General features: G+C 47.3%; 3 protein-coding genes across 3 annotated transcripts; all 3 read right to left on the bottom strand.

Annotated features, from left to right (window-relative positions):
- Positions 1-194: 194 nt before the first annotated feature.
- On the bottom strand, positions 195-14,364 carry SCARF1 (scavenger receptor class F member 1; the record flags this gene model as incomplete). The annotated part of the gene is made up of 11 exons (XM_080712378.1): positions 195-245; positions 571-680; positions 798-919; positions 2,245-2,365; positions 2,745-2,848; positions 6,523-6,651; positions 7,676-7,894; positions 12,303-12,828; positions 13,639-13,740; positions 13,944-14,005; positions 14,264-14,364. The coding sequence occupies 11 exons, from the start codon at positions 14,362-14,364 to the stop codon at positions 195-197; spliced, it is 1,647 nt and encodes a 548-aa protein (XP_080568504.1).
- A 713-nt stretch (positions 14,365-15,077) lies between these two features.
- Positions 15,078-18,622, bottom strand: RILP (Rab interacting lysosomal protein; the record flags this gene model as incomplete). The annotated part of the gene is made up of 8 exons (XM_080712302.1): positions 15,078-15,210; positions 15,428-15,511; positions 17,008-17,130; positions 17,324-17,469; positions 17,749-17,934; positions 18,033-18,139; positions 18,219-18,312; positions 18,389-18,622. 8 exons carry the CDS (start codon positions 18,620-18,622, stop codon positions 15,078-15,080), a joined length of 1,107 nt encoding a protein of 368 aa, XP_080568428.1.
- A 1,451-nt stretch (positions 18,623-20,073) lies between these two features.
- PRPF8 (pre-mRNA processing factor 8) lies at positions 20,074-50,678 on the bottom strand (the record flags this gene model as incomplete). The annotated part of the gene is made up of 42 exons (XM_080714215.1): positions 20,074-20,228; positions 20,450-20,652; positions 20,748-20,887; positions 21,025-21,165; positions 25,601-25,742; positions 25,820-26,059; positions 27,770-27,963; positions 28,206-28,379; positions 28,464-28,577; positions 29,707-29,835; positions 29,968-30,205; positions 31,763-31,954; positions 32,219-32,379; positions 32,531-32,677; positions 32,795-32,924; positions 34,037-34,206; positions 34,642-34,777; positions 34,978-35,157; positions 35,257-35,504; positions 37,846-37,962; positions 38,159-38,369; positions 38,548-38,694; positions 39,328-39,566; positions 39,718-39,905; positions 40,174-40,366; positions 40,461-40,587; positions 40,717-40,880; positions 40,999-41,205; positions 41,326-41,522; positions 41,830-41,959; positions 42,531-42,665; positions 42,775-42,894; positions 42,987-43,176; positions 43,263-43,382; positions 43,513-43,703; positions 44,900-45,005; positions 45,091-45,216; positions 47,129-47,341; positions 47,473-47,691; positions 47,782-47,946; positions 49,870-50,038; positions 50,579-50,678. The coding sequence occupies 42 exons, from the start codon at positions 50,676-50,678 to the stop codon at positions 20,074-20,076; spliced, it is 7,008 nt and encodes a 2,335-aa protein (XP_080570341.1).
- Between the last annotated feature and the right edge of the window lie 20,057 nt (positions 50,679-70,735).

Here is a 70,735-nt window from a genome sequence, read left to right as displayed (position 1 = left end):
GCCCGGCGGAGCTCCACGGGAGAGCCTCTTGGGTTTTCGGACAGGGCTGGAGAGCTCCCCTGAGCTTCGGCGAGTCTGTGATGCAAACTTGGTGCCTTCAGCAAAGGAGACCGAAGGCCGCTTGGCCCGAGCTAGACTGGAGGTTCGTGGGATGGTGAATGGCGTGGAGGCATCCTCTGGGGGAGAGAAGGGGCCTACAGCCAGGCTGGCCTCTGGCGACTCTGCTTGGGCCACAGGAACCATCCCTGGCAGAGGAGACAGAAGAGACAGGATGCTTTACTTAAGTCTTACTAATTCGACTAGACTGAAGCCAGCTCTCCCTGGCACAGGTTTGTTGCAACCCTGATCACCCCAGACACAGCTAGATTGGGTTCTTCTAGTATATCCCCCATCAAAGGCAGGTATCACTCTGTCCTGTAAGTGACAGGTGTGATTACCGCCTACCAGACTATAAGCTTGCTGAGGACAAGGAGGCTATTTGTGCTTTATTGTGTCCACTGAGGCAGGAAGAGTAACTGGCAAAGAGTGACCACTAGGTAGGTTATGGTGGGCAGGGCTGCTTGGGGCTACCTTCTTGGGGTGGTACACAGTAGGCAGGACCCTCGTCCTCCGCTCCAGACTCAGGATCAGAAGAGAAGGAGTCGTCAGAGGCCCAGCCAGCGGAGGGCGGCTCGATGAAGCTGTGGTTGAAGGGGACCTCCGGGTCGTGGTGAGCCACTGCAAGGGCCTTGGGTCAGGCGCAGAGCCTGATGGGGAGCCTTGCCCTCTCCCGGCCCCAACACCCAGCGCCCACTCACCTGTCACCCAGGGGAGCTTGTGGCTGCTGAGGGAGCCGCAGGGCAGTGCAGAGCCCAGGCTGCTCAGTGCTCCCCAGACCTGCTCCTTCATCCTGGACAAGGCAGTCCCATCTCTCGCCACCCTGAGTGGGTGGGGTAGGAAGTGTGGTCAGTGTGCAGGTCCCAAGGTGACCTCTGTCATCTTGGCCAGGGTGTGACAGGGTGGCTACATTGATGTCAATGGCTTTGTATTGACTGTAGAATAAAATCTAAACTATCAAGCCCAAGATGTGAATTACAGAAGGCCGAGGGGCTCTGGCATCAGAGAGACCTGGGTAGAAAGCTGGCCCAGGCTTCACTACCTGGGCCTCAGTTTCCTTAATCTGTAAAATGGGGACAACAGTCCTATCTTTCAGAGCTTTTTGAAAGACCCAGTGAAGTACCAGGTCCTGGCAGGGGTTTCCCAAAATGCAGCTCTTTGTTCTTGTCATCCTGGCTGAGCCCCAGGAGGCCTGCCCTTGTCCCCCAGGCCCTATGAGACCGCTCCGCTCATTGCCTTTCCTCTGGCAGCCTCTGCACGTGTCCTGTCTTCCTGTGAGGGGCTTCTTCCCCGTCCCCGGGCTGTATGCCACGGGGTAGGTGACAGGATGTGCTCCTCTGTGAGAGGACATGCTCAAGGACTGGTACACAAACTAACAAGAGAGCACTGGACAGCGAGTCCTGGACGCTGGGCAGGGGCTTTGTGCGTGCCATGACTAGCTGGGTCACCGTGGCTTCAGCGTCCTCTCTGAATCGAGGACAGTAATGTTCCTGCCCTCCTATTCTCCGTGCATGCCTCCATGCTGTGGTGCGCCTCCAAGGGCCAAGAGGTTTTGTGAAGAGGACAGCAGCCTGAGAGCAGTACTCCCCACTGGCCTGCTCCCCCTGCCCCTGTCCTCAGGAGACCACATTTTTTTTTCTTTTTGGTACTGGGACCCAGGGGCATTCTACCTCCGAGCTACACCCCCTGCCCTATTTTTTATTCTTTATCTTGAAACAGGGTTTCACTAAGTTGCGGAGGGCCTCACTAAATAGCTGAGGCTGGTCATGAACCTGTGATCCTCCTGTCTCGGCCTCCCAAGTACTGGGATTACAAGTGTGCGCCACCACGCCCGGCTTTCTGTCAACTTTAATGTCACTCTCCTCTAGGGCACTCGAGGCCTGGTCTCTTTCTCTTCCTGCCCAGGGCTAAGTTGCTGTTACTATGAGTCCCACTCTCCTTGTGGGTCCCTGCCAGCAAGCTCTCAGCCCCTTGCTACAGATTTGCACCCCGTGCCCCTACTCATGCACCACCAGGCTTCTGAGGAAGGCAGGCTGACCTGCCTCCAAGCCACGGCACTGACAACCACCTCCCCTACCTCTGACCTAAGTATGTGACAAGACCAGCCCCCTTCCCCGTAAGGAAACAGAGGGTCTGGCCAGTGTTCACCTGTCCTTGGGGTCCAAGCGGGTGCCCCAGCAGCAGTAGGCGCAGCAGGCGAGGCCCAGGAGGAGCAGCAGCAGCGGTACCAGGATGCCGATGGTGAGGGCAGCCTTCTTGCTGTGGTGGCCTGAGGGGGGAGGAGATGCGAGATTCCAGGGCTCGTGGCTCCCCACACATCCCCTCTTTAGCTCCTCGTTGCCTGCTCCCCAGCCTTCTACTTGTGAAAAGCCCCTCTCTCCCAGGTGGCCTCTCTGCTGGCCTGCCCCCACAGTGGTCCAGGGCCCATTTCCTAAATTCTTGTCCCAACTCAATGCCCCGCATGTTCGTTTCCTGGCTCTAGTCTGGTTTCTCTGGGGGCAAGTGCAAGATGTGACAATATCTTCAGGGGACCCCAGAATACCCATAGATTTCAGGAGTAGGAAGTATCTCTGAAGTGGGCCCAGCCTTCCTTGCAAGTGGGGCCCTTAGAGACGTTCCCTGGCCTCTGCATGCTTCCTCCAGCTTACCCCATGGGCAGGCCCCGGACACAGGGTGGCAGAGTCCATCTGGGCACTGGCAGGGCGTAGAGCAGTTGTGTCCATGGAAGCCCGATGGGCAGGAACTGTTGCAGCTATGGTGTGACAAGGAGGGGAGGCTGAAGGCTGCGTGAGCACTGTCCCCACCCCAGCCAGGTAGATGTCCCGGGGGATGCCTCAGCATCTGGACTCCTCTGATCTCCAAGCCACGCTGTGAGGGTGCATGGCAGTGTCTGGAGGAAGCCCTTAGCTCTGAGGCTGTGCAGCTGTTTGCTGCCAATGTACCGCCCTCTGGTGGGCCCTGACTCATTGTCATACCTCAGCCACCTAACGCTCATGTGAAATAAGCATGACGCCAGGGGTGTCTGGGAGAGGCCCTCAGGACGTGGGGTCTGACCCAGGCCCGGCCTGGCCCTCACTCTTGGGGCCTCGCTCTCCTCTACTGGGAAATGAGCTTAGAGATGCACTCTGTAACCCCAGCACTCAGAAGGCTAAGACAGGAGGATCACAGGTTCAAGGCCAGCCTCAGCAACTTAGTGAAGCTCTCAGCAACTTAGACTCTGTTTCCAAATAAAAAATAAAATAGGCCCGGTGTGGGGGTACACACTCATAATCCTAATACTTGAGAGGCCTCAGCCTCATGAAGATTACAGGTTCGAGGACAGCCTCAGCAAGTAGTGAGACTCTTTATCAACCTAGTGAGACCTTATTTCAAAATAAAGATAAAGGGCTGGGCATGGTGGTACACGCTTATAATCCCAGCATTCGGGAGGCTGAGACAGGAGGATCGCTGTTCGCAGACAGCCTCAGCTACTTAGGCCATCTGCAATTTAGTGAGACCCTGTTTCAAAATAAAGAATAAAAAATAGGGCTGGGGGTATTGCTTGGAAGTAGAATACCCCTGGATTCCATCCCCAGACTCGCAAAAAATTATATAAATTTAATTTAAAAATTAATTAAAATAAAATTAATTAAAAATTAATTGATTTAAAATAAAATAGGGCTGGGGATATGGCTTAGAGATAGAATGGCCCCAGGTTCCACAAAAAGACCACAGGTTCCCCAGGACCACAAAAGGAATAAAATACGGCCAGGGGTATATATAGTCCAGAGGTAGAACACCCTGGTCCTATCCCTAGCACTCTCACATACAAATTAATTAATTAATAAAATAGAAAAGGCTGGGGTGGAGCTCAGGGGTAGAATGCCCCTGGGTTCAATCCCCAGTACTATACACAAAAATGAAATAAAGCTGGGCATGGTGGCACACACTTGTAATCCCCACATTTGGAAGGCTAAGACAGGAGGATCACGGTTCACAGATAGCCTCAGCTATTTAGTGAGGCCCTTTGCAACTCAGTGAGACCCTGTTTCAAAATAAGGAATATAAAAATAGGGCTGGGGTGTAGCTTGGAGGTAGAATGCCCCTGGTTCCATTCCCAGTACCGCAACAAATAAAAAAATAAAAAATAAATAATAAAATGAAATGGTCTCTTTCCTCTGGTGCTACATACCGCCCTGTAGGTGGGAAACCTGACTGAAGACACTTGACTGCTCACTACCCACAGACCTCAGCGAAATGACTGGAGTCGGAGGCTGCTTCTAAGTCTCCACCTGGAGAGGAAGCCAGTTCTTTAATTTCTTAATTGATTAATCAAGGAACTCTGTGTGTGTGTGTGTGTGTGTGTGTGCGCGCGTGCATGCGTGCGTGAGCATGTGCGCGTGTGTGTGGGGCACAGGACTGGAGATTGAAGCCAGGGGCATTCCACTACTTCCAAGCTATATCCTCAGTCCTACTTATTTATTTATTATTGCTTTTTTTTTTTTTTTTTTTTTGGCAGTACTATGGATGGAACCCAGGGGCATTCTACATCTGAACTACACCCCAAGCCCCATTTTTCTTTAATCCTTTATTTTGAAACAGGGTCTCACTAAGTTGGGGAGGGTCTAAGTGGCTAAGGCTACCTGCAAACCGAGATCCTCCTGTCTCAGCCTCCCAAGTAGTAGTGGGATTATAAGCATGCACCACCACGCCCTGCAGTCCTTTTTTTTTTTTTTTCCACAGTACTAAGGATGGAACCCAGGGACATTCTACCTCCAAGCTGCACCCCCAGCCCTTTTTTTGTGTGTGGTACTGGGGTTCCTGGAAATCCTTCTACCTCCGGGCTACAATCCCAGACCTATTTTATATATTTTTTTTGGAAACAGGGTCTCTTAAGCCAGTGAGGCTCGCTTCGAACCAGTGCTATCCTCTCTGCCTCCCAAGCATGGGGATTACAAGCTTGCGCCACCACGCCCGGCCCCAGCCCTATTTTTTTTTCTTCTTTCTTTCTTTCTTTCTTTCTTTCTTTCTTTCTTTCTTTCTTTCTTTCTTTCTTTCTTTATTTTTGGTGGTACTGGGGTTCCTGGAAGCCCTTCTACCTCCGGGCTACACTCCCAGACCTATTTTTACATTTTCATTTTGGAAACAGGGTCTCCTAAGCCAGCGCACGCAGCTGGCTTTGAACCTGCACAATCCTCCTGTCTCTGCCTCCCAAGCGCGGGGATTACAAGCGTGCGCCACCACGCCCGGCTTATTCTTTATTTTGAAACCAGGTCTCACTGAGTTGCAGAGGGCCTCACTAAGTAGCTGAGGCTGTCCGTGAACCGTGATCCTCTGGTCTCAGCCTCCCAAATGCTGAGATTACAAGCATTAGCCACCACGCCCAGCTCCTATTTATTTATTATGGTACTAGGGGTGAAACCCAGGGGCATTCAACCTCTAAGCGACACTCCTGGCTCCTATTTATTTATTTATTTATTTATTTATTTATTATGGTACTAGGGCAAAACCCAGGGGCATTCTACCTCTAAGCAACACTTCCAGCCCTATTTTTTTTTATTTTTTTGAGGGGGGCAGGTCTGGGGATGGAACTCAGAGGCATTTGACCTCCAAGCTACAACCCCTACCCAATTTTTTATTCTTTATTTTGAAACAGGGTCTCACTGAGTTGCGGAGGGCCTCACTCAGTAGCTGAGGCTATCCGTGAACTGTGATCCTCTGGTCTCAGCCTCCCGAATGGTAGGATTACAAGCATGTGCCACCATGCCCGACTCCAGCCCTATTTTTTATTCTTTATTTTGAAACAGGGTTTCACTGAGTTGCAAAGGGCCTCCCTAAGTAGGAGCTGAGGCTGTTTTCAAACTGCGATCCTTTTGCCTCAGCCTCCCCAATGCTGGGATTACAAGTGTGCGCCACCACACCCGACTCTTTTTATTTATTTTTAATTTTTTTAATTTTAATTTTTGTGGTACTGGGGATGGAACCCAGGAGCATTCTACTTCTGAGCTACACCCCAGCCCCATTTTTTATTCTTTATTTTGAAACAGAGTCTCACTGAGTTGCAAAGGTCCTCACTAAGTAGCTGAGGCTGTCCTCGAACTGCGATCCTCAGCCTCCCAAATGCTGGGATTACAAGTGTGCACCACCAGCCTTCCTCCTTTTAATTTTTTATTTTGAAATGAGGTCTTGGTAAATTGCTGAGGCTGGCCTCAAACCTTTGATTCTCCTGTCTCAGCCTCCCAAGTACTGGGATTATAGGAGTGTGCCACCATGCCTAGCTTTTCTTTTTTCAGTCTGTTTAGATTAGGCATTGTCTGACTGAGAACTAACTTCTTATGAGAATAGGTAGGTTTCCGGGAGATGGGATGGGTCAGAAGGGGAAGTTAGAAGTATAACAGAGACGTGACCTGAGCCCTGGCACTCTCCTGCCCTAGGGCCTGTCCTCACCTGGTGCCCCAGTAGCCAGCACTGCAGACACATTCCCCTGTCACGGCGTCACAGGCCCCTTGAATGCAGATGGGGCATGTAGAGCTGCAGCCCTCCCCAAAGGTGCCAGTTGGGCAGGGGTCTTCACACCTAAGAGAGGCAAGACAGAAGGCCTGGAGGGAGGGCAGGCCTGGCCCCGCAGTGGGGACCCTGCCACCTCCTCCCGCTCGGGTGCTCAGGGACTCAAACAGCTATTTCTCAGCAGAGAAGTTTAGGTGCAAGCAGGGCCTTACACCTGGCACCAAACCCAGGAGGTAACAGACTACAGATGCCTGGAGGGGTGAGTGGACAGAACCGAGTGGCAGAGAAACTAGACCGTCCTACTCAGGGCCCCTCAAAAGCCTTCTTTCAGCCAGGTATGGCAGTGCATGCCTGTAATCCCAGTGCTTGGGAGGCTGAAACAGGAGAACTGCAGGTTTGAGACCAGCCTCAGCAAATTAGTGACACCCTGTTTCAAAATAAAAAATAAGCTGGAGCTGGGTGTGGTGGTGCACGCTTGTAATCCCAGCATTTGGGAGGCAGACAGGAGGATCGCAGTTCACGGCCAGCCTCAGCTACTTAGTGAAACCCTGTTTCAAAATAAAGGATAAAAAATAGGGCTGGGGCTGTAGCTGGGAAGTAAAATGCCCCTGGGTTCCATCCCCAGTACCACACACACACACACACACACACACACACAAAGCCAGGTGTGGTGGCACATGCTTGTAATCCTGGTACATGGGAGACTGAGACAGAAGGATTGCAGGTTTGTGGCCAGCCTCTCTAACTTAGTGAGGCCCTCCGCAGCTTAGTGAGACCCTGCTTCAAAATAAAAAATAGAGCGGGGGTGTACCCTAGAGTTACAATGCCCGTGGGTTCAATCCCTAGTACCACAAAAAAAAAAAAAAAAAAAAAAAAAAAGGGCTGGAGGTATAGCTCTGAAAAAGAATGCCCCTGGGTTCAATCCCCAGTACCATAACAAAAGCCCTTTTTTCTCCCTCAGTCCCACCAGGAGGCAGCCTGAAAGGTTCTGTGGCTGTACATTGGGGGAGAGATGGCCCACCCACAGGGAGCAGGTGACCTGAAGATCCTGAAAGAAAGTGCACCCCCCCCCCCCCGCAGAGCGGCCCCTCACCTCGGCCCCAGCCAGCCGGGGTCACAGCGCTGGCAATGGCCTGTTTCTGGCTGGCAGGTCTCCCCACGCTGGCAGCGGGGACACTGCTGGCTGCAGCTCTCGCCAAAGGTGCCTGGTGGGCAGGGCTTCTGGCACTGAGTCCCGTTCCAGCCTGGCTCACAGGACTCACAGCTGCCCGTGTCTGGAGAACATGGGGCCTCCCCCTTGCAGTGGCCGCAGCTGCCAAGAGAAGGTGTTGAGAGCACTGGGGCGGATGGAGGCCCCCATCCGCCCACTCTCTACTCGGGCCCTCGGGCACAGAGTGTCCAGGTCCTTGCTGGGTCACTTGGGCAGAGCCCAGCATCAGTGTCTCTGCTATATGATGAAGAGTTGGATGGATGCTCTCGGAGGGCTCTCACAGCACTCCATCTTTCTCCAACATGCGCTGAGACCTATCCTTCCCTGGGTGCCAGGGTCATCAGGAGCTACCGGCTCAGGCAGGGCGGCCAAGTTAGCACCTGCCCTCCATGTCCCTCCTGCCCAGCTCTCCCTTCTTCCCCCTTTCCTCTTTTTCCCTCCACCATGCCATCCTTGAGTATGAGACTCAGGATGGTTTGTCTTTATCCCACAACATGAAAATACGTAGAAATAAAATATAGACTGCTAAGCATGGTGGGCACATCTGTAATCCCAGTACTTGGGAGGCTGAGACAGGAGGATCATAGGTTAGAGGCTAGCCTCAGCCACTTAGCAAGATCCTCAAAAATTTAACAAGACCCTGCCTAAATATAAAAAATAAAATAGGACCGGGCGTGGTGGCGCACGCTTGTAATCCCCGCGCTTGGGAGGCGGAGACAGGAGGATCACGCAGATTCGAAGCCAGCCTCACTGGCTTAAGAGACCCTGTTTCCAAATAGAAATATAAAAAATAGGTGTCTGGGAATGTAGCCTGGAGGTAGAAGGGTTTCCAGGAATCCCAGTACCTCCAAAAAAATAATAATTATAATAATAAGATAAAATAGGGCTGGGAATATAACTCAGAGGTAGAATGCCCTGGGCTCAATCTCCATTACCAAACAAAAAAGCAAACAAACAACAGCAAACTCACACGAAATAAAATATAGCTTACACATGTGCCTCTGTCAAAGTTACTCTAGTGGCTGGAACAGAGAGATTGCTTCATTCAGCCCAGGAGTTTGAGAATAGGAAACATAGCAAGACTTGGTCTTTATTTTTTTATTTTTTATTTTTATTTATTTTTGGAAACAGGGTCTCTTAAGCCAGCGCGGCTGGCTTCGAACCTGCGCGATCCTCCGGTCTCCGCCTCCCAAGCGCGGGGATGACAAGCGTGCGCCACTGCGCCCGGCAAGACTTGGTCTTTAAAAATATATATATATGTGTAATATGAACTCTGTTTTCACTACTATAAAATTTTTCCATACTGAGGATTGAACCCAGGGACATTCTAGCTCCAAGCTACATCCCCAGCCCTATTTTTTATTCTTTATTTTGAAACAGGGTCTCAGTAAGTTGTGGAGGGCCTCACTAAGTAGCTGAGGCTGGCTGCCAACCTGCTATCCTGCCGTCTCCACCTCCCAACGCCTGGGATTACAGATGTGTGCCACCAGCCCAGCCCACCACCATAATTTCCAGTTCATCTTAATTTCTCATAGACGCTTAACACTGACTTGAAGTTTCCTCTCCAGATACTGAACTACCTGGGGTCATAGACTTCGGTTGGATCCGTTAGTAAAGGAGAAGAGAAGAGTTTATTAAAATCAATTTAGCTGATCCTGATTAGCATTTAGAAAAGGAAAAAACTATGACATGTGTGAATGTGTAAATGTAAGCATGTGGTTGCCTGGTTAAAATTTTATTTCAGTTTTATGAAATATGTTTTTCTTTTGTTGTTGTTGTTGTTGTTGTTGTTGGTTTTTGGTGGTACTGGGGGTAGAACCCAGGGGCTTTCTACCTCCGGGCTACACTCCCAGACCTATTTTGGGGCGAGGTGGCGCACGCTTGTAATCCCCGCGCTTGGGAGGCTGAGACAGGAGGATCGTGCAGGTTCGAAGCCAGCCTCAGCTACTGAGTGAGACCCTGTTTCCAAGTAAAGTATAAAATAGGTCTGGGAGTGTAGCCCGGAGGGAAAAGCCCCTGGGTTCCACCCCTAGTTCCATATAAAACTTTCAGATAAATCTTTTACTAATTAATGATATTGTAGTAATTAATGAGAGCTTGTTGATATAAGTAAACCAAATTAAGATTTACACATGTATGTGATAATATTGGGACTATATAACTAAATGGAAAATGATGTGGCTTATTATGAAATATGATGACTTGAGACTCAATTTTACTCCAAATGTACTTTGAATACTTGAAGATTCTAATATTACATTGTAAAATTCCAGGTTTCCTTAATGTTAGGATTGAAAAATAAAAAAATAAGCTGGGCGTGGTGGCGCATTTGGGAGACTGAGAGGAGGATCTGGGTTTGCAGACAGCCTCAGCTATTTAGTGAGGTCCATTGCAACTCAGTGAGACCCTGTTTCAGAATAAAGAGTAAAGTCGGGCGTGGTGGCGCACGCTTGTAATCCCAGCATTCGGGAGGCTGCGACTGGAGGATCGTGGCTCGTGGACACCTCAGCTACTTAGTGAGGCCCTCTGCAACTCAGTGAGACCCTGTTTCAAAATAAAGAATAAAAAATAGGGCAGGGGGTGTAGCTCGGAGGTCGAATGCCCCTGGGTTCCATCCCCAGACCCGCAAAAAAAAAAAAAAAAAAAAAAAAAAAAAAAAAAGAATAAAGAATAAAAAAAGTAGGACAGCCGGGCCTGGTGGCGCACACTTGTAATCCCAGCATTTGGGAGGCTGAGACAGGTGGATCATGGTTTGCGGACAGCCACAGCTACTTAGTGAGGCCCTGTTTCAAAAATTAAAGAATAAAAAATACGGCTGGGGGTGTAGTTTGGAGGTAGAATGGCCCTGGGTTCCATCCCCAGTACTACCAAAAAAAGTGTTAAAATATATAAATACATACCTATAAATTTAGTTTTAGGTATTAATCCTGCAATTGGAACAAATCAGTATCTAAGTAAATTATTGTTTTAGAAACTATCCCTAAATTAGGCTGGGCGTGGTGGCACATACTTGTAATCCCAGCATTTGGGAGGCTCCAGCAGGAGGATCTCAGTTCCCATCCAGTCCCAGCTAGCTACTTGGTGAGGCCCTTTGCAACTCAGTGAGACCCTGTTTCAAATTAAAGAATAAAAATAGGGCTGGGGTGCAGCTTGGAGGTAGAAGTCCCCTAGGTTCCATCCCCAGTACCGCAAAAAAAAAAAAAAAAAAAAAGACCAATTCAAAAATAAAAGATGGCAGAGGTGTACCATAAATGTATTCTAATGGAAATGAATGTAACAATACATTAAACTATTTATTAATAATCTATTTTTTGTGGTACTAGGGATGAAACCCAGGAGCATTCTGCCTCCAAGCTACACCCCCATCTCTTTTTTTTTAATTTTTTATTTTGAAACAGGGTCTCACTAAGTTGTGGAGGGCCTAAGAAGCTGAGGCTGGCCGTGAACCTGAGATCCTCCTGTCAGCCTAAGTACTAGAATTACAAGTGTGTGCCACCATGCCCAGCTCTTTATTTTTTATTTTGAAACAGGGTTTCACTAAATTACCCAGGCTGGCTTTCAACCTGAGATGCTCCTGTCTCAGTCTCCCAAATACTAGGATTACCAGCATGTGCCACTGTATGCAGAATAATACTAGTACTAGTAATTGGACAAAAGGGTTGGGCAGGGCTGGACCTGGGGAGGTTGAGGGGGTTCTCTCCTTTCATCCCTGCGTGTGTGTGTGTGTGTGTGTGTGTGTGTGTGTGTGTGTGTGTGTGTGTGTGTGTGTGTGTACATAGATATGGGAAGGACTGAAGATTGAATCCATGAGAGTTCTACCTCTTGGATACACCCAGCCCTGGTATTTCACACCCTAGGCACTGGCCTGGAATCAGTGACTTTATTTTGTCCAAATGTCTCCTACCTCTACCCTTTCCTCCTTCAGTGTACCCTCCATACCACAGACAGCTTTTTTCTTTCTTTCCTTCCTCCCTCTTCCTCCTCTTTCTCCTCATGGAACTGGGGATGGAACCTGGGGCATTCTACCTCTGAGCTATACCCCCAGACCTATTTTTTATGTGTGTGTGTGTGTGTGTGTGTGTGTGTGTGTGTGTGTGTGTGTGGTACTGGGGATGGAACCCAGGGGCATTCTACCTCCAAGCTACACCCCAGCCCTATTTTTTATTCTTTATTTTGAAACAGGGTCTCACTGAGTTGCAAAGGAGCTGAGGCTGGCAGCAAACCTTGCGATCCTCCTACTTTTTGTTTTGAAACAAAGTCTCCCTAGGTTGCTGAGTCTTGCTAAGTTGGCGAGACTGGTCTGGAACCTGTGATCTTTCTGATTTTCGTGTCTCTGCCTCCCAAGTACTGAGATTACAGGCGTCTGCCACCATGCCTGGCTGCCTAGTTCATTTCAGGGTCAGCAGTGGGATCCCCTATCTCCTCCTGCCCTTCTTGCTTCATGCCCTTTCTCCCTCCTTCCTGCCCCCTCTCTCCGTGGCCCCGGCCCCTCCTCCCTCAGCGGGCTCACCTTTGTCTGCACTGCACCCCGTAGGTGCCAGGGCTGCAAGGCAGCTTGCAGCGTGCTCCGTGGAAGCCCGGCAGGCAGGTGCACTGGCCCGAGGTGGCGCTGCAGCTGCCGTGCACACACTCGCACTGCGCCTGGCACTGGGAGCCCCACCAGCCCGGCTGGCAGAGGCAGAGGCCCGAGTCCTGTGCACATGGCGAGCCGTTGCAGGCACAGTGGAAGCTGCAGCGGCGGCCCCACCAGCCGGGTTCACACTGGCAGGCGCCCGTGGCCTGGTCACAGCGCGCGCCAGTTGGGTTGCACTGGCACTGGCGGCGGCACGTGGATGACCACCAGCCCTGGTTGCAGTGGCACACCCCAGTCTCGGGGTCACAACGTCCATGGGGCCCGCAGGCACATGCAAACTCACAGCGTGTGCCCCAGCGGTCGGCTTGGCACTGGCACACGCCTGTGTCCGGCTTGCACCAGCCGTGAGGGTGGCAAGGGCAGGTCTCACGGCAGTCAGGGCCCCAGTACTGGCCCGGGCATCCTGCAGGGTTGGAAGAGGGAGGCTGAATCAAGACCGGACGTAGATCCTAGTCCTCCTTGTCCCTTTCTCAAGGAAGAGGAGAACTGGCAAGCCTCCAAGAGCCGCGGACAGGCCTCGACCACCTGGCGGCAGGTCTTGGCACAGTTTGGGCCTCACTCAGAACTGCAAGACCCTAGCCTTGGCCCGGCCCCCCACTTCACATTCCAGAGCACACTCAGAGAACCTAAGTGGAAGAGGCGTGCCCGGAGTCACACACAGGCAGGTGGGGCCTTATGCCCCTCCTCACTCCTTCATGCCCCGAGACCCTTCCACACCAGGAGTGGGAGGTGAGCTGGTATTCATCATCTCGGGTGGATGCTGCGCCAGCGCGTCAGGAAAAGCCATTATTCTCTCTAGTGTCCCCTTCCAGCCCAGGGATTCCTAGTACCCACCTTCCCACTCTGTGCCCACCTCTTCCTTCAGCCAGAGAGGCAGACAGCCCAGCTGGCCTCCTTCCACCCTCTTGCCACTTGGAAGACCAGGAATGCATCCATTCTGCAGTTAGCAGGGATCATAGGAACTTTTCCCGGAAGTTTCAACATCCTTTTCAAAGGAAGGTGAAGTTCTGAGATGGTCAGTGCTTTGCGGACCCAGGCGCAAACCAGATGACTCAGGCAGTCACCAAGGAGTCCACACTTCCATCTCTGGGCCTCGATTTCCTCAGTGAGACTCGGGGGGATTCCGGCCTTCCTGTTCTAAGGTTACCTTGCGGCCTGCTTTATGCTTCCCTGCCCCCTTCTGCCTGGTCACATCAACCTGTGGGGGACTCACGGGAGCTGCACTGGGCCCCGAAGAATCCAGGTTTGCAGCGGCAGAGGCCTGGCTTCACGCACACCTCGTCTTTCCGGCAGGCGTCCGGTCCCTCACAGATGGCTGAAAAACAGCCCACAGGGGTCTGAAGGACCAGGGCACACATAGCCAGGGAGACCCTGCCCCTCTCACCCACTCCTGGGGCCTGTGTCACAGGCTTGAACCAGGTTCTGGGGCTTGGAAAGGGAAAGGGGTAGGAAGGAAGGGTTGTCGCCAGGCTCTGTCCTCCCTTCTCCTTGGCCTGGGGGTCCGCCCTGGCTACTCACGAATGGTGCACTCTCGATCTTTCTGCCTCCAGCCCGGACAGCACTGGAGCTCTGCAGAGGGGCTGTGGGGCAGCAAGGGGTCAGTGGGCAGCCTGGCCCCATGGTGGGGCCACGGTCTGAGGCCTGGTGTCCCAGCCCCACTGTCCCCACCTTCTCTCTTCTTTCCTTGGCCTTCCCAACCTTTGCCTTGACCACCCACTGCCCACCAAGCCGCTCCTCACATTCCCTCCTGCGGCCCCAACCTCTGGCCCCATGTCCTCGCTCCCCGAGAGACCTCACACTAACTCAGCCCCTGCCCCAGGGTCTCCCCCAAGCCCTACCTGCTGCCCGTGCAGACATGCTGTCCATTGGGATCCAGCTCGAGCCCTGGGACTCCCCGAGTCCAGAGCGGAAGCAGCAGGAGCAGCACCCACAGCCCCATGGTGGCCAGTGCCTGGAAAGGATGGCCTCACTCTGGCTCCCACAGCTCCCAACCCCCTCCTGGCTTCCTCTCAAGGCTTTTCCTGAGGAAATGGGCCGGGGCCGGGCCCGGAGGTGAGGACTGTGGTGAGGCTCCTCCCTGAGGGAGTGGGTGGTGCTAGGAAGGCCAGACAATCAGAAATGAAAGGGAAGGGAAGCCTGGTGGTGAGAGCGAGTGGGCGCGTGGCTCAGTCTGGAGACTGGGCCGGCCAGCGACGAAGCCACTGTGGGTCCCTGGGGGCGGGTGGTGAGTGAGTGGAGACCCCGTGAGGAAGCCTCGGCTTGCCTCTGCTCCAAGCAGGGCCGTGAAGTGGGGCAGATCCCCAACACACAGGCAGACGGGCAGCAGTTTCTGGGTATTAAGGGCAGTTGTTTATTACATTAGCTCAGGTCATTTGCACAAACCCCTTGTGGGCATATAGTCAGTCCTCTGTCTCATGGATGGGGAAACTGGTATTCAGATAGGAACACCTTTACATAAGGCCCCGAGGCCTGGCGCACAGATGCCAGGAAGGAGGCAGGTTGAGCTCCGCCGTGCGGGCGCAGGCCAGGATTGGTAGGAGCCTGTCCTCATCTGCATTCACACATCCATCCACCTCTGGACCCCAGTGCCAGGCCCCTGGGGCAGTGGGAGCTCTCAGATCAAGACGTCCACTGAGAGCAGAGTGGGGCCAGTCAGGAGGTAGGGGCCGGAGGGCTGGCGGCAGGTTCCACATGAGGTTGCTGGGGGGCCTTCTCTTCTCCTACTTGCTTGCTGCTAGTCTCAGCCTCTGGGGCCTCTGCTTCACCCCGATACCACAAGCCAAAGCTGGAGGGAGAGCCAAAAGGTACTTTGAATTAGAAAGCCGGCGGAGTCAAGGATGCTGTCGAGGCTAGAGTGGTGAGAAAGGAGGTGCGCAGGAAAGAAAGGGTAGCAGGAGGTGATGGGGCTGAGGGCCAGCCCGGGGAGGGGGAGGCAGCCCAGGACAGCAGGAGACAGACAGTGCAAGGGGCAAGGGGGCTGGAGTTCCCCGCCCCCAACATACAAACTCTGTATTCTGGACTCAGACGTTGGGAGGTCATCGCTCTTATCGCTGGAGAGTAGAAGCCATGAGCTGTCTTCATCATCACTAGGAGAGAGGAGATATGAGGGGCACTACCAAGGTCCTGAGGGCCAACAGGAGTCCAGCTCACGATGAAGCCCTGCACAGCTGGCAAGAGCAGCAGGGTAGGGCAGAGTGACTGGAGGCCCCAGGGCTAGAATGGAGGAGGCCCTGGGGAGGTGCAGGGCTTTTTTTTGTATGTTTGTTTTTGCAGTACTGGGGATGGAACCCAAGAGCATTCTACCTCTGAGCTACACCCCCAGCCCTATTTTTTTATTCTTTATTTTGAAACAGGGTCTCACAGGGTCTTACTGAGTAGTTATGAAGGGCCTTGTTAAGTAGCTGAAGCTGTCTGTGAACCGCACTCCTCCTGTCTCTGCCTCCCAAACGCTGGGATTACAAGCGTGTGGCACCATACCCGGCTCACAGGACTTATTTAGGTTTTTGTTTGGTTTTTGATGGTACTTGGGATTAAACCCAGGAGTGCTCTGCCACTAAGCTATATCCCCAGCCCTATCTATATATTCATTCATTCACTCATTCAGAACTGAAGATTGAACCCAAGGGCATTCTACCTCTGAGCTACACCTAGCCCTATGTTTTGTTTCGTTTTGTTTTTTGCAGGTCTGGGGATGAAACCCAGGGGCATTCGACCTCTGAGTTACACCCCCTGCCCTATTTTTTATTTTTTATTTTGAAACTGGGTCTCACTGAGTTGCAGAGGGCCTCACTAAGTAGCTGAGGCTGGCCGCAAACCGTGATCGTCCAGTCTCAGCATAACGAATGCTGGGATTATAAGCATGCGACACCATTCCTAGCTCCCCAGCTCTATTTTTTAATTCTTTATTTTGAACCTGCGATCCTCCTGTCTCAGGCTCCCAAGTACTAGGATTAAGGAGTGAGCCACTATGCCTGGCTGTGTTAGCAGGTTTATTCCATGAGATATATGACAGACATGGCAAGTGGAGTGGTGTGACCAGAGAGAGAGAAGAGTAGAAGGCTGGACAGAGACTCAGGGAAGGGCCAGGAAGATTCAGCAGACCCAGGGCATAACCCAGCCACAACAGGAAGCTCAGCAGGACAAGCTTAGAGACAACCAGAGCAGCTCAGCAGGTCCAAGAAGAGACTAGACTAGGTGGGCTCAGAGAGTGACCAGCCTGGGTCAGCAGGCTCAACCACACTAAGTTAGAAAATGCAGGAGGTGCCGGGTGTAGTGGTGCATGCCTGTAATCCCAGCACTTGGGAGACTGAGACAGGAAGACAGCAGGTTTGAAGATAGCCTCATCAAGTAGCGAGACTCATCGAACTAGTAAGACCTTGTTTCAAAACAAAAATTTAAAAAGGAGTTGGTCGGTAGCTTGGAGGTAGGATACCCCAGGTTCATTCAGTCCCTAGTAACACACACACACACAGACACAGACACACACACACAGACACACACACACACACACACATACACACACACACACACACTGTAAGAGGTAGCGGTGCCTGTTGGGAAAGGGAATGCGGTAGGATCGTACCTGCTCTCGGCTTCCTCTGGTGTACCTAACATCTTGGCCTTGATCTTCTTCCGCTGTTTCCTGACGGCCACCTTCATGGCTTCCAGCAGAAGCCCGGGGACCCTGTGGTCTGCAAGCAGCTCCCTATAGAAGAGGCAAAGGGGCAGGGAGGAAGCACTGAGGCTGTACCTGTGCTGGCCGTTCCCCGGAAGCACAGAACTGCTCTGCCTTGCTAACACTTCTCAGACCCTCGCTTAGGCGGCCCTGCCAAAGAATGGAGTGGCCTGAGGCTCAGGAGCAGCCGTGGGTGGAGGGCCCTCAGCCCCCATTCCCTCACCGCTGGAAGTAGGCCAACTCCTCCTTGAGCAGAAACACCTTGGTTTTGAGCTCATTCCGCTCCTGCAGGATCTGCTCAAGCTCCTCCCTGCTGAAGCCGCTTGGCCCGGCCTCGAGGGGGCGTGCTGGCTGCTGCTGGGCATCCGCCTGGGAAAAGACAGTAATGGTGAGAGGGCACCGTGGTTAGCCCTCCTTCCTAAACCCCAGCGCCAAGGGAACTCTAGGGAATGTGTGTCTGGCAAGGACATTTCGGGTATTAGGCTGCTACAGTGGACGACAGAGCAGTGCTGTAGCTGAGAAGGGGCGAAGGCCGGTGGAAGTACAAGTCTGCATCTCGCCTTCCAGCTACCCACTCGCGACACAGCTTGCCTAATGCATGCCGAAAGCCACCGCTGTCGCTCTGCGTCCCTGTCCTCCAGCACTCACTGCGTCCTCCAGGGTCTCCTGCTCGGACTCCTGCTTCTGCTCTCTACCCAGCTGCCTGGGGCCTTCTGGTAGTAGCTGGCTCTCCCTCTCGCGGTTCTGCGCAGCTTGCAGCTGGGCCTGCACAACTGCCAGCTTCTGGCGCAGCTCGGCATTCACCAGCAGGAGGCGCTGCAGCTGTTCCTGCAACTGGGGCGGAGCGAGAGGGGAGCTGGTGGGCGGGGCGCCGGGCGCTGCGGACCCCGCCCCGCCGCGGAGCCCCGCCCCGCCCCCTCCGCGGCGCTCACGGCCTCAGTCTCCTGGCTGCGGTGCAGCAGCTCGCGGTTGTGCGCACGGAGCTCGTCCCGCTGTCGGTCGGTCACCTCTTTGAGCTGGCGCAGCAGCGCGCGTTCCTCTGAGGAAGGGGCGTTCTTAGCGTGGGCCGCCGGAGCCGAGGCCCCAGCCCTCCCGGTGCTGGCGGGGCCTGCACTTACCCTGCGGCCCCGAGCCCAGCTCCCTTCGGAGGTGCTCGTTCTCCTCCCGCAGCCGCCGCAATTCCAGTTCCGCCTGCTGCGCCGACACCTGCAGCTGGGGGGGCCGGGCCTGGGGTGAGGGCCCGCCGGGAGCCGGGAGGCGAGGGGCCAGCGGAGGGGCGGCGACTCACCGAGTCCGGGGCCGGCCCCACGGCAGCCTTTTCCAAGAGCTCCAGCGCCCGCACCACGAGCGGCACCAGTCCCGCAGCCGCCTCTGGGCCGAAACGGCGTGCCAGCTCTTGCAGCTCTGCGCCCAGAGCCCCAGCTAGATGGTACACAAGCTCGGCCGCCGTCCCCGACCCCGAGGCCACTGGAGGCCCCCAACTGGGTGGGCCAGGCCCAAGTGCCACCCTCCTGGGCTCCATTTCTGGAAGGTCGGCGGCACCCCTACCATCAACTAACTAGGGCAGGAAAAAGCCAAATAGTCCGGCCCAGGAAGTTTAGGGTTGTAAGGGGCGGGGTAGGAGCAAAAAGGGAGGAGCCACCAGGGAACCGGCCAGGAGGAGGGAAACAGTGCCCTAGGTACCCCAGGCTATCAAGGTCACAGGAAGCTGGACAGCCAATTTCCAGGCAGGTGTAAAAGAGCTGAGGCTCAGGGTTTTAAGTGGTTATTTAAGGGAAGCCCTCCCCAAGCGCCGGTCCGTCCAGGCTCCACCCGAGCTAGGCTGCCAACCACTCCAGCCGGGCAAGAGGTGAGACCGAAGGCCAGTGAGTGACCTCTGGCCTACAGTGCCTCAGGTACTGGTTTCCCTCACCAGGAGCTCAGGAACTTAAAGCACTAGTCACAGAGCTCCTAGACCTAGAAAACAGCAGCAACTGCCTTAAGTGATGTTCAAAGGGGTGATGGAGCTCTCACAGTAGCACCCGCCTGTAATCCCAGTATCGGGGGACTGAGGAGATCACAGGTTCAAGACCAGCTTCAGCAATTTAGCAAGACTGAGACTGTCTCAAAACAAAAAAAAGGCTGGGGTGTAGCTTGGAGGCAAAATGCCTCTAGTACTTGGGAGGTTGAGAGGATTGCAAGTTGGAGGACAGCCTGAGCAAGTAGTGAGACTTTGTTTCCACATATGAAATAAAATTGAGCTGGAGGTGTAGCTAGAAGGTAGGATACTCATTCCCAGTACAAAAAAAAAAAAAAAAAAAAAAAAAAAGTCAGAGTAGTGCATGCTTGTAATCCCAGTACTTGGGAGGCTGGGATAGGAGGATTACAGGTTCAAAGTCAGCCTCAGCAATTTAGCAAGGCTCTCAGCAACCTGGTGAGAACATGTTTCCAAATAAAAAATAAAACGAGGCTGCGAGTGTAGTTTGGAGGTAGAAGGCCTCTGGGTCCAATCCATAGTACCAAAAATTAAAAAAAAAAAAAAAGAAAAAAAAAAAAGAAAAGGGCATCATGGTTTGCAACTATTTTGTGGAGAAATCAACAAATGTGGTGAAGCCAGTACAGTGTGAAAGCCCAACCATACCTCAATTCCCCAAGTCTAGGAGCTATCCAGCCCCAAAACCTTGAATAGGGAGGTAGAGAGGGGGACTTGTATCCTCTCAGGATTGAACTCAACACCCTGCTGTGAACTACCCAGCTGCCTGCCATACCTACATAAGAGAATTTGAGCTGGGGAATGAGGTGGGAGGAGAGAAAGCAACCAACCCTCAACTCCTATTTATACAAAATTTATTATTATATTTTGTTCAGAATTACAAGCCATTAACAACACAAGCACAAAACAGGGAAGGGGCCAAGCTGCTGAATGTCACCAGCTTGTCTGGGGGTGAGGCTCCGGCCTTTGTTTGGAGTCTGAGGCAGGAGATAAGGGAGCATCTAGGCATAGAGGTCCTCCCGGTCTGCAGAGTAGACCTCCCCCTCCTGCAGGAGGGCGAAGTTAAGGAAGTGGGAGGGCCTGTGCACCTCGTGGTAGAACTCTTTGGGGTTTGCGAGCTGCAGCTCATACTTCATGTTAGGATCATGCCGGACACCTTAGGGAAGAAGGAAAAACCAAATGTTACAAGGGTCCACCTCCTCACCCAGCCTGGGCCCCTGGGCCATTTCAAGACAGAGCCAGGCCCCAAGTGCCCCAAGTGCTAAAAATGCTGGCCTCAACCTCCCCCAACTGCCTGTGCTGTCTTCCAACACACACACACACACACACACACACACACACACACACACACACACACTCACTCACTCACTCACTCACCCATAAAGTTGTAGTTCCATGAGGACTGAGCAGGGACCATAAAGAAGCCGAGGAAGCGGTCTGACAGCAGCATCTGGACCCTCTCGTAGTGGGAGGGAAGGTAACCCTTGGGGTTGTTGCCTTTGTCTGTGTTCTGGCGGCCCCATTCATAGCCGCTGGGTGTCAGTTTATAGGCTGTCAACGTGCAGGAGCCTGGTGTGAAGCTGGGGGAATGACAGGCAGGGGAGAGTTAGGTGGACATTCCAGGCTCTGGCCAGCAGGAGCAAGAACACTTGGTCCTAAGGGGTCCCAAGCCCACCTGCAAGTGATGATAATGGTCTTCTCGCCATCCCAAGAAGGGTTGTCAGCCATGATCTTGGCATGGGTGGTGACGTCCTGGGGTGATAGTTGTGGGGACTCATTGGGTTGAGTGTGGATCCAACCTAAGGGCTCCATCTCCTATGGGCAAAGGGAAGCAAAGAGCTGTTCAGAATCCCATCTACAGAAATCTCATCCATGAGAGTAACAAGCTAACCTTCCTGCTACCTCAAGAGAGCACAAGGGCCCAGGCTCCCAAGCCCATCACCACCACGTACCTTGAGGTACTCATGCTGGGGCAGCTGGCCAGGCAGGTGCACAGTCTGGTGAGTGCCCCACTGTGGCACCATCACGATGCAGCGGATCTCCTTCACCTGGGGGTTATCAGGTGGGCTCACCCCATACAAGTATCCTGCAATCTGGAGAAGAGGGAGTCAGGAACTAAAACTACTCAGTACAATCCCAGAGTCTGGCTGTCAGCAAGTATTTCCTTCTCACCTCTAAGTATATGGTTTCCCAAAATAAAGTCAGAACTCCTTATATCAGAATCACCTAGGGTGCTCATGCAAAATATTACACACCACCTCTTCAAGCTTTCCACTTCATAATCTAGGTGGGGTCTAGGTATGTGTACTGCTCCCAAGTGCCCCCGTTGATGATTGATGAGCATAGTATCCATAAATAAATAAGCACACAACACATGGCTCAATGAATTCTCTTTCTTTTTGTGGTACTGGGGATGGAACCCAGAGGCATTCTACCTCCAAGCCACACCCCAGCCTTATTTTATATTCTTTATTTTTAAACAGGGTCTTGCTAAGTTGCAAAGGGCCTCACTAAGTACTGAAGCTGGCCACAAATTTGCAATTCTTCTGTTTCAGCCTCTCAAATACTGGGATTACAAATGTGTGCCACCACACCCAGCCACCATATTTTACAAAACATGAAAAATGTGTTTTATAAAAAATGAACATAAGCTGGGCGTGGTGGCGCATGCTTGTAATCCCAGCATTTATTTGGGAGGGTGAGACCAGAGGATCGCGGTTCGGGGACAGCCTCAGCTATGAGGTCCTCCGAATCTTAATGAGACTGTTTGTAAATAAAGAATAAAAAATAAGAAAAGGGGGGAGGCCAAGCGTAGTGGCGCACACTTTTAATCCCTGTGCTTGGGAGGCTGGGGCAGGAGGATCGCGCAGGTTCAAAGCCAGCCTTGCTGACTTAAGAGACCCTGTTTCCAAATAAAAATATAAAAATAGGTCTGGGAGTGTAGCCCAGAGATAGAAGGGTTTCCAGGAACCTCAGTACAAAAAAAAAAAAAAAAAAAAAAAAAAGAGAGAGCTGGACGTGGTGGCGCACGCTTGTAATCCCTATGCTTGGGAGGCTAAGACAGGAGGATCACGGGTTCGAAGCCAGCCTCAGCTACTTAGTGAGGCTCTCAGCAACTTAGTGAGACCCTGTTTCCAAATAAAATATAAAAAAGATCTGGGAGTATACCTCAGAGGTAGAAAGCCTCTGAGTTCCACCCCCAGTACCACCCAAAAAAAAAAAAAAAAAAAAAAAAGGAGGTATAAATCAGAGGTCGAATGCCCCTGGATTCCACCCCAAGATCCGCAAAAAAAAAAAAAAAAAAAAAAAAAAGCTGGGCATGGTGGTGCATGCTTGTATTCCCTGTGCTTGGGAGGCAGAGACAGGAGGAACACACAGGTTTGAAGCATGCCTCAGCTACTTAGTGAGACCCTGTTTCCAAATAAAATATAAAATAGGTCTGGGAGTATAGCCTGGAGGTAGAAAGCCTCTGGGTTCCATCCCCAGTACTACCAAAAAAAAAAAAAAAAAAAGAGCTGGGTGTAGTAACGCATGCTTGTAATCCCAGCATTTGGGAGGCTGAGATAGGAGAATAGCAGTCCACAGCCAGCCTTATCTCTTAAGAGTAATACAAATGCTTCCTTCATCCTTCATGTTTTTATCTTTTTTTTTTTTTTTTTTTTTTTGGTGGTACTGGGGGTGGAACCCAGAGGCTTTCTACCCTGGGCTATACTCCCAGACCTTTTTTATATTTTATTTGGAAACAGGGTCTCACTAAGTTGCTGAGAGCCTCACTAAGTAGCTGAGGCTGGCTTTGAACCTGTGCGATCCTCCTGTCTCAGCCTCCCAAGCACGGGGATTACAAGTGTGCGCCACCATGCCCGGCTCATGTTTTTCTTTTATAAAAATTTTATTTATATGTGGAACATACTGAAAATAGTATACATTTAGACTGTGCTTGGTACCCCCCCATTGCCTTTCCCTACCTCCCAACAATGAGTGTCCAGATTAACCATGCTATATTCATACTTTTACACATATTCAGATGTAGCTCCTCCACTAATCAACCTCAGCCTTCTTCCTCCTATCCTTCCATTCTAGCTTTGCTGAGGTTTCCCCTCCATTATCTGGAGTCCCTCTGGTATCCCCAGTGCTCGCTAGTTTGGGCATATTAGAGGAAACATATGTCCCTTCTCTTTCTGTGCCTGGCTGATCTCACTTAACATATTGTTCTCCAGGTCTTTCTATCTTCTTGTGAATCGCATGATTTTGTTCTTCTTTATAGCTAAATGGAATTCCATTGTGTGTGTTTCCCATAATTTTGCAATCTATTCATCTGTTGATGGAGACCTAGGTTGGTTCCATATTTTGGCTATTATGAATTGTGCTGCTATGAACATAGGTATGCATATGTTGCTGTATTTCTCTGAATTCAACCCCTTTGGATAAATACCCAGGAGTGGTACAGCTGGATCATATGGTGGATGTATTCCCAGTTTTCTAAGGACTCTCCACACTGATCTCCATAGCGGCTGAACGAGTTTGCTCTCCCACCAACAGTGTAAAAGAGTTCCTCTTTCCCCACATCCTCGCCAGCATTTGTTGTTATTTGATTTCTTTATGCTTGCCACTCTGACTGGGGTTAGATGGAATCTCAGTGTAGTTTTGATTTGCATCTCCCTGATGGCTAATGATGTTGAACATCTTTTCATGTATCTATTGGCCATTTATATTTCTTCTTTTGTGATTTGTCTATTCAGTTCCTTTATGTTTTTAGTATGTTGTCTTTTTTTCAGTACTGGGGATTGAACTCACAGGCATTCTATCTCTGAGCTACACCCCTAGCCCTATTTTTACTTTTTAAAATTAATTAATTAATTATTTATTTATTTGGTGGTACTGGGGTTCCTGGAAGCCCTTCTACCTCCAGGCTACACTCCCAGACCTATTTTTATATTTTTATTTGGAAACAGGGTCTCCTAAGCCAGCGCGCGCGGCTGGCTTCGAACCTGCGCGATCCTCCTGTCTCTGCCTCCCAAGCACGGGGATTACAAGCGTGCGCCACCACGCCCGGCAACCTAGCCCTATTTTTAATTCTTTATTTTGAAACAGGGTCTCACTGAGTTGCAAAGGGCCTCACTAAGTAGTCGAAGCTAGCCATGAATCTGTGATCCTCCTGTCTCAGCCTCCCAAATGCTGCGATTACAAGTGTGCACCACCACACACCCAGCTTCCCCAGCCCTATTTTTTATTCTTTTATTTTTAATTTTTTTTATTTAATTTTTTTTTTGGTGGTACTGGGGTTCCTGGAAGCCCTTCTACCTCCGGGCTACACTCCCAGACCTATTTTTGCATTTTTTTTTTTTAATTTGGAAACAGGGTCTCCTAAGCCAGCGCGCGCGGCTGGCTTCGAACCTGCGCGATCCTCCTGTCTCTGCCTCCCAAGCGCGGGGATTACAAGCGTGCGCCACCACGCCCGGCTATTCTTTTATTTTGAAACAGGGACCAAGTTAAAGAAGGCCTCACTAAATAGCTGAGGCTGGCTGCGAACCTGCGATTCTCCTGCCTCAACCTCCCAAGTACTGGGATCACAAGCATGCACCACCATGCCTGGCTTAGTATGTCTTTTGTATTACCCACGTCATAAGTTATTAACTTTTCATCATAGTTTTATGTATTATGTCTTATTTAAGGAAGTTATCACAGCACTAAGGTCACTGGTATTTTCTTCCAATACACTCTCTCTCTCTCTCTCTCTCTCTCTCTTTATCTATCTATAGGGATTGAACCCAGGGGCATTCTACCGCCAAGCTACACCCCCAGCCTTTTTTTATTTTTTGAAATAGGGAGTTGCTAAGAGTTTTGTTACTTGCTGAGGCTGGCCTCAAACCTGTGATCCTTCTGTCTCAGCCTCCCAAGTACTGGGATTACAGGCATGTTCCACCATGCCTAATTTTTAATTTTGAAACAAGGTGTCTTGTTTTGTCTGTGGTACTAGGAATTGAACCCAGGGGCAGCCTACCTCCAAGCAACACCTTCAGTCCCATTTTTAGTTTAAACAGGGTCTCGCTAGGTTGATGAGTCTCACTACTTGCTGTGGCTGTCTTTGAACCTGAGATCCTCCTGTCTCCGCCTCCCTCCCAAGTACTAGAATTATAGGCATGTGCCAACCACGCCCAGCTTTAGCTCTCCTTTAATAGTTACTCATCCCCAAATCTCTATTTTTTTTTTTTTTTTTTGGTACTGGGGATGGAACCCAAGAGGATTTTACCTCTGAGCTACACCCCCAGCTCTATTTTTTATTCTTTATTTTGAAACAGGGTCTCACTGAGTTACAAAGGGCCTCACTAAGTAGCTGAGGCCGTCCAAAAACCACAATCCTCCTGTCTCATGCTCCCAAATGCTGGGATTACAAGCGTGCGCTACAACGCCCGACTCTCATCCCCAAATCTTGAAAACAGCACCTCAAATTCAGGAAATATCCAGGTGAGTTTTAGGCATATCATTTATATAGGAATTTTTGTGGCCTTGTTCAGCACACTTACTTACTTGGGCACGAAGGTCAGATATGCAGATGAATTTCTTAAGCACGTTCTTGGGAAGGATATATGTGTAACCAGTCTCCTTGATGTCATCAGATGAAACATAAATGTGATTGGTCCGTAAGTGCAGGTTGGCAGCAGAGATAGCCCTAAAAACAGGTAGGGGACATCAGCACCTCTCGGCCCAAGCACCTCTCCAGGCCTACCCTTCTGCCCTTCACAATACCTGACTCTCCACTCAGTTTTTGATGAGAAAGTTTGGGTCTCATAGTTGCTTGTGGTGGAGGTGATGATCTCATCCCCATGCTTGTTGACAGTGCGTGTCTGGGTTGCGGTCAGCTGTGACTGCTCCTTGGTCTGCTTCTCAATCTCAGCTATCTGCTGCCGCTGCTGTGATGGTGCAGAAATCTCCATACCCAGGATGATGTCTCGGATTTCGGATTGTGTTAGTGATGCCACGTTGACGCTGTGGGCAGGGTAAGTTATGCAGTATCCTTTGTCACTTCTGCCTCAATGCTCAATTTACAATGATAGGGCAGCACACACTCCTGCCCAGCTAATTCTCCAGTGACACTCGTAAAGAAATCATGAAGCAAGCTGGGCGTGGTGGCGCACGCTTGTAATCCCAGCATTCAGGAGGCTGAGAGAGGAGGATTGTGGTTCACAGACAGCCTCAGCTACTTAGTGAGGCCTTCCGCAACTCAGTGAGACCCTGTTTCAAAATAAAGAATTAAAAAATAGGGCAGGGGGTGTAGCTCACAGGTCGAATGCCCCTGGGTTCCATCCCCAGACCCGCAAAAAAAACAAAAACAAAAACTTTCTGTAATGTAAACGACAGTAAAGAAAAGCTCTGCTTAAAATGGCAATAGTGTCTCCACCAAGAAATAGAAGCCACAAGTCAGAATGAAATCCTGAAACTTGGACACTGCGTATATTATCTAAAGACATGGCCTACTTCTATTTTTTCACTCCCAGTACTAGGGATTGAACCCAGAAACATTCTCTTATTGAGCTACATCCCTGGCCCTATATTTTTTTTAATTTTTATTTAAAAAATTTTTTGCAATACTGGGGATGGAACCCAGGGGCATTCTACTTTCAAGCTATACCCCCAGCCCTATTTTTTATTCTTTATTTTGAAACAGGGTCTCAATGAGTTGCAAAGGGCCTCACTAAGTAGTAGCTAAGGCTGCCCTCAAACCACAACCCTCCTGTCTCAGCCTCCCGAATGCTGGGATTACAAGAGTGTGCCCGGCTTATTCTTTATTTTGAAACAGGGTCTAAGTTGTGGAGGGCACTACTAAGTAGTTGAGGCTGGCCGAGAACCTATAATCATCCTGTCTCAGCCTCCCAAATGCTGGGATTACAAGTGTGTCCCACAATGCATGGCTCACTCTGGCCCTTTATTAAGACTTTATTGTGAGATAGGGTTTCACTAAGTTACCCGGGCTGGCCTCAAGCTTGGGATCCTCCTACCTTAGTCTTTGGAGCAGCTGGGGTTATAGGTATGCGCCACCATGCCTGGCTTACCTACCTTTCTTCTAGAGGAGACTTTTTTTTTTTTTAAGTGGGTCCTCTTTAAATGGAACCCAGGGGCATTTGACCTCCGAGCTATACCCCCTGCCCTATTTTTTATTCTTTATATTGAAACCGGGTCTCACTGAGTTGCAGAGGGCCTCACGAAGGAGCTGAGGCTGGCTGCGAATTGCGATTCTCCAGTCTCAGCCTCCCGAATGCTGGGATTACAAGCGCACGCCCGGTGAGGATACTTTATTTTAATGTAATTCTGGTGTGTGTGTGTGTGTGTGTGTGTGTGTGTGTGTGTGTGTGTGTGTCTGTCTGTCTGCATATACATGCATGCATGCTACTGGGGATCAAACCCAGGAGGATTCTACCTCCAAGCTAACCACCAGCCCTATTTTACTTCTTATTTTGAAACAGGATCTCATTAAGTTGTGAAGGGCCTTGCTAAGCTTTGAAGGATGGCCAAGAACTGAGATCCTCCTGTCTCAGCCTCCTAAATACTGGGATTACAAGTATGCACCACCACGCCGGGCTTAAGACAATTTTAAGAAACTTCTCAGCTTAAATGTTTCAAGAACCCCAAAACCCATACACTGAGTCACCCACTTCACCCTCTCCTGACGCCAGCTGCCTCCCCACCAGCACTGCTCACTTGTTTTTCTTGCCATAGTCGGCCAGAATAAGGTCCTTGAGCTGCACTTCCACCTTGATCCACTCCTCGTCAGTCAGGGTGGGCCAGATGTGGTGTGGCTCTGTGATAGTGGTCTTGTCTGGCTTCAGGATCACCTTTGCCCGGTCATTGTTCACATGTAGGGCTCGCAGAATCAGGATGAGACGAGAGAAAGCCTGGGAAGAGATTTGGAAGGGTGAAGTCAGCTGCTTGAGCCTCTCCCTGCTTCTCTATCCTATACTTTCAAGAACCCCAAGAACCGATTTTAAACTTTAAGGACCACCCCTCACAATCCAAAATTCCTGTCCCATCAATAGGTTGAAAATTTGTTAGCCCATTAAGTGGTATGTGGAGACACCCAAGGCACAGGATCTTCTCCTGATCCCACATCCATCCTTCTAGAGGGACTTCTTCATACCGTGTAAGATGAGATAGTCTTGAGCCAGTCGTCATAGAGGTTGAAGAGAACCATCTGGGGCTCAGTGGCTTTAAGAATGAGATCCCCAAACTTTTCTACCTTGAGGCAAGCCTGGAAGGGGAGCTGGAGCTCTGATCCTTTGATCACGATATTGGGGAAGTCCAGCAAGTGGACCTACGACAAAATCCAAGTCCAAGATTAGAAATTGAGCTTGGAGGTCTCAGGCCTCCTTCCTTCCACCTTGTCAACCCTCTTAACCTCCAAAGGATCCAGCATTCCCTTCCTGGTGACGATGATCTGCTTGGGCTGTTCCTCCACAGGCAGAGATCGGATCAGGGCAGCCACTTCCTCTGCTGTCTTCCACTTGGCCAACTAAATAGCAAAATGAAAATGGAAACTAAGTCTTTACTTGGCTCCTAGAACAACTAGAACAGAAGATCCTATTCTTGAAATAAACTGTTTCTAATGAAGACTGGTGTCCAATGTTATACACTCAGAAGAAAAAGAGCCAGATGTGGTGGCCTACGCTTGTAATCCCAACACTTGGGAGGCAGAGACAGGAGTATCATGGCTTGTGATAGCCTCAGCTACTTAGTGAGGCCCTCTGCAACTTAGTGAGACCTTGTTTCAAAATAAGAAAGCCGGGCATGGTGGCCCACACTTATAATATGGCTGAGGGTGTGGCCTGAAAGTACAAAGTCCCTGCGGTTCCATTCCCAGTACCACAAAATAAATAAATCTATAAAAGTTTAGGAACAAAATGAATTAAGGCTACCAGGATCATAAAATCTGCACATACACAAAAAAGGAGTCTTTATTTTGTGTGGGGGGGGTACTGGGAATTCAACCCAGAGCCATCCGACCATGGAGCTACATCCTCAGTCCAATTTTACTTCTTATTTGAAAACAAGGTCTCATTAGGATGCTGAGACTCACTACTTGATGAAGCTGTCCTCGAACCTGCACTCTTCCTGCTACTTAGTGAGGCTAAGTAGCCAGCCTCAGCTACTTAGTGAGGCTCTCAGCAACTTAATGAGACCCTGCTTCCAAATAAAAATATAAAAAATAGGTCTGGGAGTATAGCCCAGAGGTAGAAAGCCCCTGGGTTCCACCCTAGTACCGCAAAAAAAAAAAAAAAAAAAAGACTAAAACTGTAGGCTTGGAGGTACAGTGCCCTGGGTTCCATCTCTAGTACCACAACAAAACAAAACAAAACAAAACCAAAAACAAACAACAAAAAACAAAACAAAACAAAACAAAGGTACAGATGGGAGATTGGAGATTCAGGAAGCAGAAATCAACCAGAAAATAATGACATGCCTCATACACTCTTGGACCTCCTGTAGGAGAATACTTACCGAGTTTAGTTAATTCAGAGGCTAAGTTGAAATAAGACACCCAGTTCTTCAACAGAGAACAGAAGATCCTTTCTCTCTCAGTCCCCCTACCAAGAATAAGATCTGAAAGGTTCTATGGACTCTCTATCCTTTATGCTGCTTACCTGCCCCAAACGTTTCTGTCCAGCCCACACAGATGTGTGGATTATCTTGAGGAATAATTGTCCTGTTCGTGGGTTGAAGATGAAGATGGCCCCATTGATGGGTTTGGTCGTCAAGTTCCCTTCAAAGGTCTAAAGAATGATTAATCGCCTTAGTTAGCATGGCCTAGAGAGAACCAGCCTGCCTTCATCCCAAGGCACACAGACACTTGCCCTCTTGCCCTCCCAGAGTCATAAAGTCCTACACTGTTTCTTAATGCTCACCTTGTGGATAGTCACTCTGTAGACATTAGTGTCATCCACAAACCAGATAATCTGGTTGGAGAAGAGTTCGCCATAGTTCTGAGAGGACAGATAAGGCTCAGTGGGCTCAGATGAATACAGTTGCAGGCCCTTACGAATCCGTTCACGTAACACATACAAAGCAGGGTTTGCTTTCATGATCTTGGCCATGGCCTGCTGTATGAGTGGCTTGCTGCCTGGGAACCAGTTGCCATAAGCACTGTGAGGATGGAGAAAGCAAGAAAAGGTAAGCCCAGGCTGACAGCCCCCAAAACAAGGTAAAATAGAACGCTACAAAGGAAGAAAGACCACTGGCTAGGCTGACAATAATTTGCTAATGTGCACATATGCTGGGAGAAGAAAATGCTAAACCTCATGTCATCTAGGCAAACTAAAAAAAACAAAACAAAACAAAAAACACATCTACATTAAAAAGTATGGAGCTGAGCCAGGTGCGGTGGCGCACGCTTGTAATCCCAGCATTTGGGAGGCGGAGACAAAAGGATCGCGCAGGTTCGAAGCCAGCCGTGCTGGCTTAAGAGACGCTGTTTCCAAATAAAAATATATAAAAAATAGGTCTGGGAGTGTAGCCCGGAGGTAGAAGGGCTTCCAGGAACCCCAGTGCCACCAAATAAATAAATAAATAAGTAAATAAAAATAAAAGAATAAAGCCAGGCGTGGTGGCACACGTTTTTTTTTTTTTTTTTTTTGGTGGTACTGAGAGTGGAACCCAGAGGCTTTCTACCTCCGGGCTATACTCCCAGACCTATTTTCTATTTTATTTTGAAACAGGGTCTCACTAAGTTGCTGAGAGCCTCACTAAGTAGCCGAGGCTGGCTTCGAACCTGTGCGATCCTCCTGTCTCAGCCTCCCAAGCGCGGGGATTACAAGCGTGCGCCACCACGCCCGGCTTATGGCACACGTTTTAATCCCAGCATTCGGGAGGCTGAGACTGGAGGATTGCAGTTCACGGACAGCCTCAGCTGCTTAGTGAGGCCCTCCGTGAGGCCCTCCGCAACTTAGTGAGACCCTGTTTCAAAATAAAGAATAAAATATAGCCGGGTGTGGTGGTGCACGTTTGTAATCCTCGTGCTTGGGAGGCTGAGACAGGAGGATCACGCAAGCTCAAAGCCAGCCTCAGCTGGCTTAAGAGACTCTGTTTCCAAATAAAATATAAAAATAGAGTCGGGCATGGTGGCGCACACTTGTAATCCCCGCGCTTGGGAGGTGGAGACAGGAGGATTGCGCAGGTTCGAAGCCAGTTGCGCTGGCTAAGAGACCCTGTTTCCAAATAAAAAGGTATAAAAATAGGTCTGGGAGTGTAGCCCGGAGGTAGAAGGCCTCTGGGTTCCATCCCCAGTACCACACACACACACACAAAAAAAAAGAATAAAAAATAGAGCTGGCCGTGGTGGTACACGCTTGTAATCCCAGCATTTAGTAGGCTAAAACTGGAGGATCGCAGTTCGCGGACAGCCTCAGCTACTTAGTGAGACCCTCTACAAGTTAGTGAGACCCTGTTTTAAAATAAAGAATAAAAATAGGGCAGGGGGTATGGCTCAGAGGTCAAATGCGTCTGGGTTCCATCCTCAGACCCATAAATTAATTAATTAATTAATTAAAAATAATAAATAAATAATAAAAGAATAAAAAATAGGACTGGGGGTATTGCTCGGAGGTAGAAACCCCTGGGGTTCCACCCAGAGTACTGCAAAAAAAATAAAAAATAAAAAGTATAGAGCTAATGGCAAACACATGCTTCTGAGCTCTAACTCACCTGTGCAGGTTATAGGCCAGGTCAATGGCAATGAGCACACCTGTGGGTGAAGGGTAGATACTCATGTTGTCTGTGGTATAGTCCAGGAACTTGGCCCTGGCATAGCGTTCGATGTCATGGGAATCATAGTCCCCCCAGCGCAACTGGATGTCAATCCAATACTTCTGAGTCGTAGTGCTGTCCATCACATCCCTAAGAGCAGAGAAGTCAGGCTTCCGAGGATAAGCAACATCCCTCAAACCATAAGATCCCAACCACTACATCTAAATCCCCTTTGCCTCTTCCCTATCAACAAGACCCCAGAGAAACAGCAGATCTGACTAAGGGTATTAGGGTACTGATAGCTCCAGGAGTAGCCCTTGACTCTGAATTTGATAGAAAAACAGGCAGGGACAGTTATGCTAGATGAACAGTAAAAGTACGGTTCCTAGATGACCGGGGCCAGAAAACGCTCACTTGGAGTCGGCCAGCAACGAGGGCCGGGAGACATTCCACTTATAGGAGGCAAAGAGCAGTATGTCTGCGCAGGAAGAGTTCATCTTATAGGACTTTCGGGGATGGATTGTCTCCTTTTGCACTGTCTCAATTTCCAGTGCATCCAGTTCCTGGTCAAACACCTGAAGGTGAAAAAGTTATAACTTGTTATAGAAATCCACTGAGAATGAGTTTATGGAACTTAGAGAAATCAGGCAATAGGTGTTTCAGAACAGAGCTTCTAGGGCGGATTTCCCATATGCAAACGACAGGCTAACCCCAGCCACAGCGCACCTGACACAAGTCCATGACAATGCTCTCGTGGATCTTCTGCCACAAGTGGGCTCGGAAGATCTGGATGAGGGAGATCTTCAGCGTGGGGATCTTGCCGTGCATGAAGATGCCTGTCAGGTCCAGCTGCACCTGAAAGCCCACATATACCTGCCAGGAAAGAGAATGGGACATTAGGGATCAAGGGACTCCAGTTCTCAGAACATATCAAGGCAATGGAAATACTTATTTTCAGTTTCATCTCACAGGTATAACAATGACACTCACGTTGGCTCGATTGATGGTTGGGGACCACCAGAGGGTGAACCTACGATTGGGAATTTGATTCAATCCTGATCGCTGAGCATTAGTTAGCTTCTTCCACTTCATTGATTCCTCAAAGCCACTAGCCTTCTCCCTGAAGAGAAGAACTGAGTGAGGTGATATTCTGCCATCTCCAACAGTACTGTTGACCTCTTGATGGTGGTTGTCTGGGACACATCAAAGAGGATGACAACAGTAGCTGGGCATGGTGGCGCATGCTTGTAATCCCCACATTTGGGAGGCTGAGACAGGAGGATCGCTGTTCGAGGACAGCCTCAGCTACTTAGTGAAGCCCTTTGCAACTCACTGAGATCCTGTTTTAAAATAATAATGTCCCTGGATTCCATCCCCAGTACTGAAGAAAAAAAAAAAAAAGACAAAAGTACACAAAGGATAATCAGAGGTTTGTGAAGGGGGTAAAAATGCCAGGGACAGTGGGACATGCCTATAATCTCAGCTACTAAGGAAGCTGAGGCAGAAGCCCACTTAAGGAGACCCTATATCAACATAAAAGAGGCAGCTGGTCATGGTGGAGCATGCCTGTAATGCCAATACCTGGGAGGCTGAGACAGGAGGATCACAGGTTCAAGGCCAGCCTTAGTAACTCAGCGAGGTCACTCATTTATTTATTTATTTATTTATTTATTTATTTATTTTTGCGGGTCGGGGATGGAACCCAGGCCAATACCTGGGAGGCTGAGACAGGAGGATCACAGGTTCAAGGCCAGCCTTAGTAACTCAGCGAGGTCACTCATTTATTTATTTATTTATTTATTTATTTATTTATTTTTGCGGGTCGGGGATGGAACCCAGGGGTATTCAACCTCTGAGTTACACCTCCTGCCCTGTTTTTTATTTTTTATTTTGAAACAGGGTCTCACTGAATTGCAGGGGGCCTCACTAAGTAGCTGAGGCTGTCTGGGAACCACAATCCTCCAGGTCTCAGGCTCCCGAATGCTGGGATTACAAGCATGTGCCATTATGCCTGGCAATTTATTGTTTCATAATAAAAATAATAGGGCTGAGAGTATATCCTGGAGATAGAATATCCCTGGTTCAACTTCTAGTATCAAAATAAATATATATATAGAGAGAGGATACAGATGTGGTGGTAGTGATTGCCTAGCACACACGAGGACCTGGGTTCAATTCTCAGCACCACAAAAAGAAAACGGTGGTGGGGGCATGGGGGAGGCTTATACTTACCAGAAAAGACCCTCCCAGGTAGGGAAGTAAGTGCCCTTGAAGAGTGTGTGTTCCAGAATGCCTTCCACACCGCCCAGGGCCTGGATCATGTCTGTACGGTAGTTGTTTAAGTTCCAGAGCTTCCCATCATGCCGTTGGTGTGTCCACCAGAAAGGATTTTGCTTTAAAACCTAGGTTGTAGGGCAGGTATGGTTAAGCTTTTGAGTGCCCACTGCTGAACATTTTTTGGCCGTACTGGGGCTGGAACCCAGGGGCATTCTACCTCCAAGCTACACCCCCAGCCCTATTTTTTATTCTTTATTTTGGAATAGGGTCTCACTGAGTTGCAAAGGGCCTCATTGAGTAGTTGAGGCTGTCCATGAACTGTGCCATTATGCCTGGCAATTTATTGTTTCATAATAAAAATAATAGGGCTGAGAGTATATCCTGGAGATAGAATATCCCTGGTTCAACTTCTAGTATCAAAATAAATAAATATATTTATTTTAGGCATGAATCAAAGTTCATGGATAGCCTCCCAAATGCTGGGATTACATGTGTGTCACCATGCCCAGCTCCAAACATTCTTGAGTCAGAGAAAATCTCTCCACTGCCCCCATACATACCTGGTACTGCTTAAAGTCAGTTCGGACACGCCAGCCCTTGTCGTAAGCCAAGGTGTGCCGATCTTTCTGGAAGAGGGTATTGATTCGAGGAATGCCACGATCCCACGAGTCTTCTAGATCTTCTAAAGTCAACCGTCTGCTCAAGAAATTAAGATCAGAGTCAAAACATTTTCTCGTGTGAAGAGCTAATCATTCTTTCCAGCCTAAGGTAAGCAGAGTCAGGAGTAGAACATGCTTCCTTACCCCTATATAAACATGGCAGGCTATGCCTATAATCTCCACATAAAACTCCCTCCACCCTTGCCCAGGGGCTGGTATGCTCTGCTGGACACCCACCTGTTCTGAGCAATTGCCTCTTGTCTCTTGAGAGCATACTCAGCCCACACTCGCTGAGAATCAATGAACTCACTCTCCCATGGCTGTATGTAGCGGTACAAGTTGGGAATTAGCTGGTCTTCTTCATGGCTCATTCCTGATCGAAAGTGTGTGATACCTACGTCTGTCTGCTTGGACCACCTGTTGTGGGCAAGCAAAATTAGATAAAAGTAAAGAAACAGCTGTTCCCTCAGGGTGTAAGCAACAGAATTAGCAGTAAACATTTAAAGCAAGCCCTACCTGAGGTCAGACTGGGGGATGAGCACATGGCCCATCGAGAGCATGCCGAGGCCTCCCAACTCCTTTGGAGTATAGAACACCACAGGTGGGAAGCGACTTGGCATCTTGGAGTTGAGTCCGATTTTGATACGTGTCTGGATCTTGTTCTCACACTTCACCAGTAAGTCCAGGAGTTCCTGAGTGTTCACCACAGCCTCCCGAAAGTATGTCATAAGGCCAATGAGAGCTGTGTTCCACTTATTCACAATCTAAAGTCAGGGAAAGAGTCAATTCTATGGGATGAGTCAATGCTATGGAATGAGCTATGGGAGGTGGAAGAGGTCTATAGACCACTAGATCTAGTTAGTTACATCCCTAGTATTAACAAAGAGCTGAGCTCCATATCACTAGTTGCTAGATAATAGACATGAAAAACACAATGACATACCACTTCATACAGTTGGACATAATCAAAAAAGAGAAGATAAGCCAGGTACGGTGGCACACACCTGTAATGCCAGTTCTTGGGAGGCTGAGGCAGGAGACCAGCCTCAGCAATTTAGCAACTCTCAACAACTTAGTGAGACCCTATTTCAAAACAAAAAAAAAGAGCCCGTGTGTGTGTGTGTGTGTGTGTGTGTGTGTGTGTGTGTGTGTGTGTAGCTTGGCAATAAAATGTCCCTCCATTCAATCCCCAATACAAAAAAAAAAAGAGAGAGAAGTACTAGCAAGGATGTAAATACAATGGAACTTTCATATATTGCTGGTGGGAATGTAAAACGATGCAATCACTTTGGAAAACTGGCAGTTCCTCAAAAGGTTAATATATATGTATATAATTTTTTGTGGTACTAGAGATTGAGCCCCAGTGTATTCTACCTCCCAGCCACACCCCCCAGCCCTATTTTATTTTTATTTTGAAACAGGGTCTTGTTAGGCTGATGAGTCTCACTACTTGCTGAAGATGCCCTCAAAACTGTGATCTTCCTGTCAGCCTCCTAAGTACTGGGATTACAAGCATGCGCCACAATGCCCAGCTATTTTTTATTTTTAAACATGGTCTCACTAAGTTGCACAGGGCCTCACAAAGTTGCTGAGGCTGGCTACAAACTTGGATCCTCCTGTCTCAGGCTCCCAAGTACTAAGATTACAGGCGTGTGTCACCATGCGTGGCTAAGGTTTTGGGGTTTGGGTTTTATGGTACTAGGGACTAAATCTTGGGGCACTCTGCCTCTCAACTACACCTCAGCCCTATTTCTACTTTGAAACAGGATGTCGCTAAGAGATTAGATGTGTGCCACCACACCCCATTTGTTCTGAAGTTTTTAAACTCCATATGAAGTCACAAATAATAATAATAATAATTATTATTGCAGTACTCAGGATGATGATGATGATGATGATGATGATGACGACTGCAGTACTGGGGATTGAACCTGGGGCATTCTACCTCTGAACTACACCCCCAGCCCTTCTTTTTTTTTTTTTTTTTTTTTTTGTGGTACTGGGGATGAAACCCAAGGACATTATACCTTTGAGCTACACCCCCAGCCCTATTTTTCAGTCCTTTTAAATTATTTTTGGTGGTACTGGGGATGGAACCCAAGGGCTTTCTACCTCCGGCCTATACTCCCAGACCTATTTTTAAATATATTTTATTTGAAAACAGGGTCTAAGTTGCTGAAAGCCTCACTAAGTAGCTAAGGCTGGCTTCGAACCTGTTTGATCCTCCTGTCTCAGCCTCCCAAGCGCGGGGATTACAAGCGTGCACCACCACGCCCGGTTTAAATTTTATAGTATAGCCGGGCATGGTGGCGCGCACTTGTAATCCCGGTACTGCTGAGGCTGTCCACGAACCTCGATCCTCCAGTCTCAGCCTCCCGAATACTGGGATTACAAGCCTGTGCCACCACACCTGGCTTTTTTTTAATTGAACCCAGAGGAATCCTAACCCCCAGCCCAATTTTATTTCTTATTTTAGAAAAAGGGTCTCACCAAGTAGATGAGAGTCTACTTGCTGAGGCTGTCCTTGAACCTGTGGTCCTCCTGTCTCAGCCTCCCAAGTACTTGTACCTCCATTCCTGGCTGAGAACTGCTTTTTAACAGGCACTCTATGCTACTGGTTAAAATGTACTATATGGCCGGGCGTGGTGGTGCACGCTTGTAATCCTCGTGCTTGGGAGGCAGAGATAGGAGGATCGCGCAGGTTCGAAGCCAGTCGTGCGTGCTGGCTTAGGAGACCCTGTTTCCAAATAAAAATGTAAAAATAGGTCTGGGAGTGTAGCCCGGAGGTAGAAGGGCTTCCAGGAATGAAGTGGATAATAAGCTCCTGGGAAAATGAAAAATAATGATTTTTTGGTTCAAATCCAACTTTTTTACTCTTGCTTTTAGAATCATCATAATTCCACAGATGTAGGCTACTGGATTCCAGTAGGGAATCCTCAGAAAATAAATGTGAATTGACCCAATGTTCTTAAGTCATATTCCATAAAGCTTGGAGACTGGTCTAATCAGCAAAGACAAGAAGAAAGGAGGATGAAGCAGGGCAGAGCTGAAAGGGATGTGAGATGAGCAAAGGGTGCGAGAAAGGCTAGGCTCAGGATCTCATACCTTGGTGAAGGTGGTGGAGCCAGAGGCCATCAGAATTTGACGTACACGGTTGTGGAAACGCTGCATTGACTCATCATCCACACGCAGGAAACACTGAGCTGTCCGCTCCTTAGTGACCTAAACCATAAAGTCAAGGTTAACTTGCCTCTGGAATTGCCACAGGGGCAAGGACCAGTTCTGTCCACAACTAAGCCCTCACCAACCTTACAAGGCTCAATGGATTGATGATGAGCACTTGTGCGTGTTCCTCACCCCTATTTGCCCCAAAGGCGCAGGAGTGGCAAGGCTGCGCCCGCGCCTTTCCCAGGTGTACCTCGTTCTGCAGGTTCCAGACCCCATCCTTGTGGGTGAACTCCTCATAGCTGGTGCGGCATTTAGGCAGGATGCGGCACTCAAAGCCACACATGTTAAACAGCAGGTTGGGGTTGTCTTTACTGTACACAGACACAAAGCTGTTCTCCCACTGAACAGTAGTCACCGATCGCGGCAGACGGTTCTTGATGTCCCAGAACACTGCCCGACCCCTGACCACAGAGAACATATGGTCACATCAGTGTCCTGGAAGAAACTTCCCTTCAAGGGCTATACCGAATATACAATGACAGGGCCATATTCCTCCCACCCAGGATTCTAACTGCTCTCTGGGTCCCCCAGGTTAAGGTGTCGTCCGTCCTAACTTCCACAGCCCCAGCCTAGACTTACAAGTTGACATCATGCTTCATGAGGCGCATGCGGGCATCTCGGGGCCAGCATTTCTTATTATTATAGCCAACGATGTTTTCATTGTTGGGGTCAGGGTGCTCTGTCAGATAACGCTGGATCAGGTCCCGAGCCTCATCTGCTGTGAACCTATGTCAGGCAAGGTACACTACTGAGACCCCAAAACACTGGAACCTCATGAGACCTGTAGGTCCCAAATAGGGATCCCACCCGACCTCAAGACTTCACTTTAAAACCCCAACCCAGCCAGGATTGGTGGCACATGCCTGTAATCCCAGTATTTGGGAGGCTGAGACAAGAGATCACACACAGGTCTTAAGGCAGATTTATCAACTTAGTAAGACACTCTTTCCAAAGAAAAAAATAAAATAGGGCTGGGGGCATAACCCAGAAGTAAAAGGCTCCTGGGTTCCATCCCTAGTACCACAAGATAAATAAATCATAAAGTTCCAATCCAACTGGGTATGGTGATGCACTCCTATAATCCTACTACTTAGGAGGCTGAGAGAGGAGTCTCAGGTTTAGGGTCTGCCACAGCAGGTGCAACTTAGTAAAACTCCTTCAAAATCAAATATAAAAGAAAACAGGTAATGGGAGAAAGTGAAGCTCAGAGGCAGACTGCCCCTGGGTTCAATTCCCAGCAAAACATGCACATGCACATGCGCACACCACACACCCCAACTCAGCAGCGAGTCAACTACTTTCAGAAGCAGGGCACATGCCTCAATACTCCACAGGAACACAATTAGGCAAGCCACTTACCTGAAGAAAATATGGATACGATCAATGTATCTACAGAATAGTCGGATAGGATGGGCAGCCTCAGTGGCTATGTCTTGGAAACTGAGAAAATCATTTGGCATCTGAGGGGGTCCAGCCATCTCACTGGCCCGATGCAATCCCAACACCAGCAAATCCATCACCAGGCCATAGTACTGCACAATGAACGAGGCAAACTGTAGGCCTCTGATGATCCCGTATGAATTTGTATGGTTCATGTCCTAGAAGGAAAGAACAACTCTTAACAACATATACCTATGCCGTAGGCTTCTCAGGGTCCAACCTTTCCCTCCCCCTCCAGTAAATCCTAACTCGGCAGACAGCTCACCCCTTCCCTCATGCAATCCCTTGTTGCCTTGCCCCAAGGCACACCTTATAGTTGATGACAACATTGTTCTTGGCTGTCATGTAGTCAGCTATGTTATGGTCCACGATGAGGCGCAGCAGTCTGTTCAGCAGGGTTAAGTCAATCTTTTCATACATCTTTTCAAAGCGTGACTCCAGCATGACATTGCACTCACCCTCGCTGGTCTCCCACACATCCTGCAGGTTATTGATGCCTGAGGAATAGGCAAGACAGATCCCTCAGGTCAGAAATTCCCTTTCAGGAAGAGTGGCCACAGCAGCTATCAACACATTCCACACCAAATCCCACTACCACTCCTTTCATCTGGATTGCTACAAGTGTCAGCTTTATTCAGTTTAACATCAACGCTATTCCCTTGTTAATGGGCAATTAAGAGTAAACCAGTCATGCTGCCTGGATAAAAAGTTTCATCATGGTACTCAATTCCAACCCCCTTCCCCTCGTGATCATACAAGTTGTACCTTGGCACCACTTGTAAACAAGCAGCGGAGGTGGTTCTGTGTCAGCAGGCTTGATCCAGGGCGGGAAGAGGCGGCGCTTATCTGCTTCATACCACAGGTACTGGTCCAAGTAGGCATCAGTTATCTTCTCCAGTGGTTCCACATCATACACGGGCACCAAGTGGCTATAGAGATCCATGAACTCAATGCCTACCTGTGGGACAAGAAACCCGATTCACACCAATTCACCAACCACCAGAGGCAATTTTGCCACTTGGGTGACAAAAATGAGCGGCGATGCCACTTACTTCCTTAAAGGCTCTCTGTGTGAGGAGGTGACGCTTGATGCGGGACAATGCCTCATGGGGGTTGTCATAGGCTTGCTCGATTAGACCTAACTCCTCCCTCTGAGACTGGTTTAAGCGAGACTTCACACTGACAAAGCAACAGAAGAGCTGAATGAGAAAACCCAAGAAGATTCTAAACCTAGAAAGCAACAATGCTAAAGCTTTCTTTGCATACTGACAATAATGCCATACCCTCCCCTTCTACCCCACTCTGTACCTGTAAGCTTCCTTGAGTCGCTCCAAGGCCAGGATGAGCAGCTTGGTGTCATGCTTGTAGGAGAGTGGGGGGAATGGGATGGGCGAGAACCTGCGGCTTTCCAACCAATGCACAGTGGTGGTGTACACCGCCACTGCTTCCTCTGCAGTGATGTACGGCCCATCCTACAAGACAGACTACAGTGAGCCTCTCACCACAGCCCAGCCAGCACAGGAGACAGTCCCCACTCTGCAGTCGACCCTCCTTCCCACACCCACACCCAGCCCATCCGCCCTGCCCAACCTTCAGGTAATTGTGTTGCCGCTCCTGTTCTGCCTTCAGGTACAGCCGGGTGAGGCGCCCCAGGTTCTTTTTGCAAACAGTCTTGTCCACAGTGGCCCCACGGCGGATCCGTTCTCGGTTATAGTGAGCAGTGTTGGTCCACCAGTCAGCCTTGGCCTTCACGTATCGAAGGATCATGTTCTCTATAGGTGTTGGCAGTCCTGGGACCTGAAAGCGCAAAAGGTACAGTGAGAAAGTGATGGAAGCCCGACACCTTGAAGTGTTTCTGGAAGGGAGATCTTAGCCCCAGGAAGATGGATGCCTTCTTGGAGCTGGAGAGAAACCTACTTTCCATGGAATGTTGGCCTTCCAGCAGCGCCAAGCTTCACTGAGGTGCTGCAGGATTGTCCGGGCCTTGTTCTGTTTGATCCCCTCAGGCATCATGTCCAGAATGTCATGCATCACAGCTGCCCGAAGCTCAAGGTCAAAATGAGACTCTACCCGCTGCTTTGTAACGGTCTTTGCCACCCCCTTTGAGTGTCGGCCTGGAAGTGGAATGGCCCAAGGTAATGCAATCAGGGAGTGTTAACATCCATATGTCCAGCACATATAATACACAAGCCACTTCCAATATTCACAACCATAGTTAGAATTTCCACTTCTGCAAATGCATTATAGCCTCAAGACCCCAGAGAGAAGCCCAAGAAACAACACTAGTGATCAGACTCATTTGAATGGAACTTAGATGCACACATGCAGGAAGGGGTCTTCATACAAGGACAAGGGACAGACAAGGGCATGTGATAGATCCTTGAAGCAATGGTAGACAACTGGACAAGGACAACTACTCACCTTCAAACTGCCGGGCCAAGAGATTGCCCAGCCATCTCTCCAGCAAAGGGGTAATGCCACGCATGAAAAACAGCCAGACCCTCCAGCCAGCAGCCCAGAAGCCGCACCCTGGGCCCTTTCCAACGGGGCCCTAGGTCACAAGCAACACAAATTAAGAACATGAATTACCAATTCGTCTAAAAGACAAATAGGAAACTGAACAGAGGTGGGAAGTGGAGGAAAAAAAGAAAGCCCTCTGGGACCTCAACATCTAAAACAGGGGAATAGCCAGGGCATGGTGGCACAAGCACGTAATTTCAGTATTTAGGAGGATCGTAGATTTGCAGCCAGACTCAGCAACTTAGTGAGGCCATTTACAACTTAATGAGACCCTATTTCAAAATAAAAGAATAAAATAGGGCTGGAGGTGTAGCTTGGAGGTAGAATGGCCCTAGGTTCCATCCCCAATACCAATAAATAAATAAATAAATAAATAAATAAATAAATAAATAAATAAATGTGAATGGAAAACCTTAAAGCAGACACTAGTGACTGAGATTCCCTATGTAAACTTCAAGGTAGATTTGGGAGTAGTAACGGACTCACAAAGTAAGGGCAGTAATGATATACCCTCTCTCCAAACAGGATCCTGGAAAAAGCCTTGACTAGATGTCAAAATGAACACGCATCTAAGAAGGCAGGCAATGAGGACAAGGTCTTACCGTGTTGAAGCGGTAATAGATGAGATGCTTCAGGTCTTTGCACATGCGGATCTGTCGCATCAGCTTGTATTTGTATCTATACATGCCTGTCAGCTGCCCCACGTGGGCAAATATATACTGCAATCCATCTGCCAGCTGCAATATAATTGTTTCTATTAAATATTGAGCCTGAGCTAGTTCCATGGTCAGCAGAGGCTTCAGCAGGCCTGCTGACCAGGGAAGGAGTTCGGATACCTAGTCTCACCTGGAAGGCATCCACATTGCCCAATCGATACTGCACATGACTGTCTACAACCAGCTTAGTTAACCGCAGTACTTCCCGACACAGATGGAAAGCATTCCCAAAACGGGATTTCTTTCTTTCCTAAAGATGCCAAGAACAGAAAAAAATACATTAATGAGCAATGTAGTCATCCATCCTTAAGCCCAGGAGAGCCTTAGCTCCAATGCTGGCACCTTGGTCGTGAGCGTCTTGACAGGTTTAAGGTTGAAGTTGTAGTCCAAGTGTAAGTAGTTGAGGTTTTTGCGGTGAATGAGAAGGTTGAGCATGTTGTAGCCCTGGCGGCAGACCTGTAGGCCCACCTCCACCCAGTCTAGCTTCGTGGATTGAAAGAACTTGGTAGCTTTGAAAGAGCGGAACAGATACCTGGGGTGACAAGAATGAAAGTGAAAGTTAACCTACTGATTATCTTTGAAGCAAAAATTGGAGCAGGGGCTCTTGTGCAAACTTACCTCTTCTTTTGGGCCTTAGGGGGCCGATGCTTCAAGGCATTCAGCACATAGTACTTAAGCAGTTTCTGGTAGGAGACTCTCACTTTCACAGGCTGCCCAGCAGGACAATGCTCCCGATACCTGGAAAAATAAGCCCAGCAGAGCTTTGCCCTTCTCTCTTTCCAGACATTTGGAGAAAGGTGGCAAGCGAACCTTGAAGAAGTATTTTCTCCCATACATGCACTACCAATCCTCTAAGTGGAAGCCTTACCAGTTCTTTACAAGGGGTATGTCCAGGGCCCGGCGGGTACGACCAGAGCGTAGGTTGAAGGGCCGTGGGGCCCAAAGCAGGGCAATGCCATTGGCTGTATTGTCTGTATAGAGGGGTGTGTCTTTCAGGAAGGGCTCCACAAACTCTGGAAGCTCAAATTCCTCATCATCATCTGGCAATGGTTCCTGACTCTGAAAAAGAAAGCCTCCAAAGGTTCAGCTTCCAGTGAACTAAGTGCAGATTTGTGATGAGAGGGAAACTAATGTCAAACACTGTAGCTATACCTGCCACGAAAACAGGGTGCCTAATAGGAGAAATGCCAAAGGGCGGGGGAAAGGAGCTAACTGACCACTGAACCCAGGATGAACCAGGAAAGCAAACATCTCTCTCACACTCCAAATGGCTCACCAACAAAGAGCAAAGGCCTCCTAAAGGAGCCCCAATACCACAAGATGTAAACACTGCAATCACTTTCTGCCCAAGCTCCAAAGACTGGACTTAGGGAAGATCTGTTCATGTTAAGAACATAATAGGAAGCCGGGCGTGGTGGCACACACTTGTAATCCCAGCATTCGGGAGGCTGAGACCCGAGGATCGAGGATCGCGGTTCACGGACAGCCTCAGCTACTTAGTGAGGCCCTCTGCAACTCAGTGAGACCCGGTTTCAAAATAAAGAATAAAAAATAGGGCAGGGGCTGTAGCTCGAAGGTAAAAACGACCCTGGGCTCCATCCCCAGACCCACAAAACACACACACACACACACACACACACACTAGGTAGGGCTGGACGTGGTGGCATACACCTGTGATTCCAGTACTTGGGAAGATGAGACAGGAGGATGGCAAGTTTGAGGAAAGCCTCAGCAAGTAGTGAAACTCTCAACAACCTAGTTGGACCTTAGTGTGTTTGTGTGTTACCAAGGATTGAACCCAGAAGCATTCTACCTCTGAGCTACATCCCCAGACCAGATATTATTTATTTGAAAACAGGGTCTTAATAGATTACTGAGAATCTTACTAAATTATTGAGGCTGGCCTCAAATCTGCAATCCTGTCTCTGCCTCCCAAGTACTGAGATTACAGATGTGAGCCACCATGCACAGCTGACCATGTTCAAAATAAAAACAAAATCAGGCTGGGGATATAGAATAGAATGCCCTGAGTTCAATCCACCGTACCACATATACTCATTAGGAAGCCAAGAATGGTGGCATGCACTTGTAATCCCAGTACATGGGAGGCTGAGACAGTAAGATTAGAGTTTTAAGGCCAGCCATAGCAACTAAGAAAGATCCTTGACAATTTACTGAGATCTTGTTTCAAAATAAAAAGGGCTGGTGGGGAGCCGGGCATGGTGGTGCACACTTGTAATCCCAGTAGTTCTCACCTTGACTGAGTGCCGATGGGAGATTGGGTTGATCAAAGGATCAAAGTAGAAAGCTGGCAAATCAGGATCCTCAGTTTTGATGAACACAACGTTAGGAGTGTGGTACCTAAAATGAAAGGCAGAGTCAGCCAAAGTTCTCCCACGCTGGCCCAACCTTCTCTTTCCCAACTGTTGTGTTCTAGCTCTCTCACCAGGTGAGATGGACATGGTGTGGAAGGTTGTTGTATAGGTAAGGGAAAGCGATCTTGTATTCAGTTCGGATAGGCTGCCGAATAATGATCTTGTTAATGTCATTGAATTCATTCCAGTCTTCATCCCTGCAGTACAAAATCAAGGATGAAAACACCAGTTTGAAATTTACATCAGGATCTGAAGAATCAAGATTAGAAGCTGGGAGCCGGGCGTGGTGGCGCACGCTTGTAATCCCAGCATTTGGGAGGCTGAGAGGATCGCGGTTCACGGACAGCCTCAGCTACCTAGTGAGACCCTCCACAACTCAGTGAGACCCGGTTTCAAAATAAAGAATAAAAAATAGGGCAGGGGGTGTAGCTTGGAGTTAGAATGCCCCTGGGTTCCACCCCCAGACCCGAAAAATAACAAAAGATTAGAAGCTGAGAACTGGGCATGGTGGCGCACACTTAAAATCCCAACATTTGGATCTTGGTTCAAGGACAACCTCAGCTACTTACTGAGGCCCTTTGCAACTCAGTGAGACTCAGTTTCAAAATAAAGAATAAAAGCCAGGCGTGGTAGCGCAAGCTTGTAATCTCAGCATTTGGGAGGATGAGACCGAAGGATCACGGTTTACGGACAGCCTCAGCTACTTAGTGAGGCTCTTTGCAACTCTGTGAGACCCTGTTTCAAAATAAAGAATAAAAAATAGGGCTGGGGTATAGCTCCAAGGTAAAATACCTCTGGTTTAAATCCCCAGTACTGGAAAAAAAAAAGAGCTGGAGCAGCATTTGGGAGGCTGAGACAGGAGAATCTGGTTCCAGGACAACCTCAGCTACTTAGTGAGGCAGTCTGCAACTTAATGAGACCTTGTTTCAAAATAAAAAATAAAAAATAGGGCTGGAGGTATAGCTCAGAGGTAGAATGTCCCTGGGTTCCATCCCCAGCACTACAGTTTGTGGACAGCCTCAGCTACTTAGTGAGGCCCTTTGCAACTCAGTGAAACTGTTTAAAAATTAAAAAAAGAGCCAGGCTTGGGAAGCCAGTCTCTCTAGCTTAAGAGACCCTGTTTCAAAAAAAAAAAAAAAAAAAGCCAGGCGTGGTGGTGCACACTTGTAATACCCACGCTTGGGAGGCTGAGACAGGACGATCACACAGGTTCAAAGCCAGCTGAGGCTGACTTAAGAGACCCTGTTCCCAAATACAAAATAGGTTTGGGAGTGTAGCCTGGAGGTAGAAGGCCCCTGGGTTCTATCCCCAGTACCACCAAAAAAAATAAAATAAAAAATAAAAGGGATGCCGGTGTGGTGGTGCACACTTGTAATCCCAGTGCTTGAGAGGCTAAGACAGGAGGATCGCATAGGTTCAAAGCCAGCATCAGCGACTTAGTGAGGCTCTCAGCAACTTAGTGAGACCCTGTTTCCAAATAAAGTATAAAATAGGTCTGGGAGTATAGCCTGGAGATAGAAAAGCCCCTGGGTTCCACCCACAGTACCATAAAAAAAAATTAAAAGACTAAAAAAAATAAGGTTAGGGATGTAGCTTGGAGGTCCAATGCCCCTGGGTTCCATCCCTAGTACTGCAAAAAAAAAAAAAAAAAAAAAAAAAAGAGCCGGGGCGCCTGCATAATGGTGCACGCTTATAATCCCAGCATTTGGGACTACGACAGGAGGATGCGGGTTTACAAATGGCCACAACTACCTAATGGGGCACTTTTCAACTCAGTAAGACCCTGTTTCAAAATAAAGAATAAAAACAGGGCTGGGGCAGCTCAGAGGTAGAATTCCCCTGAGTTCCATTCCCTGGGTAAAAAGGAAAAAAAAAAAAAAAAAAAAGGCTGGGAGTATAGCTCAGAGGTAGAATATCCTTGGATTCAATCCCCAGTGCCTGCCAGCCAGCCAGCCTGCCAGCCAGCCAATCAATAAATGGGCTAGGAGTGTAACTCAGAGGTAGAATGCCTCTGGGTTCAATCCCCAGTACCAAAAAAAAAAAAAAAAATCAAGATGCTATTCTACCCATGTTATCTAAAATCTCCCTTTCTCTCTTTCTCCAGCTTACTGTAGGTTGATGTCTCGAACGAGAGGTTCAAATTTGGGGCCTCCAGGAATGGCCATATTGAGTGCCTTAGAGGTGAAGAATGCCTTCAGATCAAAGAGATAGAAATAGTTGTCGTCCACCAAGTCTGTCAGCAGCTGATTGGCCAGGCGGTAGAGAGTGGACATCATAGGCAGTGTGAACTGCCAGCGCTGATAAGTCGAGCCATTGACATACCTGGGAAGGGGAGGGGAGAAAGAGAGCCTACATGAAGCTGGCAGCTCATAAAACCATACCACCTAAAGGTCTTCAAGGACTCCTGTGACTCCAGAACTCTCACAAGGGTGACAATGTCACTCATTACTCACTTCCTACTATCTCTCAATGGCTGGTGGTCATAGAACCAGTCTAACACAGGGGCATCCTCTTCGGGGTCCAACTCTAGCTGAATGGCCTCTAGTGGCTCGACATCCAGAATGTTGTCAGCATAGTCCAGGGGTGGTTCCTCATCATCAAAAGGAGGGAAGCGCATCCTCTTAAAATGTCTCCTGTCTCTTTTTTCTCGACGCATCATGATCCACATTGACCTAGAAGGCAAGAATGGCACACAATAGTTTCCAACCACCATCCCCCAACCACTAGTAGCCACACCACACACAACATTCAGCCCTTCTCACCCCCACTGGGAGATGTAGACTGGCTCGATGACCCAGGGAATCTCATTGACGAAAGAAATGGCTCCAGTGATGTGGTACAGCACAGGCACATCTCGAATCTGCTCCCAAGGCATAGGCATGTTCTCCAGGAGCTTGAGGACTGCATGTGGCATGTACTTGAGGGCACTGTCACATTAAGAAAACACTATCAGAGATAGGCAGCGTGGTGCACACTTGTAATTCCAGTCCTTGGGAGGCTAAGCAGAAGGACTACAGGTTAAAAGCTAGCCTAAGCAACTCAACAACCTAGTGAGACCATGTGTTCAAACAAATAAAATCAGGAGCTGGGCATGGTGGCACACACTTGTAATCCCAGCATTTGGGAGGCTGAGACCAGAGGATCACAGGTCCACAGACAGCCTCAGCTATTTAGTACATGTGGCAACTTAGTGAGACCCTGTTTCAAAAATGAAGAATAAAAAATAGGGCTGGGGGTGTCGCTTGCTCAGAGGTAGAATGCCCCTGGGTTCTGCCCCTAGTACTGCAAAAAAAAATTTTAAAACAGAAAAAAAAAATCTTATAGTCCACACTTTCCAACTTAACACACATGCCCGCTATGACTACAAGCCCTGCTTTCCCATCTCCAACCTCACCTGTATCACTCTTCTTTCTCTTTTTTTTTGTGGTACTGGGGATGGAACCCAGGGGCATTCTACCTCTGAGCGAGCGACACCCCCAGCCCTATTTTGGAAACAATCTCACTGAGCCTAAGTAGCTGAGGCTGACTGTAAACCTGTGATCTTCCTGCCTCAGCATCCCAAGTGCTGGGGTTACAAGTGTGCACCGTTATGCCCTGACTCTTCCTTTTAAACTTCGCAGTCCCAGCAGGCTGGGAATTGTTCCCATGAAATCAACAGATGTCCCTCTGAAGACAGCTTCATGTATTTATTTATTTATTTATTTATAGTTTTTTACGGTACTGGGAATAGATCCCAGGAGCATTTTACCTCCGAGCTACACCCCAGCCCTATTTTTATTCTTTATTTTGAAACAGGGTCTCACTGAGTTGCAAAGGGCCTCACTAAGTAGCTGAGGCTGTCTGCAAACCGCGATCCTCCTGTCCCAGCCTCCCAAATGCTGGGATTACAAGCGTGTGCCACCATACCCAGCACCCCCAGCCTGTTTTTTATTCTTTCCTTTTTAATTTAATTTTATTTATATTTTGCAGTACTCTGGAACACAGGGGCATTCTACCTCTAAGACATACTCCCTAGCCCTATTTTCCATTCTTTATTTTGAAACAGGTTCTCATTGAGTTTTGAATGGCCTCACTAAGCAGCTGAGGCTGTCCACAAACCATGATCCTCCTGTCTCAGCCTCCCAAATGCTAGGATCACAAGCATGCGCCACAACACTTGGCTTTTCTTTATTTTATTTTTGGTTTTTGGTGGTACTGGGGGTGGAACCCAGAGGCTTTCTACCTCCGGGCTACACTCCTTTTCTTTTTTTTTTTTTTTAAAACAGGGTCTCACTAAGTCACTAAGTTGCTGAAAGCCTCACTAAGTAGCTGAGGCTGGCTTCAAACCCGTGCGATCCTCCTGTCTCAGCCTCCCAAGCGCAGGGATTACAAGCGTGCGCCACCACGCCTGGCTCGGCTTTTCTTTATTTTAAAACAGGGTCTCACTAAGTTACGAAGTACCTCACAAAGTAAGAGCTGGGGGGGGGGGTGTGGAGCTCAGAGGTAGAACACCCCTGGGTTCAATCTGCAGTACTGCAAAATAAATGAATAAATAAATAAATAGGACTGTGGGTGTAGCTCAGAGGTAGACTGCCCTTGAGTTCAATCTCCAATACCCCCCCCAACAAATAAAAAATTAATAATAATAGAATCAACAGGACAAACTAAAGTGGTAGTCCCAGATCAAGAAGAACCAGAGCAGTAACTGCCTAACTAAAAGATCTGAAAATTACCACAGCATTCCAGTGCTTTTTCCCCTTTTTCTTACAACTATGGAGATGGGCTGTCAAAGAAGGGTGCCGTCAAAAATGATAGCCCATCTGTCCAAAAGAAGGGGCCAAAAGCCAAATAAATTCCAGAATGTTGCTTACCCCAAATAGACTCTTTTGTCATGGCGGAACTTTCTGTTTGTCATATCTCCGTGGTCTCGAATGATCTTCCTGACATGTTCTGGGGGCATATCTTCCTTCTGAGCATCCACAAACCCAAACTTCCGCTTTTCTGCATAGCGCTTGGCCTGCAACTGCTGCCATTTTCGGGCTACAAAGACACTTCAGTTTAAAGGACTACACACTTTTTACCCTTATCCCCACTTTCTACCCAGAGGGGAAGCCTCTGTCAAACCATCTTACTACTGTAGTTTTATTTTCCACCCTCATATTTATCATTATCTGTTTTTTGTTTATTTGTTTGTTTTTGGGCGGAACTGGGAATGGAACTCAGGGGCATTTTACCTCCAAGCTACACCCCCAGCCCGATTTTTTATTATTTATTTTGAAACATGGTGCCATCAAGTTGTGGAGGGCCTAAGTGGCTGAGGCTGGACGCGAACTGTGATCCTCCTGTCTCGGCCTCCCAAGGACTGTGATGACAAGCGTGGGCCACCGCGCCCGAACCTGATGTTTTTTGTTGCCTGATATTGGACCAGAGGCTGCAAAGAATAAGCACTGAAAACGACGACTAAATAAAAGATGAAATAAGGCTAACGAGGGAGCTGACACACCTGACGCCCTGCCAGCACAGGAAGGTGTTCAAACCGGCCCGCGCCAGCCCCCGCCGTCTCCGGCCGCGCGCCCTCACCTTTCTCCTGCAGCTTCTCTTCCGACATGTAGTCAGGCAGCGGGGCTAGAGGGCCGGGCACCGGGTTACCCGGCCCTCGATAAGGAAAAACCCCGGCCATGCCCGGAGAATCTGGGGAACGGAGGAAAAGAAAATATAAGGACTAGGCCGGGCCCACAAAAGGCAGAGCTGCAGCGCGTCCGGAGACCCCAGTCTGCATTCCGGGCTCGCTAAGAGTGGGCCAACCCGCCATCGCCTCGCTCCTCCGACCGCCCGGCCCGCCCCGCGCGCCCCAGCCGCCCGGCCTCGCCCCCCACCGCGCACCCCGCAGCCCCTCACGCAGGCGGCAGCTTTTCCCGCAGGGCAATGGCGGCAAGCCTACGTCCGCTCCGCGTTCCCGACGCCGGGAAGTGCGCAACCGGACTTCAGAAGTTGGTCCAATGAGCGCCGACGTACTCAGATTGATTAGTGGGAGGACCAATGAAAGATGCAGCCACGCCGGAGGAGGCGGGTCCATAAAATGAAAGCCTTTAAGCTCCTGAAGGCGTGGTCGGGCGGTTCAAGCCCTACCTCCTGGGATCCTGGGGCTGGCTCCTCGGCCTCCAGTGGCCCTTACCGTAGAATGGGTTGCCCGGTTCCTGATCCAGCTATGAAAACCATTAGAATATTAATAAATTTGTCAAAGTTGCATAGTGGTCTGTGTCTATTCTCATAAACACAGATGTAGTGTACAGAGTGTACAGTACTATCTCCAAAGTGAGACAGTCCTTTGGTCATACATTCATTTGATTACCATTCATTGAATGCCAGTATGTACCAAGGATTCAGAAGGAAAAAAGACATTATGAAGCGTCCAATCGCAAGAAAAGACATACTTGAAAGCAACTCAGCCGGGCGTGGTGGCGCACGCTTGTAATCCCCGCGCTTGGGAGGCGGAGACAGGATGATCGCACAGGTTCAAAGCCAGCCTCCCTGGCTTAAGAGACCCTGTTTTAAAATAAAAAAAAAAAAAATATATATATATATATAAATAGGTCTGGGAGTGTATCCGGAGGTAGAAGGGTTTCCAGGAACCCCAATAACACCAAAAATAAATAAATAAATACTAAAAATAAAGAATAAAGCTGTGCGTAGTGTCGCACACTTGTAATCCCAGCATTTGGGAGGCTGAGACTGGAGGATCGCGGTTCGCGGACAGCCTCAGCCACTTAGTGAGGCCCTCTGCAACTCAGTGAAACCCTGTTTCAAAATAAAGAATAAAAAATAGGGCTGGGGTGTAGCTCGGAGGTAGAAGGCCCGTGGGTTTCATCCCCAGTACTGCAAAAAAAGAAAATAATAATAAGTAAATAAAAACCATGAAATTTTGCACATTGACTACTATCACCCTGTCCATTAGTGCCAATAATTTACTTATTATAAGGGTCAGTCACAATGATCTGTCTCTTGTTCTCACATATTTGGTGGAGCTCTCTGTAAATGAAGCATCTTATTTTTTTTATCTTAAGTGTCTGATGGTTTTAGACCTGTAAAACCTCAAGAGGAGCAGGCTGAGCTTCGTAGCATCTTAGAAGGACTCCATGAGTATGTCTCTCTCCTTACACACCAGAAGAGCACACTTGTTTGGGGTTATAGAAGGCCAAGTAGGTAGCCCGATGTTGGGCAAACAAATTTTTACAAAATCTTTTTGCTCTTAAGGCCAGTTAAGGCTCCTCAGGATTATTAAGGACTTTGTGAGGCTTTTCCTCCACCAGTTGTGCCATCTGTCAGGATGGGTCATGGTCTTGCTGAGCGCATGGCTTCCCTTGAATCACTGGGGAGGTTTCCCTTTTTAAGGGCCCACCTTTTTGATAGAATATGCACTAGTGATTCTTAGTGTCTGGGGTCTTCATATCCTTCGATTGGGGGGGTGAGGGAGTGGGGTGACTTACCAGCATTTCAGAGCCCTTCCAAGTCCCTGAATTGCCTGTTTTTTTTTTTTTGTTTTTTTTTTTTTTCTCTACCGGGGATGGAACCCAGGGGTACTCTACCTTTGAGCTATACCCCAGCCCTATTTTTAAAATTCTTTATTTTTTATTTATTATTATTATTATTTTTATTTTTAATTTTTTTGGTGGTACTGGGGTTCCTAGAAGCCCTTCTACCTCCGGGCTACACTCCCACGGGCTACACTCCCAGACCTATTTTTCAACTTTTCTATGTGGAAACAGGGTCTCTTAAGTCAGCCAGGCTGGCTCTGAACCGGCACAATCCTCCTATCTCCGCCTCCCAAGCACGGGGATTACAAGCGTGTGCCACCATGCCTGGTGTTAATTCTTTATTTTGAAACAGGGTCTCACTGAGTTGCAAAGGGCCTATGTAGTAGCTGAGGCTGGCCACGAACCCAAATTCTCCCGTCTCAGCCTCCCAGTGGCTCTCTTCTCTCCTCCGTCTTTTTATTTCCTGATTATTCTCCAAGTCCCAGTTGTTGAACATCGAGTAGGTCAGTTTCACCAAGCCTTGCTAATGAATAGGAGTCAGTATTATAGCCTATTTTCCAGGTAATGGCTATCCAACATTGTTTAGGTTATTTTTCTTAGAAGTTGTATATCCAAAAACCAAACATGGTGGCACATGCTTGTAATCCTGGTACTTGGGAGGCTGAGACAGGAGAATCGCAGATTTGTGACCAGCCTCAGCCACTTGTGAGGCTCTCTGCAACTTAGTGAGACCCTGTTTCAAAATAAAGACTAAAAAATGGGGTTGGGGTGTAGTTTAAAGGTAGAATGCTTCTGGGTTCAATACCCAGTACTGCAAAAAAAAAAAAAAAGTTGTATATCCACAATGTTAACAGACAATTACAAAGATATACAAGGAAAATATAAAACAAAACCATTAGGGACAAAACAAATCCAGTTTGTATAATCTGATAATATTTGACAACATAAACAAATCCCTATTTGAACTTGACTTTATATATGTGTGTGTATATACATATATATATATATATATATATATATATATATATATATATATATACCCAACCTTTAATCAGAGTGGCATGATTTGTAATGCCAAGTGCTTAAGCATCTCTAATTATCATTATTTAAAGATGGTCATAATACAATTTAGGAAAGAACAAATATAAACCTGAAGCCAGGTGTGGTGGTGCATGCCTATAATCCTAGCACTTGGGAGGCTTAGACAGGAGGACCAAAGGTTCAAGGACAACCTCAGCAAGTAGTGAGACTCTCATTAACCTAGCAAGAACTTATTTTCAAATAAAAATTAAAAACAGGGCTAGGGGTGTAGCTCGGAGGTAGAATGCCCCTAGGTTCAGTCCTCAATAACACACACACAGCTGGGCGTTGTGGCACATGCTTGTAATCCCAGTGCTTGGGAGGATGAGACAGGAGGATTGCATAGGTTCAAAGCCAGCCTCAGCTATTTAGTGAGGCTCTCAGCAACTTAGACCCTGTTTCCAAAAAGTATTTTAGCAAATAGGTCTGGGAGTATAATCAGGAGGTAGAAAAGCCCCTGGGTTCCTCAGTACCAACACACACACACACACACACACACACACACACACACACACACAGAGGCTATCATTATCACTACTAACAATTTTTGTATAGAGGACACCAGGTTGGTAAAGTGTTCTCTTAAACTTTGCATTTCAGAGGATACTTGGGAAACACAAATATATTTAACTTATAAAAAAAAAAAAGCCAGTAATGAGCCGGCATGGTGGCGCACGCTTGTAATCCCCGCACTTGGGAGGCTGAGACAAGAGGATCACACAGGTTCAAAGCCAGCCTCAGCTACTGAGTGAGGTTCTCAGCAACGTTGTGAAACCCTGTTTCCAAGTAAAATATAAAATAGGTCTGGGAGTATAGCCCGGAGGTAGAAAGCCTCTGGGTTCTACCCCCAGTACCACAAATAAATAAATAAATAATTTAAAAGCCAGTAATAATTAACATCATAGTTACACAAAAGTTAAAATATATCAACTTGTGGGGCATGGTGTAATTTGGAGGTAGAATGCCCCTGGGTTTCATCCCCAGTACTGCAAAAAAAAAAAAAAAAAAAGAAAGAAAAAGAAAAAGAAAAAGAAAAAGGGCTGGGAGTGTGTTTTGGAGGTCAAATGCCTCTGGGTTCCATCCCCAGACCTGAAAAAAAAAAAAAAAAAAAAAAAAAGTTGATGTGAGTGTATTATCTTGTCGGAGTCACTCACCTTCTGGTGGTCAGGATTTCAGCAAATGGGAATCAGTGTGGAAAATAAAAGAAGGACTTCCAAGGAAGAGATAAACTGTAATTGATCGGATGCGGAGAAGTAGAAACTCTGACACATTATTGGTGGGATTGCAAATTAATGCAACCACTTTGAAAAACAGTATGGAAGATCCTCAGAAGAATGAAAATGAACTTACCGTATAATCCAGCAATTCAACCTATGGGTATATACTCAAAACAATGAAAACCAAACTACCAAACCAACCCACGAGTATCTGCAATTAAGGTGACTGATCTAAGGGGACGGGAGGGGGGAAGATGGAAGCTCTTTAAAGCACATGATGGCCGGGCGTGGTGGCGCACGCTTGTAATCCCAGCATTTGGGAGGCTGAGACCTGGAGGATCGTGGTTCGCGGACAGCCTCAGCTACTTAGTGAGGCCCTCTGCAACTCAGTGAGACCCGGTTTCAAACTAAAGAATAAAAAATAGGGCAGGGGGTGTAGCTCGGAGGTCAAATGCCCCTGGGTTCCATCCCCAAACCCGCAAAAAAAAAAAAAAAAAAAAAAAAAAAAAAAAAAAAAAGCACATGATGTACCGAAACATATCAAAGTCAATCACTAAAGCAAGCATGGGAAGAAGGGGGGGGGGGACAGGATGGGGAGTGGATAAGGGCTAATTGGGTGATGTGTGTATGTATATCTACACATGTATTTTTATTCCATTAAGAGGTATGACTACAATGCATTAACAAAAATATATACTAAAAAAAGAATAAGCTGGGTGTGGTGGCGCACGCTTGTAATCCCAGCATTTGGGAGGCGGAGACAGGAGGATCCAGGTTCATGGACAGCCTCGGCTACTTAGCGAGGCCCTTTGAAACTCAGTGAGATCCCGTTCCAAAATAAGAATAAATATAGGGCTGGGGATGTAGCTTGGAGGTAGAGTGCCCCTAGGTTAGTTCCATCCCCAGTACCACAAAAAAGAAGAGAAGAAAGAAAGAGAAAGAACAAAAGAAAGAACAAAAGAACAAAAGAAAGAGAGAAAGAGAGAAAGAAAGAAAGAAAGAAAGAGAGAGAGAAAGAAAGAAAAAAGGAAGAAAGAAAGAAAGAAAGAAAGAAAGAAAGAAAGAAAGAAAGAAAGAAAGAAAGAAAATAGGGCTGGAAGTATAGCTCAGAGGTAGAATACCCCTGGGTTGCATCACCAGTACCAACCACACCAACCACACATACACACACACACACACACACACACAAACACAAACACAAACACACACACACACTGCTATAATAAAAATTCATGTATTTAGTTTTTTTGTTTTCTTTGTGGGGATCAAACCCAGAGCCTCACAGTATACTAAGAAAGTATTCACCCACTGCCGGGCATGGTGGCACACACTTGTAATCCAGTACTTGGGAGGTTGAGAAAGGAGGGTCATAGGTTTGTGGCCAGCCTCAGCTAGGTAGTGAGGCCCAATTCAACTTAGTGAGACCTTATTTCAAAATAAAGAATAAAAAATAGAGTTGGGGGTATAGCTTGGAGGTAAAAGGCCCCTGGGTTCAATCACCAGTACCACACAAAAAAAGTACTCACCCACTGAGCTGTAGTCATTGTAGTGAAGTTTTTTACCCCCTATATAATGTTGACTATTTCCCAAACATTGTTGCCAGCCCTTGTGGAATTCTAATATGGTCTGTGGTCTCATTAATAATATTGTACAATATCAATTTCCTGGTTTGATTGTTATAGTATGGTTATGTAAGAAATCCTCATGCAGAGTGAAGGGTAATACAGGAACTCTCTCAATTTTCATTTTTTTAAAAATTCTTTGTTTTGAGCTGGGCGTGGTGGCGCATGCTTGTAATCCCCGTGCTTGGCAGGCTGAGACAGGAGGATCACACAGGTTCAAAGCCAGCCTCAGCTACTTAGTGAGGCTCTCAGCAACTTAGTGAGACCCTGTTTCCAAATAAAATATAAAAAAAAAAGGTCTGGGAGTATAGCCTGGAGGTAGAAAGCCTCTGGATTCCACCCCCAGTACCACCAAAAAAAAAAAAATTCTTTATTTCGGTTGTTGTTGTTTTATATTTTTTGTTACTAGGGATTGATTGAGGCATTCTACCTCCGAGCTATACCCCCATCGCAAAGTTGCTAAGAGTCTTACTACATTGCTGAGGCTGGCCTTGGACCTACAATCCTCCCATTTCAGCCTCCCAACTACTGGGATTTTAGGCATGTGTCACCATGCCCAGCTTCATATAATGCTTTGATACATACATACACACACACACACACACACACACACACACACACATATATAATGTCTGTACTCTTTCTTTTCTTTTTTTTTTTTTGTGGTACTGGGGATGAAACCCAGGGGCATTCTACCTCCAAGCTATACCCCCAGCCCTATTTTTTATTCTTTGTTTTGAAACGGTCTCACTGAGTTGTAAAGGGCCTCACTAAGTAGCTGAGGCTGACCGCGAACCTGCAATCTTCCTGTCTCAGCCTCCCAAATGGGATTACAAGCATATACTACCATGCCCAGCGTGCTCTCTCTCTCTCTCTCTCTCTCTCTCTCTCTCTCTCTCTCTCTCTCTCTCTCTCTCTCCTCTCTTCCTTTTTTCCTGATACTCACTGGGGGTAGAACCCTACGGTCCTCCACATGCTAAGCAAGTGCTCTACCACTGAACACTGAGTTACATGAAAAAGAATGGAAGGATGCGAAAGCCGTTCTGGACTTGGTGATTAACAACATGTGGAGTGAAGGGAATGGCGATGGTTCCCGTATTCCTGACTTACACAATGAGTTCACAGCACTGCTGTGCACAGTGGGAGGATCCTGGAGAGCTGAGCTTTTGGAGGAAAGACCCTCAGTCAGGTTCTGCACAGCCCCTGGGATGTCCGGAGGTGCCCATCCCATCCTCAATACAGCATCCGTTCATTTTCAGGCTGCTCCATGTCCTTGGATGACTTCTTCCCTTTCTTTCTTTTTTTTGTTTCTTGTTCTTCTTTTTCTTTTTTCTTTTTGGTACTGGAGATTGAACCCGATTCTATCTTGAAGGAGAACAACCATAGCACTTATTATTTTTTGTTTTGAAATAGTCTCCCATCTAGGTGTGGTGGTCCACACTTGTAATCCCAATACTTGGGAGGCTGAGACACAGGATCACAGATTCGAGGCAAGCCTCATGCACTTAGTGAGGCCCTCTCCAACTTAGTGAGACCCTGCTTCAAAATAAGGAATAAAAAATAGGGCTGTAGCTGGGCATGGCGGCACACGCTTGTAATCCCAGCATCCGGGAGGCTGAGATCTGAGGATCATGGTTCAAGGATAGCCTCAGCTACTTAGTGAGGCCCTGTGCAACTCAGTGAGACCCGGTTTCAAAATAAAGAATAAAAAATAGAGCAGAGGGTATAGCTCGGAGGTCGAATGCCCCTAGGTTCTATCTCCAGACCTGCAAAAAAAAATAAAAAATAGGGCGGTAGTAAGCTCAGAAGTAGGGTTCCCACTAGGTTCCATCCCCGGTATTGCAAAAACAAAAACAAAAACAAAAACAAAACAGGGTCTCTCTAGATTGCTGGAGTCTTACTACAGGGCTGGGGTTATATTCCAACGTGTAATCCTCCTGTCTCAGCCTCTCAAGTAGCTGGTAGCTGGCATGCCTATAATACTAGTACTTGGGAGGCTGAGTCTCCAGGATGGTAAGTTCAAGACCAGCCTGGGCAACTTAGCAAGACTTTTTCTCAAAATAAAAAATAAAAGTCAGGTGTGGTAGCATACATTTGTAATCCCAGCATTTGGGAGGCTGAGACAGGAGAATCGTGGTTCGAGGACAGCCTCAGCTACTTAGTGAGGCCCTTTGCAACTCAGTGAGACCCTGTTTAAAAAAAATAAAAAATATGGTGGCGCACGCTTGTAATCCCCGGGCTTGGGAGGCTGATACAGGAGGATCGCATGGGTTCAAAGCCAGCCTCAGTTACTTAGTGAGGCTCTCAGCAACTTAGTGAGACCCTGTTTCCAAATAAAATATAAAAAAAGGTCTGGGAGTACAGCCTGGAGGTAGAAAGCCTCTGGGTTCCACCCCCAGTACCACAAAAAAAAAAAAAAAGGACTTCCAAGAAGATGGCGACGGAGAAAAGCGGGGCTTACGAGCCCCACTAACAACCAATCTCGATTACCACAAAATCAGTGCCTTTCATAGCTAGAAACAAATTTCACCATCAGCAGAGGAAAAAAAATGTAATTACAAGGGACAGAAGAAAAGAGGGCTGGAAAAATGAGACACCAGAAAGAAACCAGACTGCAGTGCTGCAGCCGGAGCTGCGGTGTGGAGCGGCACGGCGCGCCATCTTCCCTTGCAGCACTAGGTCCCAGAGAGGAGGGGGACTCAGAACAGAGCTCAGAGCCAGAGAGGAGACACGCCGGCCTCATGCCCAAGGACGTAGCAGCAGCGCCTTACTGCCGGCGGCAGCGGCGAATTCACCAGACAGCTATAGACCAACTCACTCAACAGCCCACCAGGCTCCAGAGAGGAGCGGCGGACAGTGAGCCGAGGTGAGCTGTTGCGGATCAGCTGGGTGGAATTCAGCAGATTTTTTGGCACAGGGAGCATCTAAAGCTCTCAGGGGCTGGGCTCAGCACGCCCTGCAGGGACTCAGAGCAGAGCTCAAAACCAGAGAAGAAATACGCCAGCCTCACGGCTGAGGGTGTGGCAGCGGCGCTATATTGCCACCGGCGGCAGCAGCTGCGAATTCACGGAATCCACTACAGCTCCATCAGCGCACTCAACAACAGTGAATCAAATTGTGGCCCTAGAGGACTTCCGGGAAGATGGCGACCGAGAAAAGCGGGGCTTAAGAGTCCCGCTAACAACCAATCTCCATTACCACAAAAAGAGCGCCTTTCATAGCCAGAAAACACCATCACCAGAAAAACAAAAAAACCCACCAGGCTCCAGAGAGAAAGCGGACTGAGAACAGAGCTCAGGGCCACAGAGGAGACACACGCGCCCGAGGACGCGGCAGCAGCGCCATACTGCCGGTGGCAGCGGCGAACTCAATGGACGGCTACAGCAAGCCGAGGTGAGCCGCTGCGGAACAGCCAGGCGGGATCTTTCGGCGCAGACAGCATTTAAAGCTCCCAGTGGCTGAGCTCAGCACACGCTGCAGGGATTCAGAGTGGCAATCAAAACCAGAGAAGAAAAAATACGCCAGCCTCACGGCCGAGGGCGTAGCAGAGGCGCCATACTGCCACCGGCGGCGGCAGCAGCAGTGAATCCAGCGAGGCCAGTACAGCTACATCTGCGTACTCAAGAACAGTGAGTCAAATTGCGGGCCACAGAGGAGAAATCCCAGTACTGTACTTCCTGGGACTTGACCCAGTGGGGGAGTGGCGGTGGCAGAGATATCACACCATAGGAGAACGTGCAACCTGGCACTCCCCATAGTTTAAAGCAGCCTCTATCGACTCCCTGGGTCGGAGACTCTGTGATACAACCCAGTAAAGGAGTAGTGGGGTCTGAGATACTACAGACTCGAGATCCAGAACACCTTAAGGGAAGTCATAGTGACCCAAGGGAAGAACCCAGAGAAGGCACAAACATCGGAAATCATGGGAAAGAGGAATAATACTGGAGCAATTAATGCCCACAACCCCACAACATCAGAACCCGATAAAACAGAAAATCAGAGATTTCTAGAAGATCAAATCAGGAAAATAACTGTAGAAATAATAGAGGTGCTTCGAAAAGAACTCAGAGAGAGCCAAAAAGAGATAAAGGATGCAATTAATGAAGTAAAGGCCTCAATTCAAAGCACAAACAACCGATTAGACCACATGGGGAACAGAATCTCGCTCTTAGAAGATGAGCAATCCAAAAATGAATGCATAGTTTCTAATCTAGAAAAAAATATCCAACAGCAGGAATCTGACATTGAAGAAATATGGGCCCATCTTAAGAGAGCTAACCTAAGAATAATTGGAATAGAGGAGGGAAAAGAAAGTGATACTAAAGGGATCAACAATCTCTTCAAGGAAGTAATAGCAGAAAATTTTCCAAACATAGAGCAAGAGGTCGATACACAGGTCCAGGAAACTTATAGAACTCCCTTTAGACAGGACCGGAGAAGAGGATCCCCACGCCATATAATTGTCAAAATGACCAATGTGGAAGCCAAGCAGAGAATCTTAAAGGCAACAAAAACAAAGGGCCAAGTGACATTCAGAGGCAAACCAATTAGAATCACTCCAGACTTCCCAAACCAAGTCATGAGAGCCAGAAGGGCTTGGAGTAACATATTCCAAACTCTGAAAGAAAACAACTTCCAGCCAAAAATTTCCTATCCAGCAAAACTTTCTATCAAATTAGATGGGGAAATAAGAAGCTTCCATGACAAACAGAAACTGAAGGAATTTATGTCTTCAAAACCAGCGCTAGAGAAAATACTCAAAGAGATTAACTACAAAGAAGAAATAGGTAACACACACCAGAACCAGAGAAACAAGAGTTTCCATCCAACAGACAACTAAGATTGGTTATCTGTGGAGATTCATTATTTATGTTAGTCTTTTACCTATCTCTAAGTTGTATTGTTTGCCTTTATTGCTGTTAATTTTTAGGATTTCTGGTTGGAATATTAATATACCTTCAGATATAGCATTTGGAAATATTTTATCCAATTCTATTAGTAACTTTTAACTCTGTTTACATTGTCTTTGGATATACAATATTTTCTTTTATTTTTTAGGGAGTTTGTATATTCTTCTGTTGCCTGTGCCATTAAAATCATATCCAAGAAATCACTGCCAATTTCAATGTTGTGAGGTTTTATGACCCAGATTTTCTCCTAAAAGTTTATAGTCTTAAGATTTATATTTAGGTCTTTTATCTAGTTTGAGTTAATACTTGTATGTGGGATTAGGTAAGGGTCCAATTTTATTCTTTTCCATGTAATTATTATTTTTCAACAATATTTAGTTAAAAGATTATTATTTCCACCACCAAATCTTCGTGGAAACCTTGTCAAAAATAACTTGACAATATAGGGAAGAATTTAGCTCTAGGCTTGTATTTAACTCCAATGGTCCATATATCTGCCTTTAGAACAGTACTACACTGTTTCAATTATTGTAGCTTTATATGGCTTGAAATCAGAAAATATATATCTGCTAGCTTTGTTCTTTTTCAAGATCGTTTTGGGTATCTAGAATTCATATTCCATATTAGGATAGATTTTTTTCTGAAAAATAAATATATAAATATATGATAGTTTCACCTAAAAAAACAGAAAAAAATATGCTCTAGTAAGAAAGAAAGCAAAAAGAAATATTGAAATGCTATCTTTAAATCATCAAACGCTTGGTATCAGGCAAATGAAACTGTTATGTGAGATTATCATTTTTAATTTTGGATAAATTGCTATAATACTAGATGTCAACCACTAAGCCAAGCATGGGAAGGAGGGATGGGGAGAGAACGGGGTGGGGATCGGGTGGGGGCTGACTGGGCGATGTGTGCATGTATGTCTACAAAAGTTTGTATCCCACTATGATGTATGAATACAGTGCACCAATAAAATAAAATTAAAAAAAAAAAATTGTGGCCCTAGAGGAGAAATCCCAGTACTGCACTCCCAGGGACTTGACCCAGTGGGGGAGTGGCAGTGGCAGAGATGTCACTCCATAGGAGAACGCCCAACCTGGCACCCCGCCCCCATGGTCTAAAGCAGCCTCTACTGACTCCCTGGGTCTGAGACTCTGCGATACAACCCAGTAAAGGAGTAGTGGGGACTGAGATACCACAGACTCGAGATCCAGAGCACCTTAACTGAAGTCATAGTGACCCAAGGGAAGAACCCAGAGAAGGCACAAACTTCCAAAATCATGGGAAAGAGGAATAACAATGGAGCAATGAATGCCCACAACCCCACAACATCAGAACCCGATAAAACAGAAATTCAGAAATTTCTAGAAGATCAAATCAGGAAAATAACTGTAGAAATAATAGAGGTGTTTCGAAAAGAATTCAGAGAGAGCCAAAAAGAGATAAAGGAGCCAGGCGTGGTGGCACATGCTTGTAATCCCAGCATTCGGGAGGCTGAGACTGGAGGATCACGGTTCGCGGACAGCTTCAGCCACTTAGTGAAGCCCTCTGCAACTCAGTGAGACCCGGTTTCAAAATAAAGAATAATAAAATAGGGCAGCGGGTGTAGCTCGGAGGTCAAATGCCCCTGGGTTCCATCCCCAGACCTGCAAAAAAAAAAAAAAAAGAGATAAAGGATGCAATTAATGAAGTAAAGGCCTCAATTCAAAGTACAAACAACCAATTAGACCACATGGAGAATAGAATCTCGCTCTTAGAAGATGATCACTCCAAAAACGAACGCATAGTTTCTAATTTAGAAAAAAAATCCAACAGCAGGAATCTGACATTGAAGAAATATGGGCCCATTTTAAGAGAGCTAACCTAAGAATAATTGGAATAGAGGAGGGAAAAGAAGGTGAAACCAAAGGGATCAACAATCTCTTCAAGGAAGTAATAGCAGAAAATTTTCCAAACATAGAGCAAGAGGTCGATACACAGGTCCAGGAAACTTATAGAACTCCCTTTAGACAGGATCGGAGAAGAGGATCCCCACACCACATAATAGTCAAAATGACCAATGTGGAAGCCAAGCAGAGAATCTTAAAGGCAACAAAAACAAAGGGCCAAGTGACATTCAGAGGCAAACCAATTAGAATCACTCCAGACTTCCCAAACCAAGTCACGAGAGCCAGAAGGGCTTGGAGTAACATATTCCAAACTCTGAAAGAAAACAACTTCCAGCCAAAGATTTCCTACCCAGCAAAACTTTCTATCAAATTAGATGGGGAAATAAGAAGCTTCCGTGACAAACAGAAACTGAAGGAATTTATGTCTTCAAAACCAGCGCTAGAGAAAATACTCAAAGAGATTAATTACAAAGAAGAAATAGGTAACACACACCAGAATCAGAGAAACAAGATTTTCCATCCAACAGACAACTAAGATTGGTTATCTGTGGAGATTCATTATTTATGTTAGTCTTTTACCTATTTCTAAATTGTATTGTTTGCTTTGATTGTTGCTAATTTTTAGGATTTCTGGTTGGAATATTAATATACCTTCAGATATAGCATTTGGAAATATTTTATCCCATTCTATCAGTAACTTTTAACTCTGTTTACATTGTCTTTGGATATACAATATTTTTTTATTCTTTAGGGAGTTTGTTTACCCTTCTGTTGCCTGTGCCATTGAAATCATATCCAAGAAATCACTGCCAATTTCAATGTTGTGAGGTTTTATGACCCAGATTTTCTTCTAAAAGTTTATAGTATTAAGATTTATATTTAGGTTTTTTTTATCTATTTTGAGTTAATATTTGTATATGTGTTAGGTAAGGGTCCAATTTTATTCTTTTTCATGTAATTATTATTTTTCAACAATATTTAGTTAAAAGATTATTATTTTCTCCACCAAATGTTCATGGAAACCTTGTCAAAAATAACTTGACAATATATGGAAGAATTTATCTCTAGGCTTTTATTTAACTCCAATGGTTTATATATCTGCCTTTATAACAGTACTACACTTTCAATTATTGTAGCTTTATATGGTTTGAAATCAGAAAATATACATCTTCTAGCATTGTTCTTTTTCGAGATCGTTTTGGGTATCTAGAGTCCATATCCCATATTAGGATAGATTTTTTTCTGAAAAATCAATAAATAAATGTATGATAGTTTCACCTAAAAAAAAGAAAAGAAAAAATATTCTCTGGTAAGAAAGAAAGCAAAAAGAAATATTGAAATGCTATCTTTAAGTCATCAAAAGCTTGGTATCAGACAAATGAAACTGTTATGTGAGATTATCATTGTTAATTTTGGATAAATTGCTATAATACTAGATGTCAACCACTAAGCCAAGCATGGGAAGGAGGGATGGGGAGGGAACGGGGTGGGGATCGGGTAGGGGCTAACTGGGCGATGTGTGCATGTATGTCTACAAAAGTATTTTTTTATCCCATTATGATGTATGAGTACAGTGCACCAATAAAAAATAATTATTAAAAAATTAAAAATAAATTAAAAATAAATAAATTCATGAAAGAAAAAAAAATTAAAAAATAGGGCTGGGGATGTAGCTTGGAGGTAGAATGCCCCTGGGTTCCATCCCAGTACCATAAATAAATAAATAAATAAATAAATAAATAAATAAATAAATAAAATTAAAAAGGCTGAGGGTGCAGTTCCGTGGCAATTCATATCTGAGTTCTACCTCTAGTACCACACACAAAAAAAATAAATAAAATAAAATACATGTCTGTTAAAAGAAGAATGAAGATCTGGGTGTAATGGCAAACTTCTATAATCCCAGTATTTGGGAGGCTGAGACAAGATGATTACAGGTTCGTGGCCAGCTTCAGCTACTTACTTAGAAAGGCCCTCTAGCACTTAGTGAGCTTTCTTTTCTTTTATTTATTTTTTACTTTTTGCAGTACTGGGGATGGAATCCAGGGGCATATACCTAGTTTGAAACAGGATCTCACTGAGTTGCAGAGGGCCTCACTAAGTAACTGAGGCTGTCCGCGAACCGCGATCCTCTGATCTCAGCCTCCGGAATTCTGGGATTACAAGCGTGCGCCACCACGCCCGGCTCCTATTTTTTACTCTTTATTTTGTTTTTTGTTTTTTTGGTTTTGGGGTTTTTTTTTGGTGGTACTAGGGGTGGAACCCAGAGGCTGTCTTCCTCTGGGCTATACTCCCAGACCTTTTTTATATTTTATTTGGAAACAGGGTCTCACTAAAGTGCTGAGAGCCTCACTAAGTAGCTGAGGCTGTCTTCGAACCTGTGCGATCCTCCTGTCTCAGCCTCCCAAGCACGGGGATTACAAGCGTGCGCCAACATGCCTGGCTTACTCTTTATTTTGAAACAGGATCTCACTGAGTTGCAAAGGACCTAAGTACCTGAGGCTGGCTGCGAACCCCAGTCTTCCTGTCTCAGCCTCCCAAATGCTGAGATTACAAGCGTGTGCCACCATGCCTGGCTTATTCTTTATTATTATTTTTTTCAGTAATGGGGATGGAACCCAGGGAAATTCTACCCCCCAGCTATACCTTCAGCCCTATTTTTTATTCTTTATTTTGAAACAGGGTCTCATTGAGTTGCAAAGAGCCTCACTAAACAGCTGAGGGTGTCTATGAACCTCAATCCTCCTATCTCAGCCTCCCAAATGCTGGGATTACAAGCATACATCACCACACCCAGCTTTTATTATTTTAAAACAGGGACTTATCAATTTGCAGAGTGCTTCACTAAGTAGCTGAAGCTGGATACAAATCTGAGATCCTCCTGTCTCAGCCTCCCAGTACTGGGATCACAAGTGTATGCCACGATGGCTTGTGTAAAAAAATTTTTTGTGTGTGGTACTGGGGATGGAACTCAGGGGCATTCTACCACTGAGCTACTCCCCCAGCCCTAATTTTTATTTTTTATTTTGAAACAGGTCTCACTGAATTGCAAAGGGCCTCACTAAGTAATTGTGGCTGTCCGAAATTATGATCCTCTGTCTCAGTCTCCTGAATGCTGGGATTACAAGCGTTACAAGCGTGTGCCACCATGCCTGGCCTTAGTGTAAAAAATCTTAAAAATCAAATATTACAACTTTAAATTTATTCAAAATGATATTTATATTAAGCAGATATGGATAGATTTTAAAGCAGAATGCAAAGCTTATATGAATATCTAAGATTCAATATGTGTCAAGGAAATGCTGTTGCAGCTGCCTTGGACTGTGCCCCTAATTCCCACCTTCATCTCCCCAGAGCCCTCTCTCCCCATCCTTGATTGCTATGTGTGGTATCAGGGGGTGGGAACATTCTGCAAATGGTTAAGGTTGGGAAAGAACAGGAAACCGGGGGAAATGATGTTTAGACCAGCTGCCAAGGGGAGCAGGTGAGTAGCCGTGTGCTGGTGTGGATGCGGCTCAGGCACTGTGGCGCTCCGGTTCTGCAGGCTTCTCTGCCCCTCCCTGCAATGCCCTGACTTGGGCCTGGGCAGGGAGAACTGCCATGCTACTCTTTCAGGCCCCAGGATTAGCAATGTTAACCACTGAAGGTCAAGGAGGTGAAGTTCTCTCAAGGGTATGGGCAGGAGTGCCACAGTGAAAGGGCAAAGCTTAACCCTAACATGATTTACTCTTCCCTGGAATGTCAGGTGCTAGCTCAGTGTCTGTTTTTGGTGGTGGCAGGCAGGGAGCCACTTTCAGAGATGGAACCCAAGGGGCACTCTACCTCCAACAGACACCCCCGGTCCTATTTTTTATTCTTTATTTTGAAACAGGGTCTCACTTGAGTTGCAAAGTGCCTCACTAAGTAGCTAAGGCTGGCTTCGAACCTGCACAATCCTCCTGTCTCAGCCTCCCAAATGCTGGGATTACAAGTGTGCGCCACCACGCCTGGCTCAGAGAATCTTGAATTGTACTACAGTTACCTCCCATTTTTCCACTCCTAAAGCTTACATGATTTGTATCCTTAACTCTGCAGAAAGAGCTCCCTCAAGCCGAAAATGTTGGCCCATGCTTGTAATACAAATACTTGGGAGTCTGAGACAAGAATCACAGTGTGTGTGTGTGTGTGTGTGTGTGTGTGTGTGTGTGTGTGTGTGTGTTACTGAGAATTTGAGGATCGAATCCAGGAGAATTCTATCTCTGAGCTACACCCCCAGCCCTATTTTATTTTTGTTTTAAAACAGGGTCTTACTAGGTGGTTGGTAAGAATCTCACTACTTGCTGAGGCTGCGCTAGAATCTGAAAGATTGCAGGTTTGAGGCCAGCCTCAGCAATTTAGCATGACTCTCAGCAACTTAGCAAGACCCTGCTTCTTTTCTTTTTCCTTTCTTTCTTTCTTTCTTTCTTTCTTTCTTTCTTTCTTTCCTTCTTTCTTTCTTTCTTTCTTTCTCTTCCTTTCTTTCTTTCTTTTGCAGTACTGTGGATGGAACCTAGGGGCATTCTACCTCTGAGCTACAGACCCAGCCCTATTTTTCGTTTATTATTATTATTATTATTATTATTATTATTATTATTATTATTTTGATGGTACTGGGGGTGGAACCCAGGGGCTTTCTACCTCTGGGCTATACTCCCAGACCTATTTTATACTTTATTTGGAAACAGGGTCTCACTAAGTTGCTGAGAGCCTCACTAAGTAGCTGAGGCTGGCTTCGAACCTGTGTGATCCTCCTGTCTCAGCCTCCCAAGCGCGGGGATTACAAGTGTGTGCCACCACGCCCGGCTTCCAGGCACATTCTACAAAGCTACACCCCAGCCCTTTTTCTTTTTTTTCGTCTTTATTGTTTTGAAAGAGGGTCTTACTGAGTCGTGAAGGGCCTCACTAAGTAGCTGAGGCTGTCCGCAAACTGCGAACCTCTGGTCTCCACCTCTGGAATGCTGAGATTATAACCATGCGCCATCACACCTGGCTCTTTAGTAATTGTTTTGAAACAGAGTCTCACTATGTTGCTGAGGCTGGTCTTGAACCTGTGATCTTTCTGCCTCAGCTTCCCCAGTACTGAAATTACAGGTGGGTGCCACCATGCCAGGGCTCTCTTCATATCTGTGTTCATCCTTTTCTTTGTTCCTTCCTTCAATATTTAATTATTCTCCCCTCCCCCTTTTTCTTTCTGATTCTCCTCGCTAGTCTTTTTTGCTTATTCTTCTGTCTCAATGTACATTTCTCCTTCTGACTTGTCCTGCCAGTCTCTGCCTATCGATTACTGTCAGCCTCTGTCTTTGTGCTCTACACTGTGACTGTCCTTTGTCTTTCTGCTTATCTCCAACTCAATATCTTTCCTGCTTCTCCTCTTGGTCAGTGAATCTTTCCACTGACGGCCTCTGCTCCTGCCTTTCTGCCCCTCCGCCCCTGCTCTCTTTCCACCTCTCCCTTGCTCGGCTCATCTCTGGCTCTGCACCTCCATCTCTCCTGAGGCTGCGGGCTCTTCCTTGTCACTCGCTCTCACTTGGCTGCTGTCTAGGCTAACCACGCCTTCCTCCCAGAGCACCTTTCTCTTAGCCTTAATCCCCATTTTTCTTGTCCTCTTTGTTTATGACTTTTTTTTTTTTATCAGTTCTATGATTCGGGTTCCCCTCAGCCTCCATAACAATCTTTTCCCATATTTCTGCCCAAGCTTCTCTCTCAGTTGACCTAAATTGGTCTTTGCCCCTGTCTTCCCTAAGCAATTAATTCTCTTTCCTTCTATCCATCCCTCCACCTATGTCTATCTGTCTCTGTCATCCTCTTTGTCTTTTCCTCAGGAGCACTGAAAAAAAAATCCTATGTCTCTTGCATTGCTCATGTATCTTTCCTATGGTGATGAAGGGGTATCTCTTTCTGCACATTCTTTAGTAAAATAGCAACCTTAATCTACTCTCTGATTCTCATAACCTGGATATTCCACTGAGGAGAGGTCTTGAATAATAGAAAAAAGTGCCACAGAAGCAGCAGGGGAGGGAGGCAAGCTGTCAAATGAGTTTCAGAAGAGGGTCAGCTGCTCCTTTATCCCTTTGCAGGCAAGCAGAGCCTCCTCCCACCACTCTGTCTCTGCCCCAATTCTTCCATGAAACCCTGGTCCTGGGAAAGCCCCACACCAGGCACCCTGCTTGAGTACTCGAGTCCCTCCTATGCTCCTGGCCTGCAGTGCTCTCATTAGAAAACAGATCTAGTCCCATTCTTATTCTTCAATGAATCTACAACTTCTTTGAAAGGTCAGGAGATACAAGGGAAAACACAAAAATTAAGAAGGCTGAACACAGTAAAAGTAGGTTAAGTATAACTCAATACCTGTGATATGGCTTTGAGAACCAGAGGTATCAGCAGTAATTGCAGTGGCCTAGGTTCCTCTGTCACTTGGCAACTGTGATACCCTTCCCTACTGGCAGCAGAGCACGTCTCTTGTGCCCTTCCCCCACCGGCAGAATTCAGTCATAAGTGAGGTCTTTCTTCTTTCCTGCCCCACTCTCTTCATACCAGATCTCTGATTCGAGTAGGACCTCATCTGTCCCTATGCTAGAGCAAGGGTTTCTCTTCCTGATGGCAATTTATTCAAGCTTCATGCCTTCAGCCACCATGTGTGTATGTGTGTGAGGGGGGTTACTGGGAATTGAACCCAGGGACGTTCTACTTCCAAGCTACACCCCCAGTCCCTTTTTATCCTTTATTGTGAAACCAGATCACACTAAGTTGCAGAGGGACTCACAAGTTGCTGAGGCTGCCTTGAACCTACGATCATCCTGTCTCAGCCCCCCAAATCTGGAATTACAAACGTGTGCCACCACGGCCGACTGTTTTTTGTTTTGTTTTGTTCTTTGTTTTGTTTTGTTCTTTGTTTTTTTTTTTTTTTTTTTTTTTTTTGTGTGTGTGTGTGTTTTTTTTTTTTTTTTGGCAGTTTTGGGGATGGAACCCAGGGGCATTTGACCTCTGGGCTACACCCCCTGCCCTATTTTTTATTCTTTATTTTGAAACAGGGTCTAAGTTGCAAAGGGCCTCACTAAGTAGCTGAGGCTGTCCATGAACCGTGATTCTCCGTTCTTAGCCTCCCAAATGCTGGGATTATAAGTGTGCGCCACCACTGCCGGCTTGTTTTTTTGTTTTGAAACAGGCTTTTGCTGGTTTGCTGAAAGTGTAGCTAAATTGCTGAGTATGGTCTCAAGCCTGCAATCCTCCTGTCTCAGCCTCCTAAGTACTGGGATTACAGGTGTGCACCATTGCGTCTGGCTTTCTTTCACCCTTTGTTGATAACTCTGGCTGTAACTCTTGAGTCATTTTTCTGGAAAGGGTAGTCATCTGATGATGGAATTCAATGAAAAGTAACCCAGGTTCCCACCAGCCACCAATATCAGCATTTCTTCCTAGATCCTAAGAAGAGGGAAGGAGGTGAGTGAGCTAGAAGAAAACCT

The sequence above is a fragment of the Muscardinus avellanarius genome (genome assembly GCF_963383645.1).
Source record: "Muscardinus avellanarius genome assembly, chromosome: 16".
NCBI classification, from domain to species: domain Eukaryota; kingdom Metazoa; phylum Chordata; class Mammalia; order Rodentia; family Gliridae; genus Muscardinus; species Muscardinus avellanarius.
Note: the sequence above shows the minus strand (reverse complement) of the source record. Positions and strands in the feature narration are given on the sequence as shown.